This window comes from Oryza brachyantha, chromosome 7 (genome assembly GCF_000231095.2).
Source record: "Oryza brachyantha chromosome 7, ObraRS2, whole genome shotgun sequence".
NCBI classification, from domain to species: Eukaryota; Viridiplantae; Streptophyta; class Magnoliopsida; order Poales; family Poaceae; genus Oryza; species Oryza brachyantha.
Window position 1 is genome coordinate 13,893,831 of NC_023169.2, and position 69,492 is coordinate 13,963,322.

Here is a 69,492-nt window from a genome sequence, read left to right on the forward strand (position 1 = left end):
CTAAATCCCTTACTAACTTCACATGATGCAGGAAGAAGATGTACCCAAACGGAAATTGATCCCACCCACAAGTTCACAAATCTAAAAGCTACCCGGTTTCCTCACAAACGTATCTGAGAGGGGATGAGGTGAACTTACGTCTATGCAGAGGTGGCAGGCCCGCTCGACTGCCGCCGCAGCCGCCGCGAGCTCCCCATGGTGGGCGGCGCGCTCCGGGGGGAAGGGGAGGATGCCGTACGCCTCCGCCTCCGCCGCGGCCGCCCTGCCCAGAACACACACACAGAGAAACGCACGAGCAAGTCAGGCGGAGGGGGGAGAGTACGGTTAGGGTGCCTCCGGGAGGAGAGGCCACCTTACGCAGACGCGGGAGTGGCGGAGCAGCCGGCGGCGGGGGGCGCCGACGAGGAGGCGGCGGTGCGGCGGCGGCGGGAGCGAGAGGTGGAGGAGCGGCATTCGCGTGTGTGGCGGGGAGCCAGAGGCCCCGCTGCCGTTACCGGAATACGTATTCGGCGCCGTATATTCGCGAATACGCCTCCCGGAATCTCGGTACGAGAAAAGCCACCTCCGCCGCCCACTATGGCCGCTTTTTTGAGGGGCGGTAGGGTAGCTTATCGCGCGTGAAAAAAAAAATAATAATAGATTAGTATATGATTAATTAATTATTAATTATTAAAAATATAAAATAGATTAATATGATTTTTTAAAATAATTTTTCTATAACTTTTTTTAAAAAAATACACATTTTAACAGTTTAGAAAGCGTGCACGGGGATAAGTTAACTTAGAGAGTCGAACGCAGCCTAAGCCGTAGGCCAGGGCGTTCGGTCTTCGGTCCTCGATCTATAGAGAAAATTTGGTCTTTTAGAACTCAGGCCTGATCGGTCTTAAAAAACACAAGACCGAAAAATTCGGTTTCGGTCTTGTTCGGTCTCGGTCTTGGTCCTGACCGAATTGCCTGAAATTTCAGTGAAGTTCAAAAATCATAGAAAAATTGAGCAACACCTCTCCAGTTTTTGGGATATATTTTCACAGTGAAAATGATATATTTCATAAGATAAAAAAATATCATGCACTATAAATAAGAGGAACTAAGTATAGACGGTAAAAGTACATATTTCCACATTCCACCACACAAGTCAAGTTCGGTCTTGGTCTCACGGGGCACGCACTATTAGTTCGGTCATTTCGGTTACCCGAGCCTTGTACCCGAAGACCGGACCGAATTACTCGGGCTCGGTCTTTTCGGCCTCGGTCAATTCGGTTCGGTCTCAGTCTTTTTGTGCCCAGGCCTACTAAGCCGGAGAAAATTTTGGGTCTGAAGCTTGGCCCATTTTTATTCGGATCAGTTTGCTGACCATTTCATCCATGTTGCTAGGTTCACCCCTTTCTAGGCTATATCTCTGTCCCATAAAAAATACCAATTAAGTTATTGTGCAAATTCATAGTAGCATATGTCATATCTAGTACTAGATTTATTTTTTGTGGGACGAAGGGGGTAAGTTATTTATTCGCCACTAGATTTCGGGCCATACCAGTGTCACAATTTTTGATAAGTTTCGACCACTTTTGAAAAATTATGATTGGATTTGATCAAGTTTACTAGTTGATATTTGAATTTGTCAAAAAAAACTATTGAAGTTTCAACCAGAAATTTATTTGGAGCCTCGCCCTTGCGAACCCTTGTTAGTTCAACCCTTTCTTTCAGGTTCAGCATCAAAAGTCTACAGATGCTAAATTTCACACAAAAAAAGGAAGTATATGACTCCAACTATGAGATGGATTTATTCAACAGATGACAGGTTCATACATTGTGAAGACAAAAGATTGTATAATTCTGGGAGCAATTTGATATGGAATGACTTTACACAAGCAGCATGTTCATGTATCTCCAGTTACTCATTCTACATAGCGGAACAGTGCCTTTTGTCATGTACGTCAGTTGCTGTAATGACATGGAAATAATCTGAACATGTTTGCAAGGTTGCTCTACCGAATGAGAGACCAAATACAGCTTGATGGTCAGTGAGGCCAAATGTTACCCCCAAAAAAAAAGTGTGTGTTTTTAATTTTTTTTAAAATGAGTGTGTTATGTGTGGAGCTATGAAACGTTGCAGCTAACTGTGATTCGCCTTGATCAATTCAAGGAGATTGCTATGCAGAACACCGTTGGTAATGAGAATACCGCCATAAGGGTAGATGTCTCTGCGTCCAGTTAGATCAGCTTCAAGATCCAAAGGTTCTCCTCTCCAGTCAGTGATCTGTTAGTTGAACAAATCATAAAAGACGCCATGGTTAATCCTGTCAACATTGGTGAACTTGGTGGACTTAACAAGTGTTTACTGTTTTATATACCTGACCACCAGCCTCCTGCACACAAATTACTCCGACAGTATGATCCCAAGACTGTAGATAGTGGAGAAAAAAAAGAAAGGATTAGTGTTGTTATCAACAAAGAACAGCAGTTTGGTCAGCTTGGACAGAAACTGCAAACGAGATTTCACCTTGAGGCTTTTCGTCCGTGCTTTAAGGACGAAAACTGAGGCTCTCCCATAGGCTACAGTTAGGTACTTGCACAAGCTGCGGAAGATGAACAAGAAAAGTACACACGATCACTCATAACGACCAGTTCATTATCATTTAAGATAGTCACTATCAACCTAGGGCATGTACTTGTGTAGGAAATCTCAGAGTAATATTACAGAAGCACAGTGCAAGAGAAACACAAAAGGATATTTCACATTTTGTATTTTGCTATCACAACAATGGCGAGTAACAAAGAACAGTCACAATAGAGCAATACGTAATTGTGCTAGGATGGGAGGAAATATCCATTACTACAACGTTTACTCATTCATTAGCAGTTTAGCACCACGTTTTAACTAATTGGTAATAACAACATCATATGTAAATAACATATATGTGAAAGGAAGTGCAACGAACCTGCCAGAGAAAACATACGAGGTAAGAAGTTCATTCTCATCTCTAGGTTTTGATTCATCCGTCGTTGAGTTGAAGACAAGAGACAGTGGTATCATATTCCAGGTTTGGTTATCGGAAAGGCAATAGAGCGCCTTGTGTACAACTGAACAAGAATCCACGAAGCATCTGTTCCAAGTAGTCTGTGCCTTAGTGAACTGGCCAAACTCATTAGACAGACGCCTAGTCCAAGTACCACAGCCCACATGAGCAATCATAAGGATCCCACGATCATAACGGGAAGAAATGCTGTCATCTTTTCTGTTGGCTATGTTATCATTGGCCCAATTAGGACATCCCATCACTCCTGCCACTACTTTTCCATTCACCACAAGGGCCAAGCCCACCTTAAGGTTAAAAAAACATATGAGGATAAGATAAAGAACAGTGAACTAAACATTCAAAGATATAAGTATTGAAATTCCTTGAAGAACACTATATTGACAGATCAAAATCATAGGTCAACTATATAATAATAGGCAAATTTGGTGTTCAGAGTTTCAGACATGAAATTTATCCCTGCAAAAAAGTTACAGCAGATTTAGGATGACACCTAAAGACAAAAAGGTGCCTGATACCCCTCCAGAAAGACTACACTAATATTCTTACCCGCAGTTAACAGACAATGACAATACGGTGTTGCATATGCTTTGTTTCAATGAACTTGGACTTTTCCAGGGATCCTCAAGCCACATACGCCAGCGTTCAGTGAACACTGCGAAAGGGTAAAGAGGGGGAGAGCAAATGCTCATAATTTTGATTATGTTTTTAGATGCATTCATGTTAACAACTGGCCAAACTCATAACTTGAAACACACACACACAACTACAGATAATCACTTGAAATAGAACATGCCTGCAGTAAAATGGCAGCCCAGAAATATCCAGCATTTAGGACCCATGCTTGTGAAATGACAAGGAATTCATCATGCATGGGAGTATAGCCCCTCATAGCAGTTTATATGCTTGTGCAATGAATATACGCATGGACATGTAACAATGACTGCATGCCTGCATAGCAGGTATCAATGGAAGATTAATACTATTTGAAGATGAACATTTACAATGGAACTATGGAGAACCATACCACATACAGAGTATCATCCACTTTCGAGAAACCTTGTGTACCATCGATTGGATCAAGTACCTTCAAACCACAGCACCATGTTTATTCAGCAAAGCCAACCTTTGAAGATGTGGATTTATAGTAAACAGAACTTGGAAGCTTACTGCCTACCCAATAAGTAGCCCGATTTGAATCAAAGGATGCAGCATCTTTGCCTCCTTTGTCAATAGCTCTCAACACATCATCATGGGTTAAAGGTGAACCAGTGTTACTCACATTGTCTGCAACAGCACTTGAAATTGACTCGACAAGTACATTGCTACTGTTATCATTAGTATTGGATGACCTTAAAGAAGCTGAATCCTCTTCTGCCACAAGAGGTATAGATGGAAACGATCGCTGGAGCTCTTTCAATAGAAAAAGGTAAAAATTGTCATCCAACAAAAGTGCAAAGTGCATATGAAAGCAGAATGGAGAATTGTTTTGTGAATTACCTAGACTAATAAGGGCTTGTACTCCAAAATCCGCTACTGTGACAAGAGTTTGGTCATTCTTTTCAAAAATCTTTGTCTCACATGAAAGCAGTGATTTCTTAACCTGTCAAGATATACAATTTAACCGGCAAAATGCAGTCAAGGCGTTTCCTTTACTGTGAAATGGGAGACAAACATTTACATTTGTTCCACCATAACCAGATGAATAGATGATAATTCACAAAATTACAAACAAATATAGTACGGCCGTGTATAGCGAAACACATTAAAGAAAACCTCTTGGGCTCTTCCAACTGTATCCATGCTCACTTTGAGTAACCTCGCCAATCCAGGATAGGTAAAATGTATTCATAAGAATAAAAAATCTTGACCCACAAGAATAATTCTGTAGCAATTTGTGTATATTCCACCTCCATTTTAATGTTTTTCTATAAGAATCTACTCCTTCTGGTCAAAAATATTTATCGTTTAGAACAAGATTTGATCAAACTACTAAAATTCCGATGCAATTATTTTTTAAATGTTTAGTTCAATAAATACAAGACAAATAATACAAATAGATTCTCCTCGAAAAGTACTATCATAATACCATAAACATATTAGGTTTTATAAATTTAATTTAATATAAAATTGCTTATTGGAATTTTATTAATTTGACTAAATATTATCCTAAATGACATATTTTTGACTGGAGGGAATACATAGTCTAAACTTGTCAGTTGTAACTAGTATGCTTTGGATTTCCTAAGATACATGTTATAGTTTGCTATGGATATTGAACCGGCTTGACTACAAAAAGATAGGGATAAGGCCAGTTACTTACCGACACTTATTCTAAGCATTTTCTTTTTTTTTTCACTCCATTTTTGGATAGAATTAACTAAATTAGCAGTTACCCGGTGAAGGTGAGGTTTGGATCACATACTTGAAACACACAAGAAAACAGAATCTGTACTATTTTGAGAAGACAAACTCATTGAACTGTCCTACCGAAGCTGGCTGCTACATAAAAAGGTTGTCAGGGTTGTCATTCTAGGTAGGTTTGTTTTCATATAGTGAAAATTCAGGGCAATATACTTCCAATTTGGATTTCCTAAATAAGAATCCCCATTGAAGATTCAGCATTGCAGCCAAACAGAAAACCTAAAAAGTGCCCAATCTGGCAATCACCTCCGGACTCCGCGAACAGATGAAAGGGGGAGGAGGGGATGAGGTCAACTCACGTCCACGCAGAGGCGGCAAGCGCGCTCGACAGCGGCGGCCGCCGCGGCGAGCTCGCGGTGGTGGGGGGCGCACTCGGAAGGGAAGGGGAGCCCGCACGCCTCCCCCGCGGCCACATCCACCTCCACCGACGCCGCCGCCGCCCTATCCGAGAACCACGACACAGCATTAGCCACCGCGAGGCCCCCGCAGCGCCGCCGGTTGCCGGTACTGCCGGAACTCGGAAACACACGCGCGGAGGGTGGTACGTACGGCAAGGCTGGAGGAGAGGGTCACCTTACGCAGACGAGGGAGTGGCGGGGAGCCGGCGGGAGGAGAAGCGGCAGCCGGCGGCGGCGGCGGCGGCCGACGAGGAGGAGGCGGTGCGGCGGGAGCGAGAGGTGGAGGAGCGGCATTCGCGTGTGTGGCGGGAGCGAGCGGCTCCTGCTCGAATACATATAGTATTTCGTAATACGTAATATGGTATTCACCAAATATGGTACGCGGCTCAATACGAGTGTTGCATCTGCATCTATCATTCCAGCCTGAGGATTTTATGCTTTTCTTTAAAGAAATCTAGTGATCTCTTGGGCTATGGCCTGAAATTTTGTAGCCACCCAGAAACTAAATTATCTATATATGCCTCAAAAATAAAACGAGGACAACCAGAGGGTGATTGTTTTATGACATATTTGCAAAGAAAAAATAATTTACGAATAAAACTTTTATATATGTATTATTAAACTTCGATGAAAACACCCTAAACATACTTCAAATTTAAAGTTAAAATTTTAAAATATTTATTTATAAATATAAGCAGAAAAAAATAATGATGTTTTTTAAATAAAACACTAGAGGGGAGAGATTCCCTACCTGAATAACGATTAAAGCCTGAACGGCAAAGATCACGGTCAAAAATAAGGGTGGGTGCTAATATATGTTATATCATATACTACCTCCGTTTCATAATACCTCCGTTTCATAATATAAGATATTTGACTTTTTTTTATAATGTTTGATCATTTGTCTTATTTAAAAAATTATAGAAATATCATTCATTTTGCTTGTGACTTATTTTATTATCGAAAGAACTTTAAGCACGACTTATCATTTTTTATATTTATATTAAATTTTACGAACGGTCAAATGTTACGAAAAAAAATCAAACTTTACGTTATAAAACGGAGGTAGTAACTTATATCCTCGAGACAAAGACAACCACATATTATGATCGATGGCTCATTGCAAGACTTTGTTGACGTGACTTCAACGTCGGCTCTTCACCTCTCCTAACAGACGCATCCGAGCACCATGGATCCTCTTGCGAATGAGATGATGATGTTGCATCTGGTTGGAGAGGCTCCAGTTAATACTGGCAAGTAACTAGACCGCAATAGTGGTGGAGATAGATTGCACATTCGCACTAATCGACCATACAGAAGTCGAATGAAAGCTTCCCTCGTGATTGATCTCAACGAACAAAACACGGGAAAACTCCATCCACTCAAAGCTCTCCTTTTATTTTCATTTACACATCCAAATGATATTTGATCCTCTTTGTTCGCGTGTTTTCATCCTCTGATTTTCACCTAAATTCTTTTTATATTCCTATGATTTTCCTACCATACGCTCTGAACCATCAGAAATAGGCATAGACATGTTGATTACGATGGAATCCTAGATTCTTCTATGTAAGGAAGTGGGAGGACGGCATCTAGTGTGTGGGCCCATCACATATTGCTTGTTTAGTTGGAAAGAGTTTTTACCCAAAAATATCACATCGAATTTTTCGACACATGTAAGAAGCATTAAATATAAATTAAAAGAAAAACTAATTGCACAGTTTGCATGGAAATTGCGAGACAAATATTTTGATCATAATTAGTCCATGATTAGTCATAAGTGCTACAGTAACTAACATGTACTAATGATGGATTAATTAGGCTTAATAAATTTGTCACGTGGTTTTTAGTCGAGTTATAAAATTAGTTTTTTTCATTCATGTCCGAAAACGCTCTTTCAACATCCGACATCCGATCGAACGTTCGATGTGACGCTAAAAAAATTTCGCAGACGGGGCTGAACCAAACTAACAACAAAATGTCAATCCAAACCGCTACCCCTCGTGTTTGTTGTACAGAAGACGACAAAAAGAATCTAGCAGAAATACTGTTTTTAGAGTAAATTGTACCCATGGTACAATAAATAGGCAGCTAGGTGCGATCAAGTATAACAACTAACCAAGTGAGCGCGTTCTAGCAAAAGAATTAGATATTTTTTTTTAAGCAACACTTGACTAGTTAGGTGTTGTTCTGGTCAACGAGTGGTTAATTAACATTTTCACTATGTCAATATGCAATCACACTGATATTGCTTTGCAATCTTGTATTTAATCTATAAGAATTATGTTGCTAATTTAATTTTTACCATTGGTTTTGATTTTTTTCTCCACCTTCTCATACTCAACCGAAATTCATATATATATATATATATATATATATATATATATATATATATATATATATATATATATATATATATATATCCTAGCCCATATTTTCTTTTCAGGGTTGAGTCAAATACAAATACAAAAAACAGATAATATTTTGTACAAATATGGAACGAATACGTGCGAAGATGGATACAAATGATACCGGTTACGGATACTTATTCAGATATCAAATCAAAACAACAACTATATATACATCCCAAATACAACTATATCAGAGTTGTATCATCTAGTAAGAGAAATATAGTAGGATAGCCTAATTGATTTATCACATTACGACCTATTCGGCACCTCTGGCAAGATAACTGAACTCTCTCGTTTTTTTATGTGCATGCTTTCCGAACCGTTAAACGGGGTATTATTTGTAAAAATTTTCTATAAAAAGTTATTTTATAAAATTATATTAATCTATTTTATATTTTTTCAATAATTAATAATTAATTAATCATATACTAATCTACTACTACGTTTTTCGCGCCGGGTAACTAACTCCCTCCCCCAATACTGCCGAACGCGGCCTACATCGGTTAGTAGATATGTGTATATGTACACATGTTGTAGTAACTGATGAGCAAGTGATAGTGAACACCAACTATAAATGAGTAATTGATGTACAAGTGGATTACATCATTATTAGGTTATTATATATAGTGTATATACACACATGTTGTAGTAGTTGATGGGTAAGTGACAGTGAACACCAATTACACAGGTCAAATCAACTGTTTCAATTAATTCTGCTGTGCTACTACCATCGATCACCAGTAAAATGTACCTTAAAATGCATCGTGCATGATGTATGTCACATTCTCGTAGCAAACCAAATTAAGATCGGTCGATCGATGTACAAGTGGATGCATTAATTCACCATGTTGGGTTTCATATATTACAAATCACCATTGCAAGAGTCGTCCACCAACCAGCTCTCCTAAGTAACAGTGGTAATCAACAAAGGATCTCACCCCTCGCTCGCCCGCCAAAACTAAACCGCGCGCGAAGAAGCGCACGCATCGTTTGGATCCCGTCCTGAAACTCGCGCGAAATTAATTAAGTTGTGGCTTAATTTAAGAGGAGGAGAAGGTGTCGATGATGGTGGTGTGGAGCGGGTCGCTGAGGTGGGTGGCCCAGTTGTTGAGCGGGCCCTTGCCGGTGGCGGCGGCCTGCACCGCAAACCCGAGGAAGGCGACCATGGCGAGGCGGGCGTGCTTGATCTCCGCCAGCTGCAGCCTCTCCTTCTTCTCCGGGTCCGACGCCAAGCCGAGCGGGTCGAAGTAGGAGCCTCCCGGGTAGAGCCTCCTCTCCGGGTCGAGCTCCGCGTTGCGCTGGAACTCGATGTAGCCGATCACCAGCACCTCGATCCAGATCAGCGTCGAGATCGAGAACGGCAGCGGCTGCCCCAGGTACGACGACCCATCAACCAGCTCCACCTGCACATCGTCAGTGTCGTCGTCAGCGGCGGCGGCGGCGGCGATGGATATGGCGATGGCGGCGCGGTGTAATAATGTATGGTGTGTACCTTGCCGGCGTCTTGCCAGGTGACGCCGGTGAGCCACTCGACGGTGAGGGCGCCGAGGGTGGCGAGCATGGCCCAGCGGCCGTGGATGAGCTCACACTCGCGGAAGCGCTGGAGGCCGAACACCTCGCTGTAGGGCTGGAACGGGGTGGACTTCACCTCGCCGGTCTCGAACCGGGTGCCGATGATCTCGCCGGCGTTGTTCTTGGCCAGGTTCTGGTCCAGCGAGTCCAGCTCGAACTGCAGGTACTCCGCCGGCTTCCCGAGCCCGAACGGGTCGAACCCGTAGTCCCCGATCATCGACCCGTCCAGGTAGTCCGGCGCCACCGCGCCCGGGAACCACAGCGGCCGGTCCGTCGTCGATGGCGACTTCGCCACCTTCTTCGCCGCCGCCTTCTTCCCGCCGCCGAACCCGAACCTCGCCACGATGCGCCCGTTCTGCGGCGCCGGGTCCGCCAGCCGGGTCCCCAGGAACGTGCTCGCCGCCGCGGCCACCGACGACGCCATGGCTGCTCACGGCCTAGCTTCTCCTCCTCCTCCTCCTCCTTCCCGAGAGTGTGGCCGGAGAAGTGTTTGGGTGGTGGGTGGTGAGGAGCTCGCCATGGGGTACAAATAGGGGGTGCTTATAACAAATTCGCGGTGTTATCTCCGCGTGGCAGATCGGACGGCAGGGAGGGCGCCTGTGATCTATCTGATGGCTCCGATTGGCTCCGCCTTATCCCTGCCTTATCTGTATGGCCCTATGGATGGGGAGCTTGCCACTGGGGCTGGTGACACGTGGAGGGCCGGGATTGGGCGATGGGGCTCTGTAATGCTTTGTGATTTGTGGTCTTCAGGGTGCATCCGTGCATGGGGCCCCAAATATCGGGCGAAATAATCTCTGGCTGTTTTGCAGCTCTGGCACCATTTGGAATTTAAAGTTAGCATTTCAGTCCTAAAATCATAAATGCAGCAATCTAATTATTCTGTAGGAGTGCAAAAGTTTTACAGGAATTTCACATGAAATAGTTCGACTTCTCCAAAATTCCGGTGAAATTCCTCCATGCCGAGCAAGCCCTAAACGAAGTTTAAGATCAAGAGTTCCATTTGCCTATCAATTCAGTAGAACTGTAGTAGAAGGCAAATAGTTTGAAAAGATGCTGGCCTGCAAAAGTAGGGAAGAACAGCCTGTGCCTTTTGAAATTCATGCAGTTGAGATTTAGGAGGGGTACACTTAAATTTCTGTCAGGTTAAAAAGACATGAAAACGGCCTGCTGCTTCAATAAGCTTAAAGTATTCTTACATACGTTTGTCATCATGTAGTTTCTCTATATGAAATTTTCATTTTATCTCTGCTACGTTTTATGGCACATTTTATTTACAACAGAAAATTTTCTCTGGCACTATGATTCCGTGCAGAAATGTCTTCATTGTCATTTCCAGTTCCACCACATATCCGGTGTAGAAAGGTCTTCCAAATAAAGATCTTGCGAGCGATTTCATTTTCATCATTAATTATAACATACAAGTGAACAAGAAGCCCATACGAATGAGCTATACTTTTCATACTGTGAGTAAAAAACTCTTGATATTTTCATCTTGTGACTTGTGTGTAACAATGAACCCCAAATACCTCTCCATATATTGTGAAATACGTGAAGAAAAACGATACATTTCAACACAGAAAAGGAGGAATACAAAAATATCACGCTCAATAGTAAGAGCAATCTGGATCCTTTTGTACGGCAGAATATTAAACCACACGAAGAGCGGCCAAAGATGTCCGTGCAGTGAAAGGTGACCTTGATAGTTTCTCAGCGTGATCCAGATATAAGTGTTAAAATCTGTTATCCACTGTAGCACCCACTCTCCTGATGAAGGTTTGAGTTAATGCCTCATGGAATAGAGGTTCCCGTCAAATTTCGTAACAGCTTCATTCGACTTTGGGGTCTCTGATCTTTCCTCTCTTTTCTTCTTTTCCCTGCCAACAAAGTTAGTGTAACTCGTTGAGACAATCCGTTTAACACAGTAAAACTGGGCAAAATGCAGATGCTAAGAGAAGGCAATCTAAATATTAATTTAAGAGTAAAGTGTACCAACGGTCTCTAAACTTGTGTGCATGTGTCATCTAGATCACTAAACTCTCAAAATGCATTTTTGGGTCCCTGAACTTGCCCGGGGGTATTATATAGGTCCAAACGGACTCCGACCTGCTCCATCCGCTGACGTGGCATGTCACGGTGGCGCCTATGAGAAGGGAGAAAAAAGAATAAGGAGGAGAGAGATACTGACATATGGGTCATACATGGCCCCACCAATACGCAGGCGCCACCGTGGCATGTCACGTTAGCGGATGGAACAGGTCGGAGCCTGTTTGGACCTATATGACACCTCTGGACAAGTTCGGGGACCCAAAAATGCATTTTGAGAGTTTAGGGACCTAGATAACACATGTACACAAGTTTAGGGACCGCTAATGCAGTTCACTCTTAATTTAATAATTTGCTTGGCGTCATTGAAAGAGGATAGGTTTATATAGTAAATGATACGAATCAAGTACTCCCTGTAGTTCCATAATTCTTGTTGTTCTGGACAAGGCTGTAGTCAAACTTCTAAAACTTTGACTATTAATAACTTTCAAATATTTAATATGAAAATACTATAACAACATGTATAGATGAGTCATAAAGATTATTATAATAAAATAAACATTTATTTATTTATTGTATGTATTGAAAATCATAGTAAAAGATATATTTAGAAGTCCATATCGTTGTTCAAAACAACAAGAATGATCAAATTGGAGGGAGTATGAAACTATCAATATCACATTTAGTTGCAAAATAAAATTAGAGACCTCTCACATGCACTAGTAATATCAGTGATTATATACATTAAGGTATGGACAGTTAAGCATCTCCAAGAGATGTCTAAAATTGATGCCTAAAACTGAATTTGGGGAATTGAGCAAGAAAATATATCTCCAACAAGTTACCAAATACATTCCCAATATTTACACATGCCTAAAATTAGCTCACTTGTGTCCTAAATTTGATACAAGAATATATGTTCCTAATACAAGTTATTCATTTTTAAAGTTTTGTTGAAGTGTGTATTTTTTTTGCACAATAATTTTTTAGATGAACCGAATATAAATTTTTAGAAAGTAAAATATTAACATTCTCTTAGAGATGCTCTTAGAACTGGGAAATCTGCAAAAGTGATAGTTGGTTACCTTTCCACATATTCCTTGAGAAGTTCCTTAGCCTGGACTAATTTGGAGAGAATGTTCCGGTAAACATCGAGGTCCCTGTCGACACTTCTTTTATTGATATTTAGAGAAAAGCAAAGCTGTTTAGGAAGCCATTGATAATATTAGTGAGGTAACATCAAAGTGCACATACATTTTGAGTTCATCACGAAGTGACCAACACTGTTTAACGGGTTCGAATGCTATTCTGAAATTAACACTGGAGATGCACAGATTACTTGACTAGTATCCTAGAATTCCTCAGGGAAGCTCTATCTCCAAATGAGTCTGTGCACAGAAAAAAATCTGGCTATGCCCCAAACTAATTTAGAAACCACAACTGACATTGGACCTCCTTAGTGCTATTCTCTACTCTGGCTTATGAAACATCAGAAGCTATAGAAAACATTACAAACTTGATTGTTCACATGCCATAAAGATTAGCATATTTGCTAACCTAACCGTTTGACAAGCAATATTTAGGAGAGAAGTTGTGTATTCAGATGCCACAAGTAAGAGCCAACGGTTTACTAGGGTAGCTAGATTTTGGAGAAACAGAAAATGTCAAATTTTGGTTATAAAATAGGATGGAGCCAAGTCAGAAGCTTAGCAAGTTACTAGTATAGCACTGTAAAAATAGCTAAGAATAACAGTGCATGGATCTAAAGTATCTGCAATTACAAGATATTAGACAGAAGGCACAAACCAACCCCTTTATTCATTTAAGACAATCCTTTTTTTTTTTTTGCAAAAAACCAAAAAAAATTTATAGCGGATATGTTCTTTAAACTATGACTTGGGAAACACAAATAAACAATAATAGAAGGCATAATTTGGAAGGCAAGCAAAAACAAGCAGGAGAGTCACAATCATAATTAATATTGCAATAACAACCTTATCTAGCACGGTTGGCTCTGTTGCATTTGCGAGCTCAAGCAAACGGAACAAGCCAACGGCAAAGAACCGGCTGTAGCTGAAGTTTCCCTTACCCTGGGCCCTTTCTGAAATATCTTTCAGAATGGCCTCTATTTCTCCATCTCTGGAAGAAAACTCAACTAAGGAATTACCATTCTGGGAACGAGCCCACTCTTCCATCTTTTGTGCATCAGCTCTGAGAAAAGAACAGAAAACACTTACTATGATTGCTTGGAACGACACTTTCATTGATTCCAAAACAAATCAGTAACCCAATAACACATTAGCTCTCATTGACGCTGAGAAAGCAGATTAATTGGAGAGCCACAAATAAGCAAAGCAAGAAAGCATAGTTTCAACAGAGGTAAGAAACATAATTTGATAATACCTTATAAGAAGAGGTTATGGTTGGCCTAAGGATTTAATGAGTTGAGGGTAATACATTCATGCCACAAAATTGATAGCTGAGGATTATGTAAAAGATTAACTTGGACCGATTAAGTGCAGGAATCTTATTATGTGTAAGCTATGGTATAAAATAACATAACTGTTTCATGATGATAAAAATTTAACTTTGAACCAATTGTTTGAAGATTCAATGTGGATATGAGAAATCTTATTGAAACTGAAGTAACATGATGATAAAATCACTGGTGTTTAAAGCCAGTTGTAAGTTATGACAGGCACCTGTATTGCTCAGGATCTTCATTTAACGCTGTTATATATGATTTGAAGATGGAGTCCCTGTCCTCATTGCTAGGATACCCTTCCATGAGCTGGTCATAGACGGTCACAAAGCCAAGAGCAAACACAGGATCATACTGATATGTTCTTTTGTATCTCATCAGATGTTGCTGTACCAAAAGTTCTTGTAGAACTGTACTGTAAATGCTTGGGATAGGGCGCTTGTATGACTTGAGAAAATTCATCTTTGTTTCCGCTACAGTGGGTGGTATATCTGCACAATATTGGAATAACTGAAAAAGGCTGCGGCAATAACTTGCTTTAAGATGCTGTATACACGGAGCAAGATGTTATAAGTTACTCCCTCTAGTCAACTTTATTTTGAAGTTGGGAGAACACTGAAATCGGATAACTGTTCTCCCAACGTCAAATAAATTTGAATGGAATGAGTAGTTTCTAACTGTCTGATCATAGCATACTGAAAAATATTTGGATATTCCAGTATCAAATACTTGACAATTGTCAAGTATTTAGCAAATGTTCAACACATTAATAAAGTATCAGGAAAGGGAGCAGAAGCAACAGAACATGCAAAAATTGCGGAACAAAAGGAGGGAAATATATACATGCATCAAATAGTTCACCGAGAAACATTTGGCAGCTTAGTGACAGACGCAACAGAGAAGCAGGAATCATGATCCCAAACAGCTTAATGCTATGAACTATGCAAGGCTAAAATCTAACCTGGGCTTGTGAGGCTTTGGCTAACATGATATGCTTGACATAAATTATACAACTGATAGTCCTACTCTTTGCTAATTGTGGATCAAAATCAGGTAGAGGACTATCCGAAATCACGAATCCGCTACGCTAGTGATGAGAAATTCTGAAAATCTTCAAGTTCACATCTAAAACAGACATAAATTCCCTGCTAGAAAGATCAATCGGGCAACAGAGCCGCATGGATACAGGATACCCAACCACAGATGTTAACTGTTCACCCAAAGCTCACAGTTCAGTTCTTCCTCCAAACATAGGCCAGGTTGGGCTGTAGTCCACGCCACTCTCTGCCCTCAGCACAACTAGTGGATCCGCCACTTGCAAGCTTACATCCCCAAGAAGAAGCAGGATCCAGATTTGCTAATAAAACCCACGAAAACAGAAGCTCTGGTCTTCTGTTGCAATCTACGCACTACGTGTTCAGCACCGACGCCACAAGCACCAGTGTGTGTGTGTGAGAGAGAGACGGAGACAGAGAGCACGAGCAAGCTCACCACCCGCCGTGGCGACGCAGCGCACCACCGAGCGCGAGCCCCGCCGGGCCCTCACGCTGAGCACGACGGCGCCGGAGACGGCCACCGCCGCCGTCGACGGCCTGCAGTCGGCGGCGCGGCGCAGTGCCGCGAAGGGAAGCGACGATACGGCCGCCATGGGGGGCAGGCTCCTCCGCCACCTACTCGCTGCTCCTTCGCCGGATGCGGGCGCGGCGGCGCCGGCGAGGGGGCAAAACCGTAAATTCTGGCAAAAGGCGCGTTGCGCGTGAGGGAAAGGCTACGAGATGGCCTGGGCAGCTCGGCTGGCCTCGCGGAGGGATGGGATCTTTCTTATCCAGTAGGCCTGACGCAGGTTTCTCGACCACTACGGCCTCGCCACGTGTCGCCGTCACGCTTTCGAGCGTGGAAAATTTTCTTTAATTTTTGAACTAGTTTTTACAACACTGGTTCCAAAATTTTACCAATTTTAGAATTTACGCTGTATAACAATATAAGTATTTCTACCCTGATTGTTAGGGGTGTTTGGTTTTCTATAGAAAATACCAAACATCATATTAGAAATAAAAAATAAATTATGAATAAATCTTTTATATATGGTGTATTTTAGTGATCTAATAAGCTAGATTGAAAAAAAACTCAAAAATTAACTCTAAATTTAGAGTTAAAAATTTAAATTTTGGATGTTATTATTTTAATAATGCCGTAGCCAAACATGTACATGAAAAGTGAAATCTAATGAATTTAAAATTTAACTACTGAAACGACTAAAAGAAATATTTTAATCCAATCCTATCATTTACTAAACAATATAGAAATGTTTGCATTTTGAACTGAAGGGAAGAGCACTTTTTTGTGAATTTTTATGGGCGTGAGAGGTTGGATTTGCTTGCGGGTTTGTGGTTTGGACTCTTGAAGCAGTGTTTTGATGGTTTAGTTTAGGACTTTTAGCGGCTTAATGCCGAAGAAGTGTTTGGTGTCTTGCTACCTGTCAGTGGTGTGTACGCAACAGAAGTGTTTGATGGTAGGACTGTTTCCGAAGTATTTGTCCGCTTGTTTGATTGATTTTATTATTATCTGTTTGACGAAAGTAAAACAGACTAAACGTTCATCGATATCGTAGATGACGCCGTTAACTTCTTGCTACATGTTTAAGAATTTATTTTATTCAAAAATTTTGTATAAATACGTGAAAGTGTAAGTTATGATTAAAATATATTTAATAATAAATCCAATCACGATAAAATAATTAATAATCACATAAGTTTTTGGATATGATTAACAATCAAACTTATGTAAAAAATCAACAGTGTCGTCTATTAAAATACGAAGGAAATATCAAAGTTTTGAATCTACAGTGAACTTAAACTGCTGATGTATACTAAACTGGGTCACGTAAGAAAGAAAACTAATCTTTATATCCTAGCTACAAATATTGGGAGAGTGAGTGTTGTTCATAAGAAGTGACAACACGCGCATAATTTAATGGTGGTGGGAGAATTTAAAAATACAAATTACATAGTGGACCATATTTTCCTATTTTGTATCATGATTTCATCTTGAACTACCAATAAGTGCTTTCACTCTAGCTTAGATTTTGTTAGCAAAATGCTACATTTTGAAGTAGCGCATAGCTCCAGCAAAGAAGCATGAGCCTTGGATAGTCTCAAGCTTGGAGTTAATGAGTCAGAGCTCGAGCACCCTAGATATGCCTCTGATGTAAGATCAACTTGACCTCAAGATTAAATATGACGCATCTAGGAGTACATCTTTAGCAAATCAGGGCCAACAGTGGTAGATCTTGAGTGTGGGGCTAGTGGCAACAAAGCTTGAGCTCAAGCACAGGGTTGTACTGGACAGAGATGAACATTAAGGTCCTTCACAACTGTCATGCCTCCTTGGAGTAAATGAGTTAGTGCTCGAGCAGTCCATATATGTCTTTGATGGAGGATTTAAGTATGGCACATGTGGAAAGTAGATCTTGACAAAAATAGGGTCATCATTGGTAGATATTGAGTGTGAGACTAGTGCTGGCAAAGCTTGAGCTCAAGGAACAGGTTGTGCTGTGTAGAGGTAAACCTCGAGCTCGACATTCACACTCGTCACTCCTCCTTGTAGTCAAAAAGTTAGCGTTAAAGCAACATAGATCTGCCTTTGATGGAAACCTTGCCCTTAATATAAAGTATGGTTCCTGTGGGAGTAGACATTGAGCAAATCAGGGCCAAAGGTGGTAGATCATATGTTGAGCATGGGGCTAGTGGTGTCAAAGCATAAGCTCAGGCACAGAGTTACTCTAGACAGAGGTGCACCTCGAACTCGACTTTCACACATATTGTGTTACCCTGGACTCAAGCTTGACCTCGATCTCCACCAATTTGAACTCTTCTTCACCCCCACTCCTTGACTTGATCAGTTTACCTCGATCTCCACTAGTGTCATTACTAGGCACAATCTCCTCTTTGCTAGCATCTCCTTGAGCTCAAGCTCCCTAGTGCCTTGACGTATCAGCTCGACCTCTAGCTACTCAACCCTATGATTAAGGCCATTGGCGCTTCTTTTTCTTTTATCCCAAGCCCTACTGATAGGCGGGCTACTAGTCCAAGGTGTAACTTTTTACTAATAAATTTTGGGCTGAAGTATAGGTAGGGGTAGTCTGAGTTAAAACAATGGTATATCAGATAGCCCAATATACAGTTTAATATGTACATGTAGTTGTTAAGGGCCATTGAGATGACGATAGTTCATATTAATTTTCTTCATTGCAGACTGACAGGAAACTAGGCACAATCTGTCCCAATAGGTAGACTCGAACTGTGCCAAGTGTGGAAATACACATTTTGTTCAATTTGTTTTTTTATAACTTGCAAATTATGTTTCTTTCTTGTAAATTAAAGAGGCAAAATAAGAACAGATTTATGTGCATGTACACATGTTCTCTTTTTTTTCTTGCTTTTCTTCTTGTTTCGAAGCCTCATTTCTTTTTTTTTCTCACAGATTGCCTTAAATTAAATGAAATTAAACCGCGCGGCCTCTAGCATGTCTGAGGATTCCAACAAGCAACTGTTTTGACTTTTCATTTTGTCATAATTTTGACGATAGAGCAAGCTTGCATAAGAAGGGGAGTTACATATTTGCAAATGAAAAATAATCTCCGAATAAGCTTTTGTATGTATGTTCTTAGTTATCTTAAGAGTTTTTTTACCATTCTTGAAAAAGTATCTCAAGGTACCACCATTTTCAGTGTAAAAAGTGTGGTACCTTGAGGTAGATTGTATCTTGAGATATCAAAAATTTGTACTAAAATTCTTGGTACCTTAAGGTACTTTTTAAGTATGATAAAAAAAAACCCTTATCTTAAAGTCAAGACTGAAAATTAAATAGAGTAAAAAAAATCCAAAATCTACTTAAAAAATTTAAATTTTGGCTTACAAGCACAAGTAGAAACGAAAAGATGAGGTTGAAGCTCCTATGGCAGAACCAGACAACAATTATTTGGTGGAATGGTGGTCCCTTCCTATGATTGTTGCTACTGCTTCCCTTTGGAGATGAACTGCACATAGAATGTGGGCACACAACTTCGAGTGATCTTATAATCCTATGTGGATGGTAGTCCAAAGATGCATGACTTAGTACAGTACAGATACATAGGTCCACTTCAGTATGTGGTTTTCCTTTGAGGATCATGATATCAAACTCTTCTGTACATTTTCTACCATGATATCAGGCTACCATGATCAAGGATTTAATTAATGATGCAGCTAATAGTCTATCACCACTTCACAAGTTCGTCAAGAGCCAAGTTTAGGGCTTGTTCACTTTAATATCATTTGTGCCAAAATTTAGTAAAGCAACAAGCTAATTAAACATATTAATACCAACACAACCCCACCAAATTTTGATAATTAAAAAACCTTTGACTACTAAAAGTTCTATCAAAATTTAGGAAGGTCTCAAACTAAACACTACCCAACCTTATCAACATTGGGTAAGACCAAAATTTGGAACAATCAAAGGTTGGTCAATTTTTTTTTGGCAAATGAAGTGAATAAGTGATGGAGAACCCTAAGTTACTGCAAGTAATAATGGCAATGGTAAATTTTACAAATTATCATAAATGAGACTGATATTTTCTTTTTAAGAATTGAACTGCAATAGTTGGTCTGGTACTTTGACAAATGGGCCTTGCTAATGCTCTTCGTCCTCACCACCACCAACCACGGTGGCCGATGACTGTCTCGCTGACATATCCTATCCATTGTCTTCCATGTAGGGATGATTGTGGGTCGATCAGCGGGTATTTTAGGGTAGATTTTAGTTTAACTAAATGAACTAAATTTTATTTTTTTGGTTTTATTAAACTAGAGTTGATCCGGAGCAGGATTGTGGTCACAGTGGATGCTGACCTGGGCAATATATCCAAAACCGGAAGCAAGCAAGGTGAAGCTAAGGCTTTGGTTGATTTAATTTGTTATGTTTTTCTTCCACCACCTTTCATCAAGTACACACCACAACTTTGCAAGCCACACGATGTTGTGCTCTTCGCTTTAGATTACGAGCTGCTACAAGATAGAGATGGCAGTGATATGATAGAGGTGAGAGCGAATGTACACTCAAGGCATTTACAATGCAATGGCTAGGAGAATGGTATCTATAGAATTAAGTGAATTGTCATATAGAATAAAAGATGATGTGACTAGAGAGTAAATGAAGAAATAAATGAAACTAGGTATAATTTCCATATTACTTTCAAAAAATGGTAGCAATGTAGTATTAAATTTAGATATGAATTAATTGTGTTTGTATTAGTTTCTACGTAGAAGATATAGAAATTACTAATAATATCTTGTATTATAAAAGCCCTTAGTAATAACAGTAAGGGGTGTTTAATTATTTCTCACCTGCTACTCATTTAAGGATTTGTCACTCTCCGTGTCTATGGCATGTTGGTTCAGGACCTCTATGAGTGGCAAATCCTTGAATATCTCACAGTAAGATCATTCATAATGCAATGAATAGGATGGTATCAATATAAATTAAATGAGTTAACACATATGATAAAAGATAATGTGACAAGTGAGTAAATTAAGAAACAAGTGAGTATACACAACATCCAAGACATAATGAGATATGAGTAATATTAAATTCAAATATGAGTTAGTAGTGTTTACATTGTAATAATAATGTCTAGTACTAGTTTTTCATGACAACATAAGGATACATAAAGTATGACTAGTGCATTTTATTAGGATTACTCTAATTAACTTAAAAAATTAGAGACAGGGAGATCGATCTTGCATTTGAATTCTTTCTTGTAAATTGTGGGCAAGGCAGTGTAGGGACATAATTAATTGTTAAGTTGCATGTTACTTTTAGTTCATGATGTTCAAGTCAGTGTTACGAGTTGGTTCCTCCTCGTTTTTGATGAGTACGTCTTACAAATCTCTACTTTTGTCTTTTGCAAAAGAATATTGGTATATGATTCTTTTAAATATTAAATAAAACATCTTTTAAAGTTTCTAATAGTTACTATTAATAACTTGCCAAGCTCAGGTCCAAACTCACATTTAAAAGGTGCCTAGTTGCTTCCTGCTTTTTGAAAGCTGATTTAGTTTGGTTTGGAAGTCATTCTTTCAGCCTCTCCGAGAAAGCATGTTCCTTCCTTTTTCTCCTTTTGTAGGTCTGCAGGACCCATACACTCCTAAAAATTTAGGGGATCCTAAAGTTTTTTTTAATCCAAACACATACATTACTTGTATTTAGAACTTGCTCACTGTTTCTTCTATAAGAAGTGTTCGTCTTTCTTCTCTACTAGTATGGTTGAAATAAGTTTATTTTCTATGGCTTCTATAAGTGTTCAATAACGATCATGATCACATCAAAGAAACATAACTCATAATGGTGATGTCAATGTATGCTACAGACATTTAGTATTCTATTTTTCCACCTACTAAGGACACGTACAAAGGCGTTTATTAGTTGACTCTACTAATCGTTACACAAATAAATTTGGTGATGTGGAAGAAAGAGAGGGAAGAAGCGAGAAAAGTCATTGTTATGCATGACAACGGTTTAAAGTCAACTCTTATTATTTATTAAAGGAGACTTTGTTGCATGAAGGTGGATAAAAAATTGTGTAAAAAATTGCTACATTAATGAAGAAACCATACCCGACTCTATATTTACACGTACTATTATAAAAAAATTTTTGTTGCTGACGTGGATCAGATAAGAGTCTATAGTGGGCTCTACCTTTAAAGATGCCATAAGAAAACCAAATCATTGCACCAGGATGAATTTTCTTCCCGAAGTTCGCCGTACCTCCACCACAGTTTGTGAGCTTCCTTGGTCTATCCATATTATGTTCTCCACACGTAGCTCCAGCAATTGTTAACCGCATACAATTCATACTTGTTTCATAGCATGGTATAGCTAGATAGGGTCAAGTTAGATCGATTGCTTTCTCCTTTTATGTGGATGAAGGACCATTGGTTACAACATGAATCAGGCAAAGAGCGGTGACGATGGAGACATATCCCAACAAATTGCAAAATACCTAATACTAAGTAGATTTTTTTAATAGATACATGAATTGTTGGTACTATATCTAGGTGAATAGAGATTTAGTACATGACCTTCAAAACGAAGTTAGAGAATAAGGGGTAAACACCTCGTCACCTTGCGCTCACAAGGGAATTAGATAGGCATAATTCTCAAAAGTTATTTTGCTCCACATAGTTTCCATAGGCTGGTTTCTTTCGTGATCTTTGACACTATATGCTTGTCACGCCCAGAAATTCTTCACACGAATTTCTGAACTTAATTATGTATTAAATCCCTGTCCAGGACCAGCCAGGGTACACAAAAAGACAATGTTGATTACATAACTATCGTTCTTAGAAACAACTGAAAATTACGGTTATTCTAGCGGAAATGCAGCGGAAAGAAAAAGGTAGACTAGCTCCAGCGGGTACGGCTCCAGTCCACAGGCAAAGCTTCGACGACGGAACAGCTTACTCCTGAGAGACGCCTTCATCGGACTCAACTTCTAGCTCTGGGGTGGGAAAGTTAAGCAAGGCTGAGTACAAAACACCGTACTCAACAAGTAACACGAACAAGGGGGAAATAAATGATGCATAGGGATTAACAAGGACAGGCTAGAGTTAGTTGCAATAAAGCAGCAGTTAAACAAATAACAGAGATTAAAAAGAATAAAGGTAATTGAATACAGTAAAGCATAAGTAAATAGCAGTTGTAAAATACCACAACACTGTCCAACGTTACACCACGTTGCGACAGGCCCAACCACTACTCAACGTTACACCACGTTGCAGTAGTCCCGAGTGAAAAACCAATTACTCAAGTTATTAAAGGTTCACTAATCACAGTGAGGCTGGGAGCTCGCCCGTAACCGTGGGCACGGCTATTCGAATAGTTTATACTCTGATCAGAGGTGTACTACTGTACCCACAAGACACGACTCCACTACACTTGAACGTGCGCCGACATACCACCATGGTATACTGGAAAGGAGACCGTGATAGGACCCGTTACACAACCCACCCTATTTAATCGTACCACACTTCAGGTTTCATCCCCTCCTTTACACCAAGTCGGGCAGTCCCCTCTTATGCCTTGGTAGATCCAGAAGCAGCAGAGGCTTTCGTTACACCACGATTGCCCGTCCATACTCCATCATGCCTACCCTTGCCTCGGTACGTCAAATAGTTCGAAGTCATGCTTCAAATCCCACCTTACCCATTTCGGCATGTGGTTAGCACTTAATTACTTCCAGGGTTTCCCGTGAACCGGTCCTTAATTGCTATGGGTGCGACTCTCAAAACCATGCACCCACAGCCCACCATTATCAATATTTTAGTTGACATTAACCCGAACCGGGTAATGAACCAATATCTCAGCTATTCAGAACTAAGCATGATTAAATGTGATCCCATGAGCTATTTGTTCTAAGCACGGCTAAGCATTAACCTAAGCCTAACCCTAATCAAGTTACCCCTGGTCCATCAATGAATAAAGTTGGATAAACAACGGCATAATAATAAGGTTTACCCGAAGAAAATAAATACAATAGATACTTTAATCAAAACAATGCATATTTGAATACATAAAGTGGGAATTTGCAATAATGGGTTCAATATGATCAAAGATGAGTGTCACATGCCTTGCTTTGGCCCCTGGGGAACTTCGGCGACGATCTCGAATTAAACCGACTCTTCGGCGGGGTCCGAATCTAAGCGACAAAGCACAAAAGTAAATAAAACAGGCACAAACTCTACTGAAATAGCAAAAGAAAGTATTTTTAATGGAATCTTGACAATTTTATGAATTTAATAAAATTTGAATGGACCTAAACGGAGACTAGATGAATTACTTATGAATTTTAGAAGTTTTCTGGGTTTTTTAGCTAAACAGAAAAGTCCTAAATCAATTATTGCGCAATTAATGGGGCTGCTGACGTCAACGAGGAGAGAGGAGGCGCTGACGGGTGTGGTCCACTTGTCGGCGGGAGAGAGGGGAGAGGAGAGACTGACAGCTGGGTTCCACGGGAGGAGAGAGAGGAGAGAGGCGCGGGGTGATTGACGGGTGGGCCCCCTCGGTCAGCGAGAGGGGAACAGAGAGGGAGGAGAGAGCGCGGCCGGCAGCAGGGGCAACGCGGACGACAGCGCACGGCACAGCGACGACGGCGCGACGGCGACCGGCGACGGCGCGCGGCGGACAACCGAGACGGCGGCGCACGCGGCGCAGCCGAGCAAGGCGGCGGCAGCGGACTGGCGCGATGACGACGACCAGGCGGCGAGCGTGGACGCGGACGGGCGCGGGTGGCGGCGGCTTGACAACGGCCTCGCGAAGGCGACGACGACCGCAGCGGGCGACGGCGAGGACGTGGTCCGCACCTGTCCGGTGACGGCGTGCGGCTCGGCGGCGGTCGGCCGGGAAGGGAGAGAGAGAGGGGAGGTGAAGGGAGACGCTCACCGGCGGCGGCGACCGTGCGGACGAGTTGGCGAGATCGAGACGGAGGTGGCGACGCGGGTAGGAGCGGAAGCTCGGCGGTGGCGGCGGAGATCGGTTGGCGACGGCGAGGAGGCCGGACGCGGCGGCGACCGGGCGGCGAAGGAGTGCGCGGCGCTGGGGAGGCTCCCTGGCGGCGACGAGGGCGGCAGCAAGTCGGCGACAGCGAGGCGGAGGCGGTGACGCAGCTGGACGACGACGACCGGCGGCCAGCGGCGAGATCAACCGGCGGCGGCGAACGACGACAGCGCGGCGGCGACTCGGGCGGAGGCGGAAAGTGGGCGACGGCGCGCAGCGGCTCGGGATTTATAGGGTGGCGGCGCCGGCTAGGGCGGGGCGGAGGTTGGAGACCGAGTCGGGCGCGACGCGGTCTCGGCGGCGGCGGTTGCGGCGGCGGCGGTTGCGGCGGCGGCGCGGACTCGGACTCGGCGCGACGCGGGCTGGCGCGGAGGCGGGGTTTCGGTCGCTGAAAAGTAGGCCCCACCTGTCAGTGGCGCGAGGGAGGAGGGAGGCGGCGCGGACTCGCGGGCGAGTGCGGCGCGGCGAGCTGGGCCGGGGCAGCGGCCTAGGCGGAGCGCGCGCGGAGAGGGGGAGGCCGGGGCCGGTCGGCTGGGCCGGCCGAGGGGAAGTGGGCCGGCTCGGCTGGGCCGGCCCGGGAAGGAAAAGAGAGAAAGAAAAAAGGGAAAAAGAAAAAGGAGGGAGGAAAATTGGACTACGACCCAATTTGAGAAGGAAGGGAAAAAGAAAGGAAAAAAAAAGAGGGAAAAAGGAAAACTCCACTTGTGCCGAGTTTTAAATTAATTTGTTTGGCTAAATTTTATACTTCTGCAATTTGAATTTAAATCCAGTTAGTCGATTTGCGAGCCTCGATTTAATTGAATTAATTCCTTTTAGAGGGATTCTTCATGAGTTAATTAAGCCAATTGTTATTTACGGATTTCTTTTTACGATTTTAGGCTTAGGACAAAACTCCGGGTGTGACAATGCTCCTCACTCGTCTACTTATTTTTAAATACCATTCTATTTGTTTCGTACCCGACTTCCTAAGAGACCAAAATTAGAAGAGTCTTCATCCATTTTACTTGTGCTTCTCGTGTTTCCTTGAGCTTTTCTCCACCAGTCTAGGAGTGAGTCATGCACTTTGTAATCTACATATCCATAGTGCAATCTTTGTGCCACTTCTTTCCAAATGGATTGGAACACATGCCAATCCTCGCAAAATTGTTTGGTTGATTACAGTTTTCTAAAGCACAGTCGAGTCTATCCTAGGTCCAATTTCTATTTTGAGTATTTTATCCATCTCATAATATTAAAACCCGGTATTGAATATTACATAATCAAGCACTAGTAATATTATGAGATGGAGGTAGTAGTAGCCAAGGAAAGAACTTGAATTTTGAGGGAACCACGATTTCCAAATGAGTTTTGCTTGGGATGATTGTATTTTCCTAGCAAACTAAGCGAGATATTTAACGATATGTTAAATGTGTACTATATTGTCCATGTGGTCATCAACTTCCAAATGATTGTTGTCTGTTTAGTTAGCTTAAGTAGAAAAGTAGGTTTAGACTTGATCAATTTACATTTTTGATGAATATACGTAACTCAAAGTGTAATTAATCCATACATAGTAGAGAGGATTAACCCTTATAATTCTAGACTCATGAAATGCATAAACCCAAATTCCAACTTAGTGCAACTTTAAGAACCCACGCGTCATCCACTTGTTCCATTTCAATAAATGTTTTCCTATTATATTTTTAGGTATTGGTGTGCCCTACATATCGTATTGACCAAGAAAGCTAAATCACCGTAGAGAAAAGTGGTGCTCTAGCACTGTCTACGTGCCATACATACTACACACGCTAGGTATGGACAACGATTTTCATATTTTCTCGTCATGTAAAAATATTTCTACCCTAGCAAAAAAAAAAGGATTTATCAAGAAATACCACTGTTTTATGGCCTGTTATACTATAAATCTGTAATGCATGATACAGCAAAAATCCTATACCCAAGTGAAGTAGGAGCAGAAGTATCCTGTAATAGTAATTACAGAACTGAACTGCCCATCAGGGCTACATGATTAGTTTCACTATACCAGCAGCAGCACGAAGCCACAGTCCAACAGCCCAGAAAAAAAAAATGAAAGTCAACCAGTGAAAGAGATAAAAGAGGTGGCATAAGAATGTACTGTAGCTAAAGCTGAGGTGAAAGAAAGATCACTTTAGAAGAAGAGGGAGAGAGGCCAAAGCACAGCAGCAGCCGAGCTGGGCAAACCAGACCAGCACTGCCTCCGTGGGTGAGTGGTAACTTCTTCTCCCTTCAACTCCTCCTCCTCCTCCTCCCCCATGGCGATCTCCGGGGAGGACAGGTACGCGGCGGCCGGCGACTCCGGCGGAGGGAAGCTCTGGAACCTCTGCCGCATGCCCTTCTGGCAGCCCGGCGGCGCGACGGCGCCGGCGCCTTCGTCGTCCTCGTCGGCCGGGATCCACCACTCCGCCGGGCGGTACGGCCACGAGGGCGCCGTGGCGGGGGACGGTGGGGTGCAGGGCGCGCCGGCGGGGTCGATCTCGTCGGTGGCCAAGTCGCTGCTGCCGGCGCGGCGCCGCCTCCGGCTCGATCCGCCCAACAAGCTCTACTTCCCATGTGAGTGCGCGAGGAATTCGAGTTTTTTTTTTTGGGCTCCTCTTGTTTAATTGTGGGGTGAGGCCATGAGGGGAGTGCAAAGCTGCGATCTTTGCCTGTTTTTACTGGCTAATACCCTCCCGGCGCGCTCTGTGTTCAGTTCCGCGGCTAGTCTTGGTATGTTATGCTCGATCTCCGCCGTTTAGAGGTGGGATTTAACGTGTGTGGGAGGAAGTCGCGATCTCACGGAGTGATTCAGCGAATGGGTTCCTTAACTTTGCTGAAAAAATGTATTCATTAGGGTTCCATTTTGGGAGTCGTTTTGGTTGGCCAGAGGGAAAAGTTGCCATTTTGGGCTGCGTTTCACATCTGGGTTTCTTGATCTTGTCACAGGAGTTAGAATGTCCTCGATCTCGGAGTTGGATCTAAACCTTTGTGAATTCCTTGAGTAGAATTTCCGACTGAATGTGCCAACGCTGAGATCTTGGTAGAGATTCCGAGATGCTTGAGCAGTTGAAGTAGAATTCTGATAGGCTAGTTAAGCATGTAGATATGCGATATTTAGTTTATTAGCCTATATGGTGTAAGACTGTGAGCAGCAGCTATCTGCCGGTACGCTGTTTGTTGTCTGTTATCTGATATACTTAGGAGATGTAACTGTTATGTTGGAAGGGGAGCATATGACTGCATGAAGATTAGGATCAGGCTGTATACACCATTGTGCTTTGGTTGATTGTTCAGGGTTCAATTCTCAAGTTTGTAGTGATAAAACTGAGAATCAAACTCTGCTTGATTCAAAAGAAACAAAACATACTTACTGCACCAATTTGCTACTATTTCCTGGTAGGCTTGCAAGCTACAATACATATATATTCTGTTTGGTACTATGGTGTTGTCGTTCTGCGATTTGCTACTACGTGGGTAAGACTGTTATGGAAAACTGCCATATCTTTTCAAATTTGTCGTTTTAAGAAGGCGGTTAACAAATTCGCAAACATCCAAAGATGGTGGTTTAGCCAATTTTCCTGGAACATCAATGCCAAATGCTTTTCTTTGTTTTGTTGTGTGTGTGTCGGGGGTGGGAGAGCAGTGTAAATACTTTTTGGTGTGTTTATGTTATTTACTGTTATCGGATCAGAGATATAGATAAGGAATAGCCATAGGAGTGGGAATGTCTGGCCCTGGGTTTATTTATTTGTCAGTGTGTATGCTCATTGGTGAGGTACAGGGAGTTGGGAAACCTTGTGTTATTCCTTCCTGCATTCAGTAAGATAACATCTCCCCTTTAAATATAGAGTTTCCTATTACAATGAGCAGCAGCAGGGGAAAGCAAGAAGAGGAATTCAAGTTTTGCTTATTAATTGTTTAACATTGTTTCTTTTGCAAATAGATGCTAATATAAATTTGCTACTTCCCTTGCAGATCAACCAGGGCAGCAGGTGAGGAGTGCAATCAGGATAAAGAACACAAGCAAGTCTCATGTAGCATTTAAGGTTTGTATATTTGATTTGTAATGTTCCCACAGCTTTACTCATACAGCTGTTGTTAACTGAAATTTTTATCTTTAGTTCCAAACAACTGCACCCAAGAGCTGCTTCATGCGCCCTCCTGGAGCCATACTTGCCCCTGGGGAGACCATCATAGCAACTGGTAATACAACTGATCACCTTCTTTACATCGATTTGCTTTCTGTTTGGTGCTTTTGGTGCTTATTTCTGTTTCCATCTGATTGACAGTTTTCAAGTTTGTCGAGCACCCAGAGAACAATGAGAATGTTCTACAGAAGTGCAAGGTTAAGTTCAAGATTTTGAGCTTGAAGGTTAAAGGACCCATGGAATACGCACCAGAACTGGTCAGTTAATGCTTTTCTTTTAAACTATGCTGCTCCTTTTCCATTCTATCTAGTAAGTCACGTAGAAAACTTTTTCTGGTTGACAGCATTGATCCCAAAGTATAAATCTTTTTAAGAGGGTGAGTTTAGACTTACTGCAAAATCTAAATAACTGGTGCATAGGTTGTCTATTTTTAGTAATTCCATTGAAAGGGTGGTTGATTCACAAGTAGCAAAACTAGAGAAATGGTAGAGACCTTGGAGAATTGGGGGTGAGGTCTGGGGACCATAGCCACAGGTGATGGTATCTGTGTAGATCTAGACAGTGTTCAGATAAGGACAGTTACCCATAGGTGGAAAGCCTTTACTGAACGCTCGGTTGGGAAGCCATGGTGTGGCAGCCCAGTTAGATAATGTGCTGCTAATGCTAAAGCTAACTCTCCAGACAAGTTTTGCCTATGCACAGACTGAAGAACAACAGATTAGTGCAATGGTACTAGCATGCATCTTGAGTAGAATGACCAAGCTAGCCACTTAGCCTGCTTAATCGATTAATTAGTTTAGTGATTATGGACTCTTTGATGGGCTAAGGATTTTTCTTAAGATTGTGACCAAGGTCTATTAAGTCACTGTCGTATTAGAAGTGGGCACAAACCATGCTCCCTGATACCTTTGTGGTGGCGCTGAGGCAGAATAAAGCAAACTTTCCAATTTATGGGTCGTGATCTATTCCAGGGTCTAATTAATAGCACTTGTGAGGACCTTTTTGTATATTACAACAAAAAAAATGCAGAGAGATCAGAAATTTCCCTAAATAAAATTCGTTTATGGATTCATCCCTTGGAAGTAGGCTATAAGATAAAGTCACAAACAGTTAATAAGCCTTAGAAAGCAACAATCACACATAAAAATGTTCATGTCAAAACAGAACTTTGTTCCTTTCTCATATCAAACCTCTTTAACGGGTATATGTACATGTGAACCAAACTATAAACCCCATGCCAGGATGTTAAGTAGATTCCGTCACTATAATTGTGTAACTGTGGTGTCTAACACTAACATTAAACCCTTTTTCTCTATTGTTCTGCAATGTTTCACATCTCATATTTATGCTAGAACATACGAGCGATGAACATGGAGATTCAGTGAGTTGGTATACCTTTTTTCCCTAAAGCAACGAGTTCATGGTGCCCATCTCACTAAAACTATGCAAGGTCTCATGTACTATCAATTTTAGTTCCGTGGCTTTGGTTTGGATCTTGGGTGGACACAATTTTTATGTTGGCAGTCCTTGTCCTTGGTATGGTTTGAATGTGAGGCATATGTCATATGGTTGCTGGAACCCACTGAACTTTATGCTTCACCTATCCATTTGGTTTTAGCATGTTATGTTACTATAGTGTCCTTCCTGATATCAGTCATTTGTTGATATTTGCTGTACCGAAGCATGACCTATTTTGTTTATTGCAGTTTGATGAGCAGAAAGATCAAGCCGTAGTTGAGAAGATCCTGAGGGTTGTTTTCTTGAATGTTGAAAATCCAGGCCCAGTAAGCAAATAGAAACAGTGTTTATATATGCATAACCTTTTCGGTGGAACAGAAAGTTCTACAATATCTGACTACTGGTCTTTTCTTTTCAAAGCAACTGGAAAAGCTAAACAATCAGTTAGCTGAGGCTGAGGCTGCACTTGAGGCACGGAAGAAACCTCCAGAAGAGAATGGCCCAAAAATTGTTGGTGAAGGGCTTGTCATCGATGAATGGGTATGTCTCCTAGTCATCTAGCTCTTCCTCTGATTCGTTTCATTTTCCCAATCCTGAAAATCCATCCTCCATGTGTTAATCGCAGAAAGAACGGAGGGAAAGATACCTCGCACAACAACAGGTTGAAGTGGTTGACTCAGTGTAAAAATTGTGTTTTTCTTCTGCTACCAAAGTCATAATTTGGGTTCAGAAATGTGCTGTGGAATTCTTGTAAACTGCTAGATTTTGTGGTTGATAGTTTAGTGTGTGGTAGTCTAGTGTGCTTGCAGGATCAGTCGCCAAAAGAACAGTCTAACTCGGGTATTTCAGTGCTTGCTGTGTAACTGTAATAACACATATGTGCTGCTCTGTGTTGGCGCTAAAATCTGCTTGTCAAAACAATAAAGTTCACAAGCGCCATCTTCTCTGTATTGTAAGGGAAGGCACAATCTATCATCAGCTTACCTGTTTGTATCGGTTTGTCAGCGATTTTTTTTTTCATTTTCTAATACTTCCATGGTTCATGCCCCCATGTAATTTACTCCATTTGTTTTATATCGTGCGTACAGGTCAATTTGACTTTGTTCTAAATTAAAACTCTTTAAGTTTAATAAGCTTATAAAAAATGGTAACATTCTTAACATCAAATTCGTTTTGTTAAACCAATCATGGAATATATTTTTCTAGTATATTTATTTTATGTTAGTAATATGCTACTTTTTATAAAGTTGGATAGATTTGAAGATATTTAACATAGTATAAACCTAAAGTTACTTAGGCATCATTTGATTATGCATGATAGGGTGAAAACTCCACTGTTTTTCATGAGCATGCTTCCAAGCTACTAAAATTATGTGTTTTTGCCCAAAAAAAAAAGAATACAAAACAACCATATTAATTTATTTTTAAAATTTACAATAGTTAATACTTACTTAATATTCACTAATAAGATATCTCATTTTGTGTAATATCTTCCTTTTCACCCCTCCCCTTCAAACTCAACATTCCTCCCTCCGTTACAAAATACTGCCACTTTAGGATTTAAATTCTGCCCTAAAAAGAAAATCACTAAGAGTATTTATCTCATCAATCACCTTCAATTCAATTTTTTTTCTATTGTACCCTCAATTATAATCCCACTTCCAACCACATATTATTTAATGAGAGGCACTGTGGACATTTCTTTTAAAACCTTAATCTATACAAAACAACATAGAGTAACAAATAGTTTAGGACAGATATAGTATAACATTAAAAACTGAGAGAGCAAGTGAATATTATCTCCGTCCATAATATATAGGATTTTGGATATATATTTATATATTCCTCTTATATTTTGGATAGAGGTGGCACTAGCTACAAATAAAATAAATTATGTACAGTGACATGTGAGCATGTGTAGGTAGACCTTAATGTGAATCGCTATCCCCGTAGAGACTATTGCAAGAGAGCATGTATCCCTAATTATTAATAATTAGATGTACGTCTTATAGTCTTACTTCCATTTGACCAGGGTTTCTAGGCTCCTATCATTTTGTTTATAACCTAAAATATGAATTCTACAATTTAATTTTGAATTAGATTTATGGTTTTTTATCACAGTTTATGTTAGAATATTTGTTTTAAATCTCTATAGGCATGTATATATATATATTTTTTTTTTCTTTTTTAAATAGGTTGTTTCTCTTTTCTTCCAAAAAGTGAAATGATGGGAGACCCATTTTGTGGTTGAAATGTGAACCCAGTGAAATGATAAACTTGTGGACCCTGATTTTGACACCTGATTTTGTGGTTGAAATGTGAACCCATTTTGGTAGATCCAAAATTTGGGCGATGAAATTCAAATGAATTACGAACCCTGATTTTGACACCTGCAAATTGTTCTTGTGCGTCTAGGCATCTCTATGCTTGCAAGTCAAAATATATGAATTTAATTATTTCACTAAATTATATTTTCCACGAAATATACCACAAAATATATTTATCTGATCAAGTAGTCAAATTAGCATTTTTTTACCCTAACAAAGCAACGCTTCCTCATTGGAGTGTCAAGGAACATTATACCGTTACGGCGTTACCTATTATTAAGTCGGAATCAAGTCAAAAGATGATAATCCAGGTGAGAATTATCCAATGAAAACTAGTCACTGTCAAAAGATAACTGATCTAATAAACAATTACCCAACGTTCTTATCAGCTCACAGATGGCACCAACTACAGCTCTGCTACTTGTTTAATCACTTCATCATGTCAAACACCATCGTTAGTTCTATCCTAATGCATTATAAAACCACTTAAGCTTTACCGATTTCCTGAAGGTGACATCCACTTGCGAGCAAAATGAAGTTGCCTGATCAGAAAGCTACAATGATGATGATCCAAGATGAGATTCGTAAGATCTCTATACCCATAGTATAATACTTGCATTGGATGATCTGAATCTACGCGGTTAACTGCAACCTTTGTCACTTTAATTATTGCTCCTTATTGGTGATCCAATGACTAGTCCTAATTAATTAACTAGTAATCCGTATACGTTCGGAACGTCCACAATTATATGCGTGACAGACGCTCTTAATTTTCATTAAAGGTTACTGTACCTGTCCTGCTAATTTGTCAGGCAAGCAGAGGCATATGAGAAACACTGAAACAGTAGCACATGCAGGCTGCAGCAAGAAAAGGTTTTGTTCTGGCCAACCAAATTCTCGCCCTGCACATGTGTCAATTGCAATGGATAAACGTCCCAGATCAGCAAGATTATAATTTATAAAGTTAGAACTTATCCAAAACATGGTGATTATAGGCAGTACTATCTCTATGCCTCGGCTTTTCACCCTCTAGCATCTCATCTGCATGTGGTTTTCAGTAAATCCTCTTTAGAACACCGCAGTAGTAAATGTGAAGCAAATATGGGCCAAGAGAGGAACTGCATACCAAGTTTGTGCTGAAAGTTGCAGGCAAAAACGGGTGATGTAGTTGACAGGCACAGGCAACATCGATCGGTTGGATGTTGCAGAGAAGACAAGCCACGAATATGCAGTCCACATCCAAACCGGATGGCCCTTCGAGCTATACCATGGACTCGGCGCCTCGCTGAGCTCCTGGTTTGAAGGAACCTATGGTCTACTCGGCCGCCTGTTTTCCCAGCTACCTCCAAAACCGCTGGCCACTGACCTTAGCCATCTTGCCAAGTTGCCCATGGCACCAACTGTATATATACACACGCACAGGTTAAGCTCACTGATAACTCTGATCTCCATCTACAACATCACAGTTCAGTTCACAGCCATTGTTAACGAGATTCTCTGAGCTCTCAAAGTTTAAGTGTTTATTAGCATCTTCGGTCACAGGTAACGCGATAGCAGAACAAGAAACGATGAGGTTTGCGATGGCAAGCAAGGCGTACATGGCGGTGACGCTGGGCGCCGCCATTGAGCTCAAGGAGCAGGTGGCGAAGCCGTGCTCGTCGGCGGCAAAGCGGGGCGTCTCGGTGCTCGCCGCCCGGCCCTCCTCGGCGGCGGCGGCCGCCGGCGCCGCCGAGGAGTCGCTTAGGATGGTCATGTACCTCAGCTGCTGGGGTCCAAGCTAAAGCGGCTAATTGGCAACCATGTCAGACGTTGCATGGTCATGATGAGTCTGATCAAAAGCATCATCGAGCAGATCGAGCCGACTCCGGTTTGAGTTCTTGGCCGTAAATATGCTCATGGAAAAGCTCATGCGAAGCTGCATGTAGCCTGCGGAGATCGATCAAACATGGTAGAAAAATCTGTGTACATTAGCTAAAAACGCATGTACATATGCTAGTTCTTCCAACTTCCAGGTGCAATTCTGAGAGGGCGGTGGAGTCCTCTGGTTTTGTGCTTCTTTTGACTTGAAGTCTTGAACAAAAAGGATCATGCAAGCAGTTGCCTTGCCTTGCATCTCTTCCTAAAAAAACACTCGCCTTGCTCTTGGTCTCTGAAGAGATCGTACCTTAATTAATGGACGGATACTGGGGCTTTGAAGATAAACGATATATTTGTAAATTAAAATTATTGTACGAATAATTTTTTTATATTAGTATTCTTAGCAATTTAAAAATAATGGCTAAAAAAAGTACGATAAAAATATCTTAAACTTTACTCTAAATTTAAAATTAAATATTTAAATTTTTACTTATAACAATAAACCTATGTGAAAAGAGGAGACCGTGGGACTTCGACAGAGTTCGAAAGGCAGTCTCAATGATACAAAAATTTCAGTTTGATTGAACCTTTTGAATATTGAATACATGTGCAGTTATTCGTCGTGGATGAAAAGGTTGTCAAGAATAAGATACACAACTTTTTTGCGTGTCTTCGAAGAAAAATGGTTGCCAAGATACCATTTCAAAGTATTCAAAACCGTCACAGATGAAAAGATTGTCAAAAAGAAGATACACAACTCTGTTGTGTATTTTGGAGACAAAAAGGTTGCCAAGATACCATTTCAAAGTATTAAAACCTTGAGCACAGAGCACTATCGGCAGTACGTTGTCTACTGCTTAAAAATAATTAGCCATAAATACGAGCATCATCTAGATTTAAAACGAATGGACCAATTCCGCCGTAAAAATCCTAACCAGTTGGAACGTTGAACTGAACCCGCTTTACATTTTGAAACATAAAAACAATACGAATAGGGGAGGATTTTATGTGCAAAATAAATAATTATAAAACACTCATAAAATATCTTTTGGCTTTTACGTATGCTTATAAACCAAAATTTAAATTTTTGACCTTAAATTTAGAATTGATTTTAAGATTTTTTCACTACAATTTATATTTTAACTTTGGCTTTTAGGTCGCTAACACGTATATAAAAGTTTTATTTACAAATTATTTTTTGTTTGCAAATATATTGTTTGTCCTTTTCTTTTAAAAAGCTAAAAGACGGTCTTTAGAACACTTGGAAAAACAAATGGAAAATATAGGAGTCCTAGAATGAATACTAATCTCAATGCACTTTGTGCATGCTAAGCCATCGGCAATGGGTCCCACAGGAACAATAATCCATTGGCAAAGAACATTGTAGCCAACAAGGACAGTAATCCATTGGCAAAGTATCTTGTGTTCAACTGGGCTTGCCTCGCTCCTGCACGATGGGGAAAGAAGAGATAAGTTGAGTGGTGTTTTTCCGCATGCTTTTCGATGGGTGTAGGAGATTTTCCTTTACCTCTAGTTTTTCTTTATTACCTTTGTGTATCGAAGGTATGAACACTGACCAACTCATCTGGAATGTGAATTATTATTATTATTATTATTATTATTATTATTATTATTATTATACCGTAATCTGAAGGAGTCTTGAAGGCGCTCATTTCCAAATTTGAAGTGTACCCATTTAAGCCAGAGAACAACTCGACAAATGAAGTCCTGGGGAGAAATACCCTGTCCTGATTATGGATTATGGGCTTTTCAGTGGCATGTTTTTTAAGCTAATAAATGATTTGTTTCATTGAAAAATTATATAATTTTTTTATTAATTCTTATGAGACAATTTTTAAATTTTATATTAGTTAATTCAGTCATTTATAACGTAAAATGGCTATCGTAATTTACAAAGTAGATAATTTAAAAATCTAAAAAAATTCTCATAAGAATGCTAGGTGGAGCCCCCGCAAAAGGAAAAAAAAAAAGCAATGTCTGCAAAGTGGAGAATCATGACATGGCATTAATTTGCCCTTTTAGCACGATAACACCATAGACTAATTTCTCCATAATCATGACAAGAATTAAATTACAAGTCCCAACACCAATAATTGGTGCCTTCTCGCGAGACATGACAAAATTGCCTCGTCCGTACCGTTTGAGCCACACACACACACACACACACACACATATATATATATATATATATATATATATATATATATATATATATATATATATATATATATATATTGTAAGGGTATTTTTAATCCATAACATTATATATGGTTTCTATAAACTTCCCAACATCAAAAAACTAGTACTAGACACTACTCTTTCAATATAAACATCACTATTCCACACTTAAATTTAATGCTACTTTTTTCACATGATATCTTGGATGTTACGTAGAAAACATGTCTCATGCAAGACATGGTTTTATTCTTTTTTCTCATTTATTCATTTACCACATTATTTTTTATTATATATGATAATTTATTTAATGCTATAGACATCATCCGAGTTATTAGGTTGAGAATGCTCTAACGGTTGAGAATGATAATTTATTTAATGCTATAGACAATCATTCTAGTCATTAAGTTAAGTTAAGAATGCCCTAACGGAATCCGAGGACGACGAGGGTTGGAGTGCTGGATGGATAGATGTGCCTCCTATCGCCGGAAAGCGATGACTCACCACTGCTGCCCTCAGGATAAGCCCTGACACCTGTATAGTCTTGACACAAAAGCTCCCTCCAACGATCACCCGCCGGTTTCCCCTCCTCCCGCGATAATACCGCGCTTACTCGGCTGGCTCTAGCTGAATATCACCCGTTATCTATAACCAATTTAGATAAACACCCTAAGGGTCCTTTGAATCATAAAAATTAAACGTAGAAATAGAAAAATATAAAATTTTGACAGTAATGTAAATATAAAATAAAGGATTATAAAACATAGGAAAAATATAGGAATGACCGTTTGATTGGACTACAGAAAAAACACATGAATTTGAGAAGAGATAAAGACTCATACGATTATTTTCATGAGGTTCCACCTCTTGTTATATTTTCTCCAAAACTTGCATAGGAATAGGCAATCCATAGGAATTTCATAGGGTTCATTCCTTTGATTTACATGGATTCGTAGGAAAATTCCTATAAGAATAAAATTCTCTAAAATTCCTATAAATTTCCTTTGAATCAAGGGGGCCTAAGTTTTTTCGCTTCTCTCAATACTTATAAACCAAATTTAAATTTAGAGTTAATTTAAAAAATTCACCATGTTTTTTTAGTCTTATCTTATTTTATATCACTAAAATTATGTATATAAAAATATTGTTCATAAATTATTTTTCGTGAAAACAACCATCATCGTAATAGTTAGCTATAGAATTCACCTCCCGGGTAGCCAGGGCAACTTGAAATTCAACAGAACCTCAGTTTTCTTCCTTTTCTTCTTTAACCATAAATCCAAAAAATTTTCTACCTCCTTTCTCTTTCATGTATTTTTCTGATCAGGAAAAAAAAATTATGTCAGTTATTTTGAAGTTATTCTAATCTCGTACACACAAAAATTTGCAATTATTCATCTACTACTGGAATTAGGATTTATCCTATGGAAATAGGATACTCTGTTTACGTAGAAATCCCCACCTCCTTACATTCTATTTAGGATTAGGAATAGGTGTAATCAGACCTGCTTTTGACTTATCTATCCTATCCTTATTTGAGTACCATATGCATCTCTTTGGGCTTCTATTGAATCGAGAAATTGGCTGCCCGGGCTTTCCGGCGCCAAACCATTGGAGATTAGTAATTATATAATACAAAACACTGATGATCAAGCAAGTAAAAGTATAGATTATATGTTTAATTATAGTTATCATGTTCGTCGTCTAGGCTTTAAATAATTTATGACTTCACCGCTAGCTATAGATATATAGCTACATATACATGGTTCTTTCATACTTAATGTCTGTTGAAGTTCTTGTATATACTTGCATTACCTAATGGACTAATGGTCTTTTCCTACACATAGTTTGTAGAACTTCTCTTCCTAGAGATAAGACGTTAGTCAACTCGCGGTTAAATTTATGATCTGTTCTCATTCATGGCTGACTCGGCGCCTACTCCAATCTCCACCAAGTGGAGTGATGTTATAGCTTAAAGTTAGCTAAACCATAATGGAGAGTACTATTAGTTTATATAAATTAGTTTTTTTTACGGAAACAGTATTTGAATTTGAGATGCAGATCGTAGAGCATACTGTACTTTGCGTCGTCATTTCGCGAGAAGTACGTCGAAATCGCGCGAGAAAGCACCGCCCCATTCATGACGACATATGGGAGAAAAAAGCGATAAAGCAAAACCGCCTTCCGCGAAACCATCAGCCGCAATAACCAGAAACCACCCCCTCGCCTCGCATCCTCCATTCCTCCGCTACAAATACCGCCCCGTCTCCCGCTTTCTCCCACCTCCGCCACCGCAGTCCAGCCGCAGTGGCACCGCACCGCGCGCGCGTTCAGAGGAGAGGAGAGGAGAAAAGCGCAAAGCTTTTGGGTGGAGGGAGTGATTGGTGATTAGTTGGTAGGATGGCGCAGCTGAGCCGGGTGTGGGCGGCGGCCACGGTGGCCGCCGTGCGGGCGCAGCGGGAGAGGGCGGCGCGGGAGCGGGTGGCCGGGCTCGCGCCCCAGGCGGCCGCGCTCGCCGCCGCGCGGGCGGCCGCCGACGACGGCCGGAGGCAGGCCGGCGCCGACGAGTCGCTCCGCAAGGCCATGTACATCAGCTGCTGGGGCCCCAGCTAGTTGCAGCCCGTGCATGCCCCCGGTTGGGCCGGGTCATACGGGCTTTGGGGCCTCGGGCTGCACGGGCCGGGCCGGGCTGGGTTGGGTGGGCCCTATTAGGGGCAGGATGGGGAGGGGTAAGCTATAGCCTGAATGCATGATGCTTTGAGATGTTGTGCTTGGCTGATGAAAACTTGGAATTAACTACTGGAAAAGTGTGGAGATTGAGGCATGTGGAAATATTGTACATAGGGTTATGGTGATTCCTGTACATATTTCATGAAATTAATTGAAAAAAGAAAGAAATATTTCATCATCTGGGAGACTACACTAAGCTAGGCTACATGGATGATGGATCAATAATTCAATGGATGATCCATAGGCAAGTATTAGAGCTCCTTTGAAAAATGGAATTTTTTTCTTAATTTTTTTGAAAATCATGAAAAAAAAAAGGTGCCTTTGGGCTGTGTGGCACTCGCACTTGGACTGTTAAGGCAATGATTACTTGTAACTGTGTTCATGCTCCCGTGCGCAAGAAACAACTTGCAAGCACTTTTTATCCCTTTTTTTGACTGGATTGCAACTTGCAAGTTGTTGACATAACCAGTAGTAGTGAGGGGTGCTTCGAGCTTCCATGCCTCGAACAAAAACCGTAGCATTTTTCATGCCCACGGGGACTGCACGACGACACGAACGAAACGAGCTTGAGTAGGTTGCAGAGTTTGCACGTCGCAGGCAGCTTTCTGTGCGTGTACATGTTCAGATTCGATCTCCAGAGCTCCATAGATTCAGGTGGGTCAGTCGCAGTTGCCCAAAAATCCCCGTCTTTGCCGCGAGCTGCCACTTCGCCGGCCGGCCGGCCGGCCAGCCGTCTACTGCTAGCTGGCCTCATCACGACGCAGGTCGCGGGCGCCTTCAACTTGCCATCCTTTTCCGCCTTTGTCTGCAGGAGCCACCTTGTCGCCGGAGTGCGACACGAGACGGGAGAGCGAAGGCGTCGATTCCAAGAAAGAGTTAAGCGCGTCGTCCAAACTCACGAAGCCCCGTGGACCCGCTGTCGATTTGGCCCCCGGTTTCACGTGGCTTCACGTGGCGCCGGGGCCATCGCGGTCGCCGGCGGCGCTCCGCGAGACGGGTGGCGCAGGCTGCGGCCTGCGGGCAGAGGCACGGGACCCCGCCGGTCGGATCTCTGTCTCCGGACGTTTTGTTTTTCTTTTTTTTTTCTTCTTCTTTTTCTCCGGATGGAGAGGCGTTGTTCATCATTGGCGGCTGGTGCGGTGTGTTGCTCCTACGTTCTTGGTGCACAGGTAGACGATGGCATTCACGGAATCCTGAATTCGGTTGGGATTCGTTCGAGTGAAGATTGGTCGAGTTATTTAACTCGGATCTTCGCTTATGCAGTGAAGATTAGAAGACCCCCAAACTTATACGGAGCCCAGTTTACTGGAGCTAAATTAAAATTGGTCTTGTCCGGCACAGCCGCACAGCAACAAGTCCAGCTTTGAACCTTTGAGAGCTGAGTAATCTGTCACGGGTAGCTGTAGTTCTACACAGTTTCTGCATACTATCCCGTTTCATGTTAGGTCAAGTTGGCTTTATACTAAATCAAATATCTTCAAATTTAAATTAAATTTATAAAAAATAGCAACTTTTTTCAACAAAAAAATGAATACATCAATAAAAATATTTAACGATAGATTTGCTCAAACTAATTTAACATTATAGATGTTAGAACATTTTTTATAAACTTGATTAAAGTCGAAGAGTTTGACTTATGACAAATTAAATTTGACTTATAATATAAAATATAAAATACTTTAAAAACATTAATAAATGGTGAGTGTACCACCACCTACCATTGCTACTACGTGGAACTCCACATATGCACAAATATTTAGAAACAATTGTGTAGTTGTACATATATGTTAAAATGGTGCCGAATATTTTTTACTACCTAACGGACCAATAGAGGCCGGATGTTGCAGGGACACGTGTAAGTAAAATTGAGGGCCACTTAATGGACCAATCAGCTGGCATCACAGCTGCCAGCTTTAGTAATAAGAATATTAATAGTATTTATTATAATTTTTAGGCCTTTACCACTTTCATTCTGAATGCTAGAAATTCTCAATATAAAAAACCGAGAAAGATATTGACCATCTAATCATTCTGAATGCTAGGGGCTCGACATGATTATAGTCGTTCCAGACTGACTAAAATTTATGATGCTTTTAGGTTTTTCCCTCTAACTTACATGTGACTCTTTTTAGTGAGTAACTACCGGTGACATTTTTTAGTGGGTGACTAAAAACAATAAGCATAAACGAAACCATTTATTAATGATTATAAACTAATTTATAGGTAAAATTTATATATATATATATATATGCTTATATAAAAGTAAAGGATAAAAAATACAAATAAACTCAATATTTAATTTTTGATCTATAAGCATAATTGGAAACAAAAATACATAGACATTTTTCAGGAAGTTTTGTGAGATCCAGGCCGACGAATTTTTCGTCAAAAACATCTTGCTAACGGCCCACAACTTGTCTTGTATTCTTATTGCCGGCCACGAAGGACCTCCCCGATCACTTCGGCCACTTCGGCCCACAACCCAGTATTCTTTCCAGGCCACAGGAGCACGCATATTACAGGATAACGGCCCCCCACAGGAAAAAAAACGAACAATGGATCAACGGCAGAGTAGTAGAACCTCACGAACCGAGCAGCCTCAGCTCCCAACAACAATTACGCACACAGAACGTTCATCCCATCGTGAAAGAAGACACTACATCTGCAACGCCCCCATATGTGATGTCTCTCCAACCCATCACTCTCCTCTAAGGCTCTAACCTCTTCAACCAACAAATCTTCAACAATACAACACGTCGATCAATCGATCAACCAAGCATATGCTCTAGTACAAAAGAATATAATCACCGTGCTACTCCAGTACATTGCACGGCGCAGGCTTTACACGTTGTCCGGCAGGTCGAAGTGCTGGACGCCGAGCACCTGCAGCGCGGCGTTCTGGACGAAGAGGACGAGGCCGCAGCGGGAGGCGCGGAAGCCGTCCCAGAGCGGGAACTGCACGGACCCGGACACGGTCTTCCTCGCCGACGCGCCGTCGCGCACGGCGGCCACCTTCTCCAGCCGCCGCACCACGTGGTCGTTCAGCAGCGACTTCCCCTTGTTCTCGCCGCGGCCGCAGTCGGTCACCAGCCCGCTCTCGTACAGCGCCACCACCACGCTCCCGCCGCCGCCCTCCATCCGGCTGCGCAGCGTCCCCGTGAACGACGCCTGCAGCGTGCTCGGGTTCGCCCGCTGGAACGTCACCTGCATATATACGGGCCACACGAGAGTGTCGGTGCAAGATGCAAATCAGTAACCAGATCACCGAGATGATGATATTGCTTGCTGGTTGTCCAAACATTTTAATTCTATACTTTAAGTCGTGTGCACGTTTGTTTCACGGATACGTTATCCTGACCATGACATTCCATCTGGATGATGGCAACGAATTAAGCTGCGGACTACTTCAAAAAAAAAAAAAAGATAATGCTGATCTGAATTGGTACCGATCGATGAGATCTACTTCATCAGTTTAACGGCAGTGCCGTCAGATCGATCGACCGGAATCCTGGGTGTCCAGGACAGATCGGATGCAATGAAGCAGCACATGCACGCAGCTGTACGTAAACTTTTGACCTACGTTTTGCCGAACCAATCAAACAATTAGGCCAGCCAGAGTTGCAGTACGTGCAGCACCACGACAAACAGCACGCAACTTTTGTATTGATCGATCCATGGACATCGTGGAAACGGTGCAAGAGCCAGGATGATCTGGCGGGGCGTTGTTGGCGCGTCACGCACGCACGCACGGCACGTACCTTCATGGCGGGGGCGGGGTAGCGGGGCGCGTCGCGGACGGCCTGCGCGAGGGCGTCCTGCTCGGTGCCGACGCAGTGGGCGCGCCCCTGCACGACGGCCTGCGGGGTGAAGAGCGTGTCGAGCCGGAGCGCCTCCACGTACGCCTTCTGCCGCACGGTCCACGCGCTGGACGCGAACGGGTCCTTCCACCCGCGATAGTCCCAGTAGTCGACGTGGAACCCCAGCACCACCACGCCGCGCTCTCCGCCGCCGCCGCCTTCCTCCGCCGCCCGCTGCTGGTCCTCGTGCGCCATCCGCGCCGCCACGGCGTCCGCCTCGGGCGACGCGCCGCAGCCCTGCGAGCAGAACAGCTCCAGCAGCACCGGCCCCGGGGCCGCCGCCGCCTCCTCCGCCGGCTCCGGCGCCGACGCCGTTGCGCTCCCCCTCCCGAAGCACGACAGCAGCCGCGGCGCCATGTCGTGACACACGATCGCGAGCTTAGCCGTGAAGGGAATGAACCGAGCAGAGCAGAGGTAGCAGCTGCTCCTAGCTAAGCTAAGCTAGCTAAGCCGTGTGGTGTGTGGCGGGTAAGGTAAGTTAAGAGGTGGTGGTCGTCGTTGGGTGGGTGAAAGGGAACGACTAACGTGGCGGGGGAGACGGCAACATGATACCAGCCTGGGACAGCACGCAACTGCTAGTTTTAGCATCTACGTCGGCGACGATCTGTCTGGCTCGATCTCTCTCCGGCTCAGGCCATGTGTTAGCTACCCCTCTTGAGCTTCTTCTTTATTTGTTTTTCTGCCTCTTTTGTATTGACATTGCATAGTCCAAGTTCTTCTTTTGTTTTAGCTGTCCTCTCCAGTGCGATCTCGATGACGCGCGTTGCTCTAATAATGCACCGCACGACGCCCTTGTCTTCTTGGGCAAAAGATTAATGGCTTAATGCAGTGGTAAAGGGCGCACTTTTGCTTGCCTGCTGCATGCAAACTGGAACCCATTGATCATTTGGCACGGTGTATTTTGCGGGGCCAGCTTTCGGTTTGCCGAACGGTGTCGATCGGTCGATCTGTTCGGTGAATAATCCAAACATTGCTGCGCGGTTCCTGTGCTAATTCCCTGCCAAGTTCTTGGGGGTCACAGTGTTTAATTAGGAGTTGATGTGCTGACAGTCCTGACTGCTAGCTGCTCTTATTCGAGAAAGAAAAGGAACGATAACCCTGATTGCTGAAGTGCTGAGGCGATCGATGTCGCGCCAAGCTTGGCTTTCGTCGGCGATCGCGTTCGCGAGCGGTATGGCGACTACGGCCGTGCACCTGACGGTACATGGACGTGCTATCTGAATATCTTATCTCTGTCGGTGCGGTGCCTACCTGCAGCGTGCAGACACGCATTGGGCCGTGCGAGCTAGGCAATCCTGTTCTGGGCCAGATACTACGGCCCGGACAATCGTGCAAGTACCGTTCTGGCCAACATACTATGCGCTACATTTAGTTGTTGGAGCCCATATGCTACGGCCTGCACGTAAGTCGGAACGCCGTTCGGGCCCACACGTTATCGGAGCAAGCCCTGCACGCTCGTGCCAGCCCACAGGTTATTTGGCCCACATTACGGGGAGGGTCCACACCTTGGTAAGCACTTGCTCTGTCTTCTGGAGATAAATCTGGATATAGTTATGGTTTATTTTTATTTTTATAAATTGTTTTTTTGGATGAAGGAGTAAGGTGGAAGTCGCTTTTGCTCGTCGCGACCAAGTGTGTATTGCCTCCCTCAACTACTGATAGTGTGAATCACGTCGTTTGACTGTAAAACGTAAAACCATGTACACAGGATATTAGGATCCCTCAACCATAGATACTAGTGCAAAACAATTTATTCAGTGGTTTTGAAATTAGCTTCAACTAATATGGAATATTGATCACTGACGTGGCCAGTTGATCGTGGCCCAACTCGTTGAGTCAGCACACCAAAAGTGTAAGCAAAATTTGATCTTGTTCGTACTGTTCTCGTGGCGCCGTCAATCCATGTTGGTGACGGTCATTCCGAGGATGTGTATTTCTTCTCCATTTGGAAATCCGAGTACTAGTAGTGCTGGATGTTCCTCGCAAAGAGAAAATGAGTAGCGCTGTATGTAAACTAGCGCTATGGGTTACGGTAAACATGTGCCAACTAATACAGTTTTATTCGTCATACAGAACGGACTAGCACGTTTTGCTCAAAAGAAAAGGAGGCTATCATTGTAGCACTATACATTTTTAAGAATGGTATAAAAGCTCTGGTTGAGCCGCACCACCGCGGTCACCACGTCTACCACGCCACCCGGCGTGTTCGCCATGTCCAGCTTGCTACGTACCTCGGCTGACACCACCCTCTCGACATCCTCCCTCGTCACACCATCTTCAGCTATCAGCGTGCACATACCATCGACGGTTAGCTAGCTGGTACTTACTACCTCCGTTACTAGATATTTGATTCTATTGTTTTTTATACATATTTGATTATTCGTCTTATTTAAAAAATTTACATAATTATTAATTATTTTTATATTATTTTATCTATTGTTAAATTTTTTTTATACATATAACTTTACATATTTTAAAAAATTAAATAAGACGGATAGTTAAACATATATAAAAATATTAAGGACGTCAAATATCTAGAGAAGGAAGTTATAAAAGAAGTGAGTTTCGAGAGCGGGTGGCACAGTCAGGACATCCTAGAGCTTGATTTTGTGACTCACAGGATGATGCTGCTGGCTCTATGGCGTGTATCCCGGATTCCCAGCGACCTGGACGGCCACCGCTTTATTCTGGTCTACCGTCTTGCTCGTCGCAATCTCCCGCTGTCCCACACACGGCCAATCATAACAGCTTACTCGAGCTCTTAATTTTCAATAGTACTTATAAGTTAAATTTTAAATTTAGATTTTTAGCTAAATTTATTTTTTAACTTTAGATAACTCCAACAGTATCCTAAATTATATTTTCCAAATCTACTGTTTTAGCAATTTTATAAACAATGTGGCAAACAAAAAATTGTTTTATCTCTAATAGTTACCCAAATTTCACTGCCAAAAACAGATGTAGTCATCAAAACGGTTGGTAGTTGACGTGAGGAGATCACATATTGTAGTCGCGTCGTGCCGCTCTTCCCCTCCAGCGACGCGCCGCCGCCCGCCGGCCGCCGCCCACGCGCCCTCGCCTGCAGCCCGCGCCCCCGCCCGCGCGGCCGGTGTATTTAGTATTCACAATCCGACGAGCGATTGCTGTCTCACGATGTTATCCACACATTGGATTACAAAACACAAGCAAAAGTGCATGATGGTTCTCTTAAATCAAAACAACAATTACATGCATGCAAGCTGAGCTAAACTGGTTCAGGCTTGAGCAGCTGCAGCACCCGGTAGTGTTCACTTCACCACTTTGACCTCGTCGGAAGCATCTCCGGTGACCCAGCCGTCTGCGGACCCGGATGCTGCCGTGCGGAGCGACACGACGGCCTTGTCGTGGCCGTTGAGCGCAGCGACCTCGTCGAAGGATTGATGTTCTTGGTTCATCCTCCACATGTAAACGGCACCGCCTCCGCGCCGGTGAAGAGGTGCATCTCGTCCTCGGCTAGCATGGTGGTGACCGGCGCACGACGTGGGGCCTCGCAGCCGCAGCTCCTTGCTAGGGGGGCGGCGGGGGCCGGGCGGCGCGAGCCCTGGTGCCAACGTGACTTTCTGACTGCGTCGGCACAAAAAGAAAAGCACGATGAAAATTCCTGGTGGAGGCGCGAGCATAGTACTTTCCTGATGACAAGTGAAATGCCGACTCCCATACATGCGCGCAAACCGAAGGATATGGTAAATTGCTAAAATTTGGCAACCTGGATGACAAACTGTTGGAGACAGTTTTTTTATAATTTGCCAAAATGACAGAGATATTAAGTTAGGATGAATAGCCGTTGGAGTTGCTCTTAGTTTTTAGGTCAGTAAAAATACATAAAATTTTAATTTTTTTATTTATAAATATATCGTTTGGAATCACCCTCAAGTGCGTCCGATGATTGGTCGTCAGCTACATCAGCAATCAGCTTCCAAATCAGTGAGACCATTTTTATAGCTGGGTGATCGTACACGTATCTGATTTTGCGGTTAATATATTTGATTCAAACTCAACCTATATTACGATACCTAGGGAGGAAGGATTAACCCCTCCGCCTAACATGGGCCAAAACCTAACGGTGAGCAAAAATCTGGGTGCTTTGTGCGGCCTAGTCTGTCGGTTCAGGCCTGTCTAGCGCAAATCCCCACCGGGTAGAGTTTTGGACGCCTCCCCGGCGTACCTTTTCCCCGTGCTGCGACGACTCCGACTTTGCGACTCCGGTCAAAACCCAACCACCGGCGTCGGCGGCGCCAACCCACAACCGCTGCCGCCGTGGCTCCACCCGCGCCGCGCATGCTAGCCAGCCAGCTCCCGCCGGCCGAGTCACCGCGCACACGGCCGCATGCGTCGATGGCACACCGAACACCTCACGCCGGCCATTTCCTCCGCGTATACGTGCGTCCTCGTCAACTCGTCGATCGTGATCGCACTCGATCGCGCAGCCCACTTCGCGCATTTCCTCCGTTCTACCTGCTGCTGGAAACGTACATACTCTCCCTATGGCCTATTGTCTTGCCGTCGCGATTCTCTCGATAACGCACTAAGCAAAATCGCCGAATTAAGCGCCAGGTTTCACACATATCAGATGACCTCCGTAATCGTTTTTTTTTAAAACTCAGTCGTTCCAGATAGAGGTTTGGTATCCGTAATGTATGAAAGCACTGTAGTTACCGTACGCCGTAGGGTAGGGAGCTCAAACTTCAGGGGCAGTCAGGGCGTGCAATGCATGCACCGAAAAGTGAAAGGCGCGCGACGCGATCGATCGAGATCGACGGATCGAGAGGTTAAGTTTCATCGTATCTTTCTCTTTTTTTCTGACGTACGTCGTTCGTCGACCATCGTATCGTATAGTTGAAAACCAACACGAGAGATGTCATGCGTGGACACAGATTACACATTTGGTGTGTGGATTCGTGGATAACGCAACGCAGGCCGTGATCGATCGATCGATGTGGAAAATGTACAGCAACCATGCGACGCAACGCGTTTTTTTTTCTTTTTTCGAAAACATTGATCGCAATGCGTGGTCGGTCCGGTCGCTACGAATTTGGCCGTGTCACGTGTAACCAAATCCAAAAACCTGTGGGTCAAATTTCTCCGTGTCAAAATCACTTGCAACCCAAATCCAGATCTCCGGCGCGCGCGCGGCGGTAATTAAATTACGAGACCTTTACACGTCCGCCGGGAGAAAAACCACGAGGTTTATCCACAAATTAATCCGGATCACGTCCAACAACCCACCAAACCCTTTTTCTCCCCCTTTTTTCTGCTTTGGATTGGCGTCACGCATTCGCGGCTCCGCGCAATTAATTTGCGCTAATCCATCCGGATCGTGGGAGGCCCGCCTTTCCTTCTCGTGACTGAGCGATGCATATGCTACAGCAGCGTGAGTAGTCACCAGCTGCAAGACGACGTGTCAGGACTGAGTTCGGAAGTCAGTTTATCCTTAGCTATTATATTTTTGTTTCTATTTAGGTTTACAAACTAAACTTTAAATTTTCAACTATAATTTAGATTTGATTTTAAAGTATTTTCTTCTATAGGTTATTTTTAACATTTATTTTTATATCGTTAAGAACATATGAATAAACATTTTATCCATAAATTAGTTTTGTTTGCAAAAGTGCGGAGGAAAGAGGAGGCCACTAGTTTATTTATCAGTTTTTACGGGCATGCTTTCTTATTTATTAAATGATATCTTTTACAAAAAATTATATATAAGTCCATTTTCTTATCTTTTAAAATAGAATTTTAAATTTATGGTAGTTAAATTGATTGTTTATAATGTTATAAGAATAAAAATTCATTAGAACACATCCTTCGTCGTATTGGGTTGGTTTTTGGTGGCTGCATGGTCTCTCTGGGCTTCTCCTGATGTGTCCTTTCCCATGGCTTTTCGCGGATGCGAACACGTGAGAGATTTGGGGCCCGGATCGCGTCGAATCAGCCGTGGATAAGACGAGTAGTTTGGGTGTGGTGCAGCGTCGATCTGTCGTGTGCCGTGCCTGCAGCCTGCTGGCTGCTGCCTTTTGGTGGAAAAGGAGGTTTTTGGCCTTCTTCACACGAGTCTCCTCGTACAAACTGCACTGTTGAAGTGTGTGTCTGCTGCCTTCTTTTAGTTATTTCTCACACGCTCTTCTTGCTCCCGGCTCTGTGTGATGTTCCTCTATTGGTCTATTCCACTGCAGTGGGTAAGAACATACATAAAAAAAAAGTTTTAGTATTAAGGAGTGCAAATTTCGTCATTGTTAATACGTTTTTATGGAGTTCGTCGTCTGAACGACAGTGTTCATAAAATCGACAGTTTCTCCGTCCATGATTATCACAGTGAGAAACCATCCAAATCCACGATAACAGTGCTCCGTCGGACAGTGTCTTTAGAGCTCTTCACGGTAAGATAAACCCTGCTTAACGATGTGCCATGTGTAGGGAACAATTCGATTTCTACCTTCGTGTACAATCTACTCAAAAATCATGCACGGTACACGTCTGCACCATCGACCTTCCCGGTTCTGGATTTCGGTACGCCTTTGCAACCACAAAGCTGCAGAGAAAAACGTTCCAGAAGAAAGCATGCATGACACAAATGCATCAGCAGCAGGCAGCTGATGGAGCGGATATTGCCTAAACGAGGCTATAAAGTTGGGTGGCACGGGCCGAATAATATGCCGTGCGCACGCGGCACCCTGAACCGTGCTCGGTGACAGCAGTACGTACGCCACAGCACGACGTTGGCGGCGTTAAGGATTAGTCGCGAAATGTGGCTGGAAAACCCGCGGATTCCATGCGCGCTGCTGCTGATCAAACAGTGGGTCGCTAGCTGCTTGCGTTGATGCAGACCACTTTATTTTTCTTTTGTCTATGTCTATAAACTAAAATTTAAATTTTTAACCTTAAATTTAAAGTTAATTTTGAGGTTGTACGTTGTATTTGCAAATATGGTGTTTGCCTTTTTTTTTTCATTATAAAAAACACAAAGTACCGTTGTGCTTGTGCGGTGCGGTACTGCGGTGTAGACATCTGCTGATTGTCACAGGCACTAACGCGCTTAGAGCAGGTACAATAGGCTATAAGCCAACTATAAGCATATTTTAAAGGGATAAGACTGTAATCATATTTTAAAAAGATAAGAGAGGAGAGAGAAAAGAGGTGGACTACTAATTTGTAGCCAGCTGCATACGGGCTCTAACACAAAATATATGTATGACATGTGAGACCATGTATTGATATTTTATAGCTAACTATTGTATGAATTAACTATTAGATTGACTATAGATGAATTTGAAGCTAGTAGTTGGCTATACTATTTAACTTGCTCTTAACTGTTCTTCGTCGGGAAAGCTATAACGAATGCAATGCTACTTGTCACATTGATCGATCAAGTGCTGCTAGGTTGTTCGTGAATACAACAATAATTCACGCGTACACAGAGACCATAAGTTTTTGAAACTTACATTTATATTCATATTTGATCCAAGCAATCCCCAATCAGTGTATACGGCACAGAGAAATTCAGCCGGAACACCTGGAATGGAAAGAAAACGAGAAGAGAAGAGACTAGTGGTTGAAGATGTTTCGTCATCGTCCTAGGTGCTAAGACAATTGGCGTATAATACAGAAAAATGAAAAACAATATAAGATTTTTCATGGTAGCTTATTGACGAGCGACGTCAGCGACCGACGCACCGAGCTCAGTTGGCGAGCTTTGCCGGATCGACCTTGCCGCTGCGGTTGGCGGCGGCGGGCATCTCGACGTCGGCGCCGACGTGCACGTCCTCGTCGCGGATGAACCTGCCCCAGTACCAGTGCGCCTTCCAGACGAGCACCATCTCCTCGATGGGCACGTTCTTGGTCTCCGGCAGGAAGAAGGCGACGAACAGCGTCATGATGACCACCCAGGCGCCGAAGAAGAAGAAGAGGATGAACTTGAAGCGGCAGAGCATGGGCAGGAACGCCTGCGCGATGATGAAGGTGAAGAGCATGTTCACCGACACGTTGATGCTCTGCCCAGCCGACCTGATCTCCAGCGGGAAGATCTCGCTAGGGACGAGCCAGCCGAGGGGTCCCCATGACCAGGCGAAGCCGGCGACGTAGGCGCAGATGAAGAGCACCACAAACGCCGCGTACGCCTTGGGGATCTCGGCGACGCCAGAGAACCCGAACTTGGCGCCGATGAGGCTGCCGACGACGATCTGGCAGGCCAACATCTGGGTGCCGCCCTGGAGGAACAGCTTCCGGCGGCCGAGGCGGTCGACGGTGACGATGGACACGAAGGTGGCGAAGACGTTCACGAGGCCGGTGATCACGGCGGACATGAGGGACGCGTCGTCGGCGAAGCCGAGCGTCTTGAACAGCACCGGCGCGTAGAACATGATGACGTTGATGCCGGTGAGCTGCTGGAAGAGCGGGATGGCGATGGCCATGGTGAGCTGCGGCCTGTACCGGCGCTGGAGGATGTTACGCCACGGGTGCGCCACGAGCTTGGACTCGTCGCTGGCGGCCACCAGGTCGTTGTACTCCTCCTCGATGTCGTCGGTCCCGCGCACGCGGCGGAGCATGCGCTTGGCGGCGTCGGTGTGGCCGCGGTCGATGAGCGAGTTGGGCGTGTCGGGGAGGAAGAGCGCGCCCACGGCGATGATGGCCGCCGGCACCGCCGCGAGCGCCAGGCTCACGCGCCACCCCCATCCACCCTTGATCTTGGCCGTGCCGTAGTTGATCAGGTTCGCGCACAGGATGCCGATCGTGATCATCAGCTGGAACCCGATGTTGAGCATCCCGCGCAGCCTCGCCGGCGCCATCTCCGACAGGTACAGCGGCACCGACTGTTCAACACACCGACAAAAAATCATCAGTAAAAACAGTCGCATTCCAACAGTAACAGTAAATTACCGACAAACGAGGTTATGGTATTTCGAGTCAAAGCTAAGGTAGAAATTTCAGTGAATTTTTGAAAATGATTGAAGTTTGTTTGCTCCTGCTATAAAATCAAGTCCCAATACATTTCATTTACGATATCAACATCCATCTCCAAGAATCAAGTAGGAGAAAAGATCTTGACGTACGAATGGACAAGCATCAAGTCGTATTTTTTGTCGGTGCAAAGTCAAATTAAGGCCGCGTTCGTTGACACACGTTAGTTAACTTAGGTCCATCGTTTTCAACGCGCATACTCTTCCCAAACTGCTAAACGGTGTATTTTTAAAAAAAATTCTATAGGAAAATTATTTTAAAAAATTCATATTAATCTATTTTATAATTCTTTTAATAATTAAGAATTAATTAATCATGTAATACTAGTCCGTTTTCAGCGCTGGTAAGTTATCTTACTACATCCTCTATCGTACGTGGCCTAAGCAAACGAAAACACTGCACTGGCGCCTTCATTTTGTAAGGTGGCTAGGTGATGAGTGCCTACCTGGTTGGCGAAGCCGACGCCGACGCCGAGGAGGACGCGGCCGAGGATGAGCATGAGCACATTCTTGGCGACGCCGTTGAGCGCGGCGCCGACGAGGAAGGTGACCCCGCCGCCGAACATGGACCACTTGCGGCCGGCGACGCGCGTCACGGTGGACGCGAAGAAGGACGCGACGAGCGCGGCGAGGTAGAGCGACGAGGTGAACATGGTCAGCAGCGGGCTGTCGAACTTGCAGTACTGGTTGCTCTGGTTCTTCTCCGCCTCCTGCTCCTTCCGGTACACCGACGGGAAGAACTTCATCAGGAACGGGTTCATCGACGTCACACCCCCTGCATCGAGAAAAAAAAAGAACACCGAATTTTAATTCTCGTTTCTAAATTCATTCTGCACAAAAGATTGGTGAGTAGTATGATCGATTAGGATGGAATAAAAATTTCAAAAAATGACGGAGACATGGAAAGATTCTTCTTGGTTTCGCAAGAACCTTGCAAGTGGGATAAACAAACGGAAGGGAATATCGTGGTTTTGTTTCCACGCGTGCAAGATGCTTAAAAAAAAATTATGCACTGAAGCTCCCGGCATGGCGGTAGGTGCACGGTGGCCAAGAGAATGACTCCGGTTTGCATACAACAGCATGGCAGCATACTAGTAGCACTATCTTTCCCCCCCTTTCTTGATCATGGAGAAGCAGAGCAACAGGACAAGAGTTTAGAACAAACAGCTCACCGGAGATGCCGATGTCATATCCGAAGATGAGGCCGCCGGTGGCGGCGACGATGCACGCGAACAGCACGAACATCGTCAGCTTGCCGGGGTAGTCCTTCCCCCCTCCGTTATTCACCACCACGCCGCCGGCCATTGCGACCACCTCACCGCCGTCGACGTGCTACCAACCACGAGCTCTAAAGAATGAAACCTCTCCGGCGAGGAGAGATCAGAGGTTTCAGAGGACGAGTGTAAAACACAGAAGCGAATGATGGAGCTGATGCCTCATGAGCCGGGAGCGGCGGGAAATATATAGGCGGGGGAGGGTGTCCGGAGTCCGGACCGTGTTGCGAAAACTCAAAATTCCCGAGGGGCAGACCGCAAAACTTCCCGCTCAACGTCACAGTCTGTTCCAAGTAGTATTATTTTTAGGAGGAAAATCGTTGCCGATATATATTAATTGTGGCTGTGCATTACTCTCTCTCTCCCGGCGATCCACCTGCCTATGCTTCCTGGAAAGAGAGGCCGTTTCATGTGAACGCTGCTTTTCCGTTGATGTGCAACGACCGATCGATATATCGCCGTGCGTTAGTTTTGGTGTGTATAAACACGTACGCCTGCGATGGCTGTCAGCATTATCCGGAAGCTGCAAAGGCGATTAATCGGACCGACCATAGTTAATAGTAGTATGGGTGTGTACAGCTCCAGTCCAGTGTACGCGCGCCACCGAACCGGGTAGATCATTATCAGCTGACTCGGACACAAATCAGGCGCCAACCGATCATCGATCTGGTGCAAGCATTTCTGCGTGCGTACTGCAACTCCGGCAAGCCTGGATCGATCAATGATAATGTTGGTCAACACTTGGTCTCTAAGAAAACCTCAACTGGATGAGGCTAACGTTTTGCCTGTGTTTGACTGCTGTGTCAGTTGCGGCATAACCTGATGTCCTGACCCATGAGAAGGTGATTTTCAGTTTTTATTTTCACCGGCTAATAGTTAGATGTCTGTTCTGCACAACCCATCTTTAGATAAGAAACAAATAAGAGATGCGTGCAAACGGGTAGGTATGATTGGTTACTACCGTTCGTTAATACTACTAGCACGTCAGTTCGTTCCAAAACTACCCTTTATGTGATTGATAAGGATTAAGGAGACCTGAGAGATGACGCAGTTAATGACCGACAACTTTCAGAGCTCAGGTTTGCATCACCGAACACTTGCGTAGGTACGCAACACACAGGTAGGCGTGATGACGCGTCGTTATTGGGCAAAAATAGTATGCGCGGTTGGCTTGGCCGGTGCTCAGAGTCCCATCGGCCAGCTAGCTACCTCACGCACCGCTGTGTTAGCGCAATAAATTTATTAGAGAAGGGGATACGAAAAACGCAGAGATGACAACACTTCATTGCACGTACGAATGTACTATGCTACTACTACGGTGAGCCGCGGTATAAACAAGTCACGGTCGGTCAGCGTCTCGGAAAATTTTGCCCGTGGAAATCCTGTGCAGCGCAGCACGCGGCGCGGTTACGTTAGTCGCTCCTACTGTTATGTACTCATGTAGTCATGTGTACGCATACCTTCCGTCGTAGGAAAAGTTTGCTCTCGCTAATCACCGTATAATCGCATCGTCTCGTCGACGCCGCGGCCGCCGTTTCCCGTCCCGTGTCAAACATGCCAAAAAAAAAAAAAACAACTCCGAGAATAGTAGCCCGGCCCATCGATGAGACGGCGTATTGCCATGAGCCTGGATCCGGAGCCTCGGCTTCTCGTCTATTGTTATCTAAATAGTTATAAAAAATATAAAAATAATTATAAAGATAGATTAATATGTGATATATCACTATACAAACATGTAGGTTAAAATATGTCTTCTACAATTCATAACAAAAATAACAAATTAAACTATGTATACTATACATATACTCCCAATCGTATATTTATTATTTTTACTAAGAATTGTACAAGTCATATTTTAACTTATATGTTTGTGTAATGATATATCATATATTAATTTATCTTTATAATTTTTTTAATAATTAATAGACGAGTAACGTCTCCTAAAAGCTTAGAATAGTTTTCCGTATTCCCATGGGATGTCATGAGATGCACAGTGTTTTTGGCTGCAGGGTCAAGCACGCGCTCGATCGAGGCGGGCGCGGCTGGCGCGGCGCCGGTCGGCCGGGCCACACGGGTCAATGCTGCGCCCTCGCGCTACCGAAGCACGCCGAGGGCGTCGTCGCCCGCGATCGCGTCACAGCGTCAGCGGATCGACGCGAGAGGAGGACGATGTCGCTCTCTCCCGTAGTAAGGCCAACGGATGCGTATTATCACGCCTGCTAGCGTAGCGCGTGGTCAACGGCGGAAGACCTCGTCACGTCGCTGTTGCAAAAGCATTTTTGCCCCGCAGCTATACCAATCGGATATTCGGATACTGTAGCGCTAGGTGTACCATAGCTCGGTCCATGCCATGCATGCGGCTGGATACCCGGTTGCTTTGCCGATTTTGCTGGAGCAGCATCGTTGACGTGAAGTTGCCATTTCTCAATGGGCGGATCGACCTACGGTGGTTACATTGTGTCCTGTCGAGTGGCCGAAACAGCGATCCCCTCTCGTCTATAAGAGCATCTCTAACAAAAAACCAATATGATTTCTAAAAATTAAATTTTGACATTAAAGGATAAAAATAGACTCCAACAGCTGTCAAAAATACTCCTAAAATTTTAACACCCCAAGCATGAGTGTATTTTTACCCAAATTTTGGCCTTGTCATGCGACTCCCAATCTTACGTTTTTACGCCATTTTCTCACTGCCGCCATTTTTTCGTTCCATCCGTGCGCGAGAGAACAGATCCATCGTCGACATCTCTCCATCCATCCACTATCGCCGCTCCTCCCCTCTCTCCCATAGCTGGTCGCCGATGCCACCCCATCCACCAGCTGGCCGCCGACGCCTCCTCCTCCCCCTACAGCCACCGCCGCCCCCCCTAAAATTATCCTTAGATGTAATATATGTTTTTGAATTCTGAATAAATTGTCAGTATTATTATGTTTGACTCGTGCATATGCTGGAATGGTTGTTGCAAAAGGCCACAATGATGAATTTGCATATTTAAAGTTTTTGGGACTATATTTTTAGGCACCTCTTGGAGATGGGGATGTTCTTTGAGCCCAAAATTTATTGGCTAGCCCTCGATCCATGATTTTTGGAACTATGTTTTTAGGCACCTATTGGAGATGCTCTAAGGCCAGAACAACCCCACGCCAATTTTTTCACTTCTATTTATAGTACTTGTATATAAAAATTAAAATTTTAACTTTAAATTTTGAGTTGATTTTTAAGAGAATTTTACCAAAGTTTATTTTTATACTTGGCTTTTACATCGATAAATATATATATATATGTAAAATTTTTATTCATAAATATTTTTTATTTATAAATATACCATTTTTAATGAAACATTTAACCAATCAGCCCTCGTTAATTTAAGGGGTTGTTTTAGATGAGGCTAAACTTTTTAGCCCCATGTCACATCGAATGTTTGGACACTAATTTGAAGTATTAAACATAAACTAATAAAAAAACTAATTTCATAAATGAGAGCTAATCCGTGAGACGAATTTTTTGAGCCTAATTAATCCATAATTAGCAAATGTTTACTGTAGCATCACATAGGCTAATCAAGGATTAATTAGGCTCATTAGATTCGTCTCGTGAATTAGCCCAAAATTATGGATGGGTTTTATTAATAGACTATGTTTATTATTTTTAATAATTGTCCAATCATCCGATGTGACTAGGGGATAAAGTTTAGCCTCTAGAAACAAACAGCCTAAGTGTATAGTGCTTGTTACCAAATACTAGTAGTAGAACTACTACACAGAAGCGTCGTCAATGATATGATTGAGTCGACAGCATAGTGTGCAGGTCAAAGCTATTATAACAAGTCGGCCATGCTGGCCTGCCCAGTCCCTTCCCTTGTGCTTCTCCGGTGCGGCCGATACAGCAGATTTCGGTCGATATACGTACGGGGGAAGAGTTTCACGTACCGATGTACGCACAAGACGTGTCCCCGCCCTCCAGTCTCCACCGTTCCATCCACCAGACAGCGGCGCTCGGGGTCAAACCGTGCATGCATGTATAGCGCTCGGCCGCTCGCGCCGCGACCCGCGAGTCAGCGCGCGTAGCCGACGACGACGAGTAGTCGTCGTACCCGAGCTGTTGCTGACTCGTGGAGAGAAAAATGTGCGGATTGGGCGCCGTCGGTTTCGTTGCCGGGCGGGACTATTGGCGCCGGAGGGGGTCGACTCGTTTGGATAGTCCGCGGACTCCTGTGGAGTTCCAGGCTTCCCAGCACAGAGTCTGGTTCAGGTTCGGGAGAAAGCGGCAACGTAACTTTGGCACATCTGCAGCTGTCTGCAGGAGGGAATCGGAAATTTGCTCATGTGATTTTCAAGCGAAATAGTAGAAAACGGTTCAGTTTATTACAGGATCCGGAAGAACTTTTTTCCTACTACCCATTCTTGTGCAGTGACTTCATACTATGCCAATTGCGAGACATAAACATCTGTACGAACAACGTACACGGTGCGGGATCTTAGGTGAGGCCGACGGTGTTCTTAGCGTCACAGAGGCCGGGGGGTGAACTTGAAGCATCCGATTACCCGTGGGTGGTGAGCGACGGATTAGACGATGGCCTGAGGGAGGGCAAGGTCCGACGGCTTGGTACGTGGAAAATTGGGATGATCTCGCGTGACCCGACGAGTATGGCAAGCTCGCGGAGACAGTAGGGCTAGCTCTCTGCCCAACACGCATCGCTCGTCGACTCGTCGCTACGGCATGACGAGGAACATGTGTCTTGTATAGGACATGAGAAGCTCTGCCAAGGCAAGATCTCAACCGAGAGCATCTCCAAGAGAAACCACATTACACTCTCCAAGCCATAATTTAGCCATTCTAGCAAAAAATGGTACTCCAACGGAATGGCAACTGGCCAAATTTGGCCACCCAGAATACACTTGTCAAATGTGGCCCCCACCCGTGGGCCCACACAGATTCACCGGACGACGCCGCTGCCATGCACCGAACGACGCCGCCGCCATCCACGGTAGTCGTTGCCGCCGCCGTCCACGGTCGTCGGTCGTCGTCGCCACCACCACCGCTGTCCACGGTCGTCGGTCGTCGTCGCCACCACCACCGCTGTCCACGGTCGTTGTCGCCGCCACCGCCGCCGTCCATATCCGAGCCGCTCGTCGGTCGCCAGATCCGAGCGGCTCACCACCCGCCAGATCTGGACCGTCGCCGCCCGCCTCGTCACCGCTCGTGCGCGGGGATTCCCCGCCACTGCCCTCCCCCCGCCACGCCAGCCCCGCGCCGCTCGGCGTGCGCGCTTTCGCCGCCGCCGCCATCCGGACCGTCGCCGCTCGCGCGCGGGGAGCCGCCATTGCCGCCCTCCCCGTGCCACGCTGCCGCTCGCCCGCGTGGGGAGCAGCCGCCACCGCCGTCCCCGCGCCACCTCCCAGGCCTCCTCTCGGCTGAGGAAGAAAGAAAGAGAAAGAAGGAAAGAAAAGAAAGAGGGAGTGGGGGAGAAGGAGAGAAAATAAAAGACTGACAGGTGGGGTCACTGTGTCATACACTTAAAATAGAGAGGATGAATGGAAAGGCTGTTGGAGTAAAAAACGAATTTGACTTGTCAAATGAAATGGAGAGTGGCTAAATTGGTATTTGGAGAGTGTAATTTGGGTTGTCTGTTGGAGATGCTCTGAGGTGGAATAGTTGTGACGATATGGCGAGCTATAACCACTTGCCATCTCTATGCACTGTGTATGTCCTTAAGGCTATCATCAAGCTTGAATCAGATATGATGATAATGTAGTCTCTGTGCTACTCTTTTTTTCGAGGAATATGGCAGGAGCTCTGCCATTTCATTTAATAAAGGGGGAGGAAGTTTACACGAACAGAAGAGGGGGCAATACAGAAAAATAGCTGGAAGTGGCAACGGAGGCCAACTTCCCAACTTCGAGAGACACTAAACGATACTAATGTAGTCTCTGTGCTACTCTCCCTGTCCCCAAATAACTTTATTTCTGCCTATCTCACATATACCAATTTTAATTCTATCGATTCACTAACGATACTAATTTAGTGGAGGGAATAATTTTCCCTTTCCATGCTAAAAGTTGGCGGTTTGTTATAATGGAAAAAATCGTTTTGATATCATATGGTTAGCCTTCGAGCCCCACCAATGCCTATATAAGAGAAAAAGTGATACGAGAAAGGGCTGTCTAACTTTTCCCTACCACCAATTCTAAACACTATGTGAGAGTCTGATCGATCTCAACGCTTGAATGGGTTTGTAGTGCAAACCCAAAAGTCGGCGTTCTGGAGCTATTCATCGGCAAAATCAAGAAGCAAAAATGGAGAAGAAAGAGACTGTAATGGCGTCTCAAAATGATCAGTTATCACCAAATTCCACAAATTAGCAAATCAGGGTGATCACGTTAGGCAAAACAAACTTATGTATCTAGGGTTAGCAGTATCCCTCGTGGGGCCAAGGACCTAGCAGGAATCCGCACCAACTGGTCAGGGTTAAGGGAGATAATCCCCCCGCGGGGAATAGGGGTTGGGGTTGGGGCCCTGATAATTGCCGGGGTGGGGACAGGGAATGCAATTCACACGCGGGGCCCAAAGTCTATATTACCCCATTCATAAAAAAATAGCATATCGAAAAAAAGATTAATAGGCCTAACATTTTAGAGGTATATATACCATTTAGTAAACCCTAATTCCTCATTCCTCACTGTTGCTAGCAGCTAGCTTGCTACTTACGCCACCGCTACTCGCCAGCAATCGCGCTCGCCGCGCCGACTGGCCGTCGCCTCCACACTAGCCACCACCACCTCTGCCTCACCCTCAACTCAGTGACGTCCTCGATTTGGTCATCGTCGCCTTTGCGCCACTCTCAACTTGACTCAGTCGTCATCACCCTCGACTCGGCCGCCTCCACCTTCGCACCGCCGTTGACTTGGCTACCGCCACCTTTGTGCCGCCCTTGACTTAGCTCGGCGCAGTCGCCTCCGCACCCATGACGTCTACTTATGGGCCTCAATCGGCCTCAATCGGGGTCAAGGGCAGGACATGTTTTGGCTTTAGTTTTGGATTTATGCTAGGGTCAGGAGAGGAAGTCAAGGACAAGGACAGGACCGTTCTCGATCAACCCGGCCCCATTGCCAACCCTATACGTATCAACGTAAATTGTACAATAACCCATGGAAAACCAGAAATGTTGTTCACAAACTCATGTTTAATAATTCCTCAAAGATGAATTTCATATTTTGGGTAAACAAGAAGGTGTAAAGATAATCTTGAAAGTGCATCTAGCCTCTAATCATATTTTGAATGATTAATGACAATGATATTAAAGCCCTTGTGAGCTAATGAAGTTATGATGAAGAGAAACATGCTCGAAGTTTAAGGTGGTTTGTAGGATCAAATGATTAAACACCTTAAAGACTTAAATTGATGGCGAAAGAAGCCATTTTATTTTTGAGTTTGAGTCATATCTATACCGTACTATTAAGAGGGGTTGCAAACAACTCCCATGCATCCATGCATCCATTCTTGAACTCATGATCAAATAAAGGCGCTATTATTGTTAGGTTTCTAGAGAGTCTTGGTCGGAAAGTCCAGTCACCCTCCTCAAGTAGAATTCAAGTGTTGGCCGGACGGTCTGGTCAGACTGGCCAGACGGTCCGGCTTAGCAACTTTTCCACCGGCTATATGACGTATGACAAAATCTATATAAAATTACCTACCCCTAGCAGCGCCACATCTACTTCTAATAATCCAATTTGCAAATGTTCGCCGTCATGTGTGATGTGCAAACACTGCTTTAATTGAAATATAGTGCTTACTTATCTCTATTTCAAAATATATGATGTGTTTTATTTTGTTAGGATAAGAATTTAACCAAAAATTACTCTAATAATATCTCGCTTATGTTGTAGTGAAAAGAAAATACTTCGGAACACAAATCTAATAAAATTAGTCATGTGTCATAAACGTTATACCGTAGCGTAGTCTTTGGTGAATCATTTTTTCCTAAGAAAAGAAAATTGGTCATATATTTTAAAATGATAACGTGCAGGTCAAAGCTTCAAGTCGGCCATACGACCATACGGACCCCTTGGCCAGTCCCTCCCCTCGTGCGTCTCCGGTGCACAACTTGGAGGACGGGGATGGGCAGAGCCGCGGATCACCGGCATGCCAATGCCATGCCAGCGAGCGATGCCGACCCGCGCGCTGTTCCACGTACTAAACCGTCAACCGTGTCTCGCCTTCGCTCCCGCGAACCCGCGACGACGCACTGGACGCAGCGCAGCCGATGCCGATGCGTTCGCTGCTGCGGACTCGCGGATTGGGCGCGATCGGCGATCGGTGTCGTCGCTGGGTCCCCCACGCGCAGCCTCGTTTGAAGCTGAGGAGTCTCCGGTAGCACACGAGTCAAGCTCGGGTTTGGCACAAAGCGGCAACTTGGGCGCCGGGGCTGCTGTCTGCAAGGAAATTTCTCCATGTGATTTTCACGCCAGAACAGTGTCAAATGGTTCGGGTTTTTTTTTTAATTGCAGGGCCCAACAGAAATTTTTTGCTAGGATGGATACATTCTTTCACTGCTGACTGTTGAGCTCTGACTTCATACTACGGTGTGTACTACCGGCAAAAATCAGATGCACGACCGACAACGTGAGACGGATAAATTAACAGTACTACGGATAAATTACACCGTGGAAAGCTCAAAGTGTTGCTGTATTTTTTTTTTTTGTGTGTGTTATTTGCGTGGTGCTGGTGCATGCAACGCGCGTGGTCAAGTGGCAAGAAAGTTGCACGTAGCAGTACTTTCTTTTCATTGATCTCGTGGGAATTAAACTAACCTATCCATTGACGAAATGTTTACTCCAGTCTTCCCTCCTACCTTCAGTCGCGGTCAACATTCACCCTTCTAAATACCCTCTGAAGTCAGTTCTTCAGATAAAAAAATGTAGAAGCAGGACCAGATCTACTACCTGACAGCAATGTATATAATCAGCCTCACCAAAAGGCATATTTAAAAATAAAAAATAATTTATTAATATAAATTTTATATACGTGTTCTCAATGATTAAAAAAGTCTAAAAATAAATAATGATGAAACAAATTTAAAATCAGCTCTAAATTTAAAGTCAAAAATTTAAAATTTTATTTATAAATACAAGAAAAATAAAAAGACGAGACCAATATATTTCTTCTGCCGAAACAGCATCGAAGTCAAGAGGAATTCGTGCACGTATCACCGGTAGGTCACCGATGCGTACTGCTCCCTTCGTTTTATAATGTAAAACGTTTTAGCTATGCTTAGATTCATCTATTAACCAATATATATTATTTATATATATGTCTAGATTCATTGATATCTATATGAATTTAGGATACGCTAGAAAATCTTACATTATGAAATGGAAATTATGAAACGGAGGTAGTACTATTTTCAGCCGTTAAACTGTCATTTTTTATACTGTCGTACTCATGGAGAAGATATCACAACTAGCTACCCCCAAGTAAAGAATATCCACCGTAAGAAGAGACTACAATACCTGTAGTTATCGCGTGCGTGCATATCTCTGTCACTCGCGTCGCACCAAAAAAAAAACCTAACAAAAAATCACAGCCAGCGAGAGATAAAAGCCCTCGTGTGGCTGGAGATCGATCGGAGAAGACGATACGAGTCAAGCAGATTCCATTCTGATCATATCAAGGACAGTGACCCCTGGCCAGTGAAGGGTAAAGGTGAACAAATTAAGCAAAAGACAAGAAGAATATAAGTAGTAAACCCGATTGTTAATCCACTAGAATTGACATGTGCAAATTAAACAAATCACTCACTGGGAGCAGTTAAACGTCCTTTGATTTTCTGGGAAGTGTTGGGGCCTTGTGGGCTGGTTACATAACCATATTCTGTGGCTGGTTCCTCCCACAGCCCCCAGCCAGAATTATTATTACTTTTCCTTCAATTTTTCTTATTCAGTGCCTTCCTAGTCATAATCATGTTTATGTAGAATCCTGCCAGGGTTAGTGTTTGGAGAATGACGTGAATTTCTCCTCTTCATGATTACGAGAACGACATACATTTTGTACATGTAGAGAGGACATTGGACGACGAAGCAAGGCCACGAACTGACGAACAATGCTCATTAGTGGTGCTATGTAGTGGCTGGTCAGTTTTCAGCTATATATCACCATTGATTTCGCGTTCTGAAACAAAAACGCTTGTCACCGGTTGGTTTCCTCGCCGTCTCCGAGTGAATGGGAATATTGGATTCCATGTGAGTGAGTGGTTAGGCCACCTGCAAATCTTGCCCATAATGCACTTCGTGTCATTGTGTGGGACATGCAAAGATGCACGGAATGAGCGTGAGGTGATCATGTCAATGTAGCTTCAAACTTTACGAATCGGTCCAGCGATGTACAGGGCGAAAATGTCTAAAGAGAATAAGAAATAGTACGTAATATTAGTCATAGAAGAATAGGATGGACAGAAACTCATAATTAAGAAAAAAAATGAGCATCTTTAAACGGGAAGTTCAACTTTATAATACTCCAGTTGATAATGACTTGGGAAAGAGATGAAGAAAAAGGGGTAAAAAAAATGCAAACTGAAAAGGCCCATCTTCAGTAGCCCAACAAAGGGCCCAACCATATGATGATGTGTACGCATCGTTTGAAGTTGAAATCGCAGCCCAGAGCACATGGGCCGGAAAATGGAAAAAAATACAGCTGCGTTTGCCGGGAGTCGAACCCGGGTCTATTGCTTGGAAGGCAATTATCCTAACCGTTGGACTACAAACGCTTTGGTAGTAAAATAAGCAGTCAGTATTATAAATTAGTATCACCCTTTTAGATTCGTATTACCAAAGTAATAAATCAAATCATAACAAAATAATCGATAATTATTTACTTTTTTAGATAAAACGGACGGTCAAACATAAAATAAAAATCCGGAGGGAGTATAAACTTTTGCAGTTACGTCGTTGCACACCGCAGCACAAATCATTAAATGGTCAAACGCCCATACAAGTAGATTTTCTGAGCCCAACTACCGCTGACTTCTGTATTATCCTAGTGTTGTTATTCTTGAGGTCTCACATAAACAGAAGAAGACAAGAAAAGAAAAATTAACACTCCGGTAGATAAAACTTTGATAATGAGGTAGGCAACCTAACTCAACAATCATCTCACGGTCTTCCATAACATAACATCTTTTTGTGCTTATATTATATGCACAAACACATACAGGAATCCTGCATTGACGTTCTAAACAAAACGTATCAGTGCTTGCTTCAGAAAAGGCCCCTCTGTTTCCTTGGGAGACATCTTGCTTGTCATCAGGACCAAAGCCACAATCCAACTGACGAGGCAATGGAAAGCACTACAAATGTAGCCTTGTTTACCATTAGCATTCACCAAGGATGTTCCCAGTATTACAGTCACAGACCTTGTTTACCATAAACCTTCGTGCTTTTCTTAGTGATTGCTGCATATATAAAAGAAAGGCACAGCTTGCTTTGTGTTGTCTGCTTGAAAAGGTAGCTCATCTGACTGATGACCAACGAACAAACCAGCCAGAGTCAAAAAAAAAAAAAAGGAAGAAGGGAAAAAAAAACGAGTCTTGGCTGCATAAATGTGCCGTGTTTCATTGCTTCATTTGTCTATAATTCTACTGTCAGGAGGAGGCCTGTTAACTGTTAATTTAAGTACGCTTGTCAGCACAAGTCCACGGCATTATACTAACTCTTAGTGATGATGTGATAAAAGAGGTTGTGCAGCTGCTATCTCGGCTCATGTCCGTCATGCTGAGCGATCCTGTCCGAAACTTGAAGCAAGTGAATGCCATTACAGAGTTTTCTAGTTGACGTGTTCGGTTCAGAGGGGGACAGGATCCGAGAAATGCAGCGATCATACTAATGACACGATTAAGTACTTAAGCGTGTTGCATCCGTTCAGTTAGTCCCTGACAGGCGAAGTATGAACAGCGCAAAAAAAAAAAGACACCACTACAAAGGATTGGTTGCTCCAACAACAAATTTATAGATGCTGGAAGCCTGGAACAACAGTTCAGATTCTGAAGAGAAACTGAAGATATTTCACTTCACTGCGTCAGTTTCCCTGCCTTTTGCCGGCATAAAGGAAACCGATAGAAAATGACTCCGTCAGCCTTGCAGAATGCAGGCTTGCACTTCCAAGATTAGGCAGAGAATCTGAAGAATCTTAACCTGCCTTCCTTTGACCAGACTAGTACGGCAGGGAGGAAGATCACTGCAGATGCAGCAGCTGCACACCGGGATGTAGAAAACAAGCTGCAGTTCAGGAGCATGGCAATGGAGTTCTGTCAGAGAAGAAGGCCAGACGCCGATCTGCAGAAGGGCTTCGCTAGTAAGAAGCATGCAATTAAGTAGTACATCCACATGTTGGGTGAAGAAAGCGGCCAACTTATTGCGATCATAACGCATCGGCACTGTGCCCAGTGGTACTACACAGATCATAACACCGAGTCGACCCTACAGTTGCAATTCGCTGTGCAAGCTTCTGATCAATCGAGTTCGCCATCTTGCATCTACAGTGTTTCGGTTTTCCTGTCATCAATGGAGTTGATGACCCATCCTGCCCTCCTCAAATCATCATAATATCGTATTGCAGGGAAGATGCTCAGGAAATCATCTCATATTCTCATGCACATACAAGGCAAAAGGGAACAATGTGTGTGATGCACTCACTGATGATGCAGATGCCATTCACTGCATGCATGAAATCACTTTCTTGAATGGATTTTATACTTTTATTTGACACAGATGAGATGAGCTAGTATACACAGATGTTGAGGTGAGGATGAGTGATGAGTTCTCTGAGGAGCAAGAATTCATCGATCGAGTTGTAGAATACACTGGATTGATTGATTCGTCCATTCACAGTTACAAAAAAAAACATGAGGCGAACATGTGTGTTAGCTAATTTAAGCCATAAGAACAGTAGTACTATTCGTGAGCTGGTTCTTGTCGTCAAGCTTTTTGCAGGGTCCAGATGCCATGGAATATGTTCCTGAGCTTGCTCCCGCCAAGCTTCTTCACGATCTTCTTGGCGTCTGTCACATTCGTCTCTGCAAGCCTCTCGAGATTCCTGTCATTTCAAACGAGATTTGGGGATGTCAGTGATTTTTATCCTGAAAAAGATGACAAAATTTGGTGAGGATTTGTTCGTTTCGTGGAGATTTGGTAGCGACCTGACATGCTCCGATGACATGATCTTCCGGCGGCCGGAAGTGCTGTCGCTGAGATGCATCAGCGTGGACAGCAAGAAGCGCTTCGCCGGCGAGAGCTTCTCGTCGTCGGGGCTGAGCAGCTGCAGTATCTGCGCCACGTTGCGGTCTTCCTGGACGAAGCGCTTCCGGTTGCGGTGCACGGACACCATGGCGCAGAGCGCCTCCGCCGCCATCTCCCGCGCCTGGAGGGATTTGGGTGCGTGGAGGATGCTCACCAGCTCCGGCATGAACCCGGCGTCGCCCATGGCTTTCTTGGTGTCCTCCGAGACGTGGCACAGGCGGTGCGCCGCCTTCAGGGCGCAGTGCTGCAGCGTGCTGTCGCCGTTGCGGAGAAAGAAGAGGACGCGGTCGAGGAAGCCGGCGCCGACCAGCCGGGATACCGAGGCTGGGGAGGAGAAGCAGAGCGCGTCGATGGCGCGGAGCGCGACCTCCCGCGCCTTGGAGGAGCGCGGGGAGCTCGGGTCGAGCGCGCAGACCAGGGACTCGACGGCGCCTTCTTGGATCATGACTTCCCTGGCGGAGTTGTCGCCGGAGGCGACGGCGGCGAGGAGCTCCACCGCCTGCATGTGCGCCGCCTCGTCAGCGGCGCCCTGACAGAGCGACACGAGCACCGGCGCCGCACCGGCCTCGGCAACCATGTACTTCCTGATCTCATCGACGCCGACGAGGCCCCTCAGCACTCGGCAAGCCGCGCACACGAGCTCGCCGCCGCTGGCACCGTAGTCAGCGCAGACGTTGAGCAATGCGGTGACGCCGCCGTGCGCGGCCACGGCCCACGCGTTGTCCGAGTTCTCGGTGAGCCTGCAGAGCAACCGCGCCGCTCGCTCCTTTGCCACCGGTCTGGCCCTAGCGTCAAGGACCCGGATCACCGGAGCGATGACGCCACCGACGACAAGGTCGCTTCTGTAAGCCTCAAACCCAGCGATCACCGAGACGGCCTCGAGGACCTCCTCCTGGACGCAAGCCTCCGGGCACTCGAGCAGCCAGACGAGAACGCCGATACCGTCGGCGACGTCGGACACGACGACGCGAACGCACTTCTCGTCGTCGTGCAGCACCTCGGTGAGCGCGGCGGCGGCCTCCCTCCGCATCTCGGCGCCGCCCACCCTGAGCCTGGCGAAGAGGTCGCGCACGTAGAACCGCACGTCCTCGCGGCTGGCGCCGGCGCCGGGCCTCGACACGACGAGCGCCCGCGCGCGCGTCAGCGCGCCCGACGCGTATATCTCGTCCATCCGCGCCACGAGAGCGTCGAGCGTCGCCGCCACGACGTCGAGGTCGCTGCGCAGCCGCAGCTTCCCGCCCCCGTAGTGCCTCCCCTGGCTCCTCGGCACCAGCTCCGACGCCTCCCTCGCCGTCTCCGAGATGGCCCGCAGGAGGCCAACCAACGCTTCGTGCCTCTCCCCGCCGTCGCTGGGTGCGTCGGCGACGGTGATGTCAGCGATGCCGGCGTGGAGCCGGTTGAGCCTGTCCCTGATGAGCTGCCACTTGAACGGGAACAGCGAAGCAGCCAGAGAAGCAGACACCAAATCACTAATGGCGCCGAGCGCCGCCGCGACCCTCACCCTCCCCTGCTCATCTTGCTCCGCTTCTTTCCCTTCTTTCCTCCTCCCCGCCGCCGCCGCCGCCGCCTCCCGCGCCTCTTCTCCCATGCCTCCGACCACCTCAACCTCAACTACGTACGCATCCTTCCTCTCTGCATTGAGCGATCAGGAGAAAGGAAGAGGAGTCCAAGAAGCGGCGGAGGTATAATAAGCAAAGGCGGGCGTGTGATAACTGTAACTGCAAGGAGGAGGGGAGGTGGTGGTGAACTGGAGAGCTCGAAGGTAGTTAATGGAGGTGGAGCCGTGGGCGGGCGGTGGCGCCCACCGAGCAGCACGGCGTGCAGTGTGTGTGTATGTGGGGAGAAGAGCCAGGCAGCGTGCGAGTGGAGTGAGGACGAAGACGACGACGGGAGGGGAGGAGTGGCCTGGGGATTGGCGCGGTTTTTGGTGCGGTGCGGGAGGAGAAGAAGCGCGCCACGAGGGGAATGGAACAGGGGCCGGTTCGGATCGCGTGACATCGCCCGAAAACTGCTACACGCACACACGCTGTGTCGTCACCACAGGGTTGTTTTTTAGTGCGATGCGTGTTGTTACGAGTAGGATTTATGAATGGGCGGTGGTAGAACGATTTTTGAGGATTGGTTGGGGGTTCTTCTTAGGTAGGTAAAAAGTAGTATTAGAAGAAATTAGTAGTTCATATTAGCGTCGTAACGCTAATAAGGTCAATCTCAATAAAAGTTTTATGAGCAATGAATAGGATGTCATGAAAATATTTTTGATGATGTGGCAAAATATTAATGAAGAGATAGATGAAATGAGTTTCATGGAGATTAAACCTTCTATACACGGTTAACTAGACAACTTGTGTCTTGCATATAACCTAGTAAACAATAATAAATGAAACTATGCATTGAGAGAGGGGTG

The 69,492-nt window shown here is 44.1% G+C and overlaps 8 protein-coding genes and 1 non-coding gene across 9 annotated transcripts in view; 1 reads left to right on the forward strand and 8 right to left on the reverse strand.

Moving 5' to 3' along the window:
• LOC102716890 (putative PAP-specific phosphatase, mitochondrial) overlaps positions 1-533 on the reverse strand; it is a 4,818-nt gene extending 4,285 nt beyond the window's left edge. The window contains exons 1-2 of the mRNA XM_040525811.1: positions 353-533; positions 139-262 (exon numbers count right to left, since the gene is read on the reverse strand). Coding sequence (XP_040381745.1) covers positions 139-262; positions 353-453 — 225 coding nt within the window. The 5' untranslated portion in view covers positions 454-533. The remainder of the gene's footprint in view (positions 1-138; positions 263-352) is intronic.
• Positions 534-1,754: 1,221 nt separating this feature from the next.
• On the reverse strand, positions 1,755-6,201 carry LOC102699878 (putative PAP-specific phosphatase, mitochondrial). Its single transcript, XM_040525812.1, has 9 exons — positions 6,033-6,201; positions 5,759-5,900; positions 4,536-4,638; positions 4,213-4,448; positions 4,063-4,122; positions 2,940-3,322; positions 2,501-2,576; positions 2,352-2,402; positions 1,755-2,257 (listed from the first exon to the last, which is right to left on the reverse strand). The coding sequence occupies exons 1-9, from the start codon at positions 6,191-6,193 to the stop codon at positions 2,114-2,116; spliced, it is 1,356 nt and encodes a 451-aa protein (XP_040381746.1). The 5' UTR covers positions 6,194-6,201; the 3' UTR covers positions 1,755-2,113.
• A 2,815-nt stretch (positions 6,202-9,016) lies between these two features.
• LOC102700159 (chlorophyll a-b binding protein CP29.1, chloroplastic-like) lies at positions 9,017-10,349 on the reverse strand. Its single transcript, XM_006657766.2, has 2 exons — positions 9,761-10,349; positions 9,017-9,671 (listed from the first exon to the last, which is right to left on the reverse strand). The coding sequence occupies exons 1-2, from the start codon at positions 10,262-10,264 to the stop codon at positions 9,309-9,311; spliced, it is 867 nt and encodes a 288-aa protein (XP_006657829.1). The 5' UTR covers positions 10,265-10,349; the 3' UTR covers positions 9,017-9,308.
• A 916-nt stretch (positions 10,350-11,265) lies between these two features.
• On the reverse strand, positions 11,266-16,161 carry LOC102700443 (protein THYLAKOID FORMATION1, chloroplastic). The gene is made up of 5 exons (XM_006657767.3): positions 15,860-16,161; positions 14,589-14,859; positions 13,881-14,097; positions 12,972-13,087; positions 11,266-11,717 (listed from the first exon to the last, which is right to left on the reverse strand). Exons 1-5 carry the CDS (start codon positions 16,014-16,016, stop codon positions 11,624-11,626), a joined length of 855 nt encoding a protein of 284 aa, XP_006657830.1. The 5' UTR covers positions 16,017-16,161; the 3' UTR covers positions 11,266-11,623.
• A 10,929-nt stretch (positions 16,162-27,090) lies between these two features.
• Positions 27,091-31,559, forward strand: LOC102717173 (vesicle-associated protein 4-2-like). Its single transcript, XM_006658627.3, has 7 exons — positions 27,091-27,532; positions 28,934-29,004; positions 29,080-29,161; positions 29,248-29,363; positions 30,813-30,890; positions 30,985-31,104; positions 31,190-31,559. The coding sequence occupies exons 1-7, from the start codon at positions 27,235-27,237 to the stop codon at positions 31,247-31,249; spliced, it is 825 nt and encodes a 274-aa protein (XP_006658690.2). The 5' UTR covers positions 27,091-27,234; the 3' UTR covers positions 31,250-31,559.
• Positions 31,560-42,249: 10,690 nt separating this feature from the next.
• LOC102717452 lies at positions 42,250-44,195 on the reverse strand. The gene is made up of 2 exons (XM_006658628.2): positions 43,433-44,195; positions 42,250-42,878 (listed from the first exon to the last, which is right to left on the reverse strand). The coding sequence occupies exons 1-2, from the start codon at positions 43,886-43,888 to the stop codon at positions 42,516-42,518; spliced, it is 819 nt and encodes a 272-aa protein (XP_006658691.2). The 5' UTR covers positions 43,889-44,195; the 3' UTR covers positions 42,250-42,515.
• Positions 44,196-50,985: 6,790 nt separating this feature from the next.
• On the reverse strand, positions 50,986-53,946 carry LOC102700723 (sugar transport protein MST6). The gene is made up of 3 exons (XM_006657768.2): positions 53,697-53,946; positions 52,971-53,299; positions 50,986-52,377 (listed from the first exon to the last, which is right to left on the reverse strand). The coding sequence occupies exons 1-3, from the start codon at positions 53,827-53,829 to the stop codon at positions 51,247-51,249; spliced, it is 1,593 nt and encodes a 530-aa protein (XP_006657831.1). The 5' UTR covers positions 53,830-53,946; the 3' UTR covers positions 50,986-51,246.
• A 10,543-nt stretch (positions 53,947-64,489) lies between these two features.
• Positions 64,490-64,561, reverse strand: TRNAG-UCC. The gene has a single exon. It is a non-coding gene; the product is annotated as a tRNA-Gly (tRNA).
• A 1,963-nt stretch (positions 64,562-66,524) lies between these two features.
• LOC102717731 lies at positions 66,525-68,984 on the reverse strand. The gene is made up of 2 exons (XM_040526510.1): positions 66,989-68,984; positions 66,525-66,885 (listed from the first exon to the last, which is right to left on the reverse strand). Exons 1-2 carry the CDS (start codon positions 68,674-68,676, stop codon positions 66,768-66,770), a joined length of 1,806 nt encoding a protein of 601 aa, XP_040382444.1. The 5' UTR covers positions 68,677-68,984; the 3' UTR covers positions 66,525-66,767.
• Positions 68,985-69,492: the final 508 nt, after the last annotated feature.

What these genes read in the sequence shown, in the direction of transcription:
- LOC102700723 (XM_006657768.2), bottom strand. Translation starts at nt 53,829, where the DNA reads ATGGCCGGCGGCGTGGTGGTGAATAACGGAGGGGGGAAGGACTACCCC. An exon ending in ATATGACATCGGCATCTCCG is followed by an intron (nt 53,300 to 53,696) that starts GTGAGCTGTTTG and finishes TTCTCGATGCAG; the next exon opens with GGGGTGTGACGTCGATGAAC. An exon ending in GCGTCGGCTTCGCCAACCAG is followed by an intron (nt 52,378 to 52,970) that starts GTAGGCACTCAT and finishes TGTGTTGAACAG; the next exon opens with TCGGTGCCGCTGTACCTGTC.
- LOC102717173 (XM_006658627.3), top strand. Translation starts at nt 27,235, where the DNA reads ATGGCGATCTCCGGGGAGGACAGGTACGCGGCGGCCGGCGACTCCGGC. An exon ending in AGTCTCATGTAGCATTTAAG is followed by an intron (nt 29,005 to 29,079) that starts GTTTGTATATTT and finishes TTTTATCTTTAG; the next exon opens with TTCCAAACAACTGCACCCAA. An exon ending in GGAGACCATCATAGCAACTG is followed by an intron (nt 29,162 to 29,247) that starts GTAATACAACTG and finishes TCTGATTGACAG; the next exon opens with TTTTCAAGTTTGTCGAGCAC.
- LOC102717452 (XM_006658628.2), bottom strand. Translation starts at nt 43,888, where the DNA reads ATGGCGCCGCGGCTGCTGTCGTGCTTCGGGAGGGGGAGCGCAACGGCG. An exon ending in ACCCCGCCCCCGCCATGAAG is followed by an intron (nt 42,879 to 43,432) that starts GTACGTGCCGTG and finishes GTATATATGCAG; the next exon opens with GTGACGTTCCAGCGGGCGAA.
- LOC102700443 (XM_006657767.3), bottom strand. Translation starts at nt 16,016, where the DNA reads ATGGCGGCCGTATCGTCGCTTCCCTTCGCGGCACTGCGCCGCGCCGCC. An exon ending in GAAGATCCTGAGCAATACAG is followed by an intron (nt 14,098 to 14,588) that starts GTGCCTGTCATA and finishes TTCTTTTCTCAG; the next exon opens with AGCTGATGCACAAAAGATGG. An exon ending in AGCCAACCGTGCTAGATAAG is followed by an intron (nt 13,088 to 13,880) that starts GTTGTTATTGCA and finishes CTTCCTAAACAG; the next exon opens with CTTTGCTTTTCTCTAAATAT.
- LOC102699878 (XM_040525812.1), bottom strand. Translation starts at nt 6,193, where the DNA reads ATGTATTCGAGCAGGAGCCGCTCGCTCCCGCCACACACGCGAATGCCG. An exon ending in TCGTATGTTTTCTCTGGCAG is followed by an intron (nt 2,577 to 2,939) that starts GTTCGTTGCACT and finishes CATCTTCCGCAG; the next exon opens with CTTGTGCAAGTACCTAACTG. An exon ending in TGCAGGAGGCTGGTGGTCAG is followed by an intron (nt 2,258 to 2,351) that starts GTATATAAAACA and finishes TTCAACTAACAG; the next exon opens with ATCACTGACTGGAGAGGAGA.
- LOC102717731 (XM_040526510.1), bottom strand. Translation starts at nt 68,676, where the DNA reads ATGGGAGAAGAGGCGCGGGAGGCGGCGGCGGCGGCGGCGGGGAGGAGG. An exon ending in ATGTCATCGGAGCATGTCAG is followed by an intron (nt 66,886 to 66,988) that starts GTCGCTACCAAA and finishes TTGAAATGACAG; the next exon opens with GAATCTCGAGAGGCTTGCAG.
- LOC102700159 (XM_006657766.2), bottom strand. Translation starts at nt 10,264, where the DNA reads ATGGCGTCGTCGGTGGCCGCGGCGGCGAGCACGTTCCTGGGGACCCGG. An exon ending in CCTGGCAAGACGCCGGCAAG is followed by an intron (nt 9,672 to 9,760) that starts GTACACACCATA and finishes GACGATGTGCAG; the next exon opens with GTGGAGCTGGTTGATGGGTC.